This window comes from Salvelinus sp. IW2-2015, linkage group LG32 (genome assembly GCF_002910315.2).
Source record: "Salvelinus sp. IW2-2015 linkage group LG32, ASM291031v2, whole genome shotgun sequence".
Lineage (NCBI taxonomy): Eukaryota > Metazoa > Chordata > Actinopteri > Salmoniformes > Salmonidae > Salvelinus > Salvelinus sp. IW2-2015.
The window spans coordinates 7,387,673-7,440,342 of NC_036871.1; the positions used below are offsets into that span (position 1 = coordinate 7,387,673).

At 45.3% G+C, this 52,670-nt stretch overlaps 1 protein-coding gene across 3 annotated transcripts; it reads left to right on the plus strand.

The window, feature by feature from the left end:
* Positions 1-997: 997 nt before the first annotated feature.
* LOC111956768 (3',5'-cyclic-AMP phosphodiesterase 4B) lies at positions 998-21,630 on the plus strand. 3 transcript variants are annotated; one of them, XM_023977351.2, is made up of 10 exons: positions 998-1,393; positions 13,326-13,419; positions 15,120-15,337; positions 16,020-16,118; positions 16,823-16,987; positions 17,509-17,608; positions 17,825-17,979; positions 18,194-18,316; positions 18,498-18,680; positions 18,909-21,630. In XM_023977351.2, exons 1-10 carry the CDS (start codon positions 1,121-1,123, stop codon positions 19,245-19,247), a joined length of 1,749 nt encoding a protein of 582 aa, XP_023833119.1. In that variant the 5' UTR covers positions 998-1,120; the 3' UTR covers positions 19,248-21,630. The 3 variants fall into 3 exon arrangements, with proteins under 3 accessions (XP_023833119.1, XP_023833120.1, XP_023833121.1); XM_023977352.2 differs by lacking the exon at positions 998-1,393 and adding an exon at positions 5,496-5,926; XM_023977353.2 differs by lacking the exon at positions 998-1,393 and adding an exon at positions 8,460-9,264.
* Positions 21,631-52,670: the final 31,040 nt, after the last annotated feature.

The window sequence follows — 52,670 nt, forward strand, 5'->3', positions numbered from 1 at the left end:
AAGCCAACCCCATTAGCCATTGAGGCTATACAGTACATTATAAAACAACAGTGTAGCCCTGGTGTGTGTCTGCCCTGCTACTCTGAAGTGAAACGTCTCGTGCGTGGAGGGTGAGTGAGTGCGCTGGCAGGGCTCCGCCTCCCCCTTCCCCCTCAAACCCTCCTCAGGCCGGGGGGCTCACTGACACATCAACACCACAAGGCGAGCAGAGTAGCAGACGTAACCACCTCGCACGACTTGGTTAAGGAGAGAGAGGGAGGGAGAGAAAGAGAAAGAGGGAGGAGAGCAAGAGAGGGGAGAGCAAGAGAGGGAGCAGCAAGAAGAGGGAGAGCAAGAGAGAGGGAGAGCAAGAGAGGAGGGAGGGAGACAAGAGAGGGAGGGAGGGAGAGCAAGAGAGAGAGGGAGGGAGGCAAAGAGAGAGATGAGAGGAGAGGAGGGAGATAGCAGAGAGGAGAGGGAGGGAGAATCAAGAGAGAGAGGGAGGGGAGATCAAGAGAGAGGGGAGGGAGAGCAAGAGAGAGAGGGAGGGAGAACAGAGAAGAGAGGGAGGGAGATCAAGAGAGAGAGGGAGGGAGATCAGAGAGAGAGGGAGGAGACAAGAGAGGAGGAGGGAGAGCAAGGGGAGGAGAGCAAGAGAGCGAGGGAGGGAGAGCAAAAGAGCGAGGGAGGGAGAGCAAAGAGAGGAGGGAGGGAGGCAGAGAGAGAGGGAGGGAGAGCAAGAGAGAGAGGGGAGGGAGAGCAAGAGAGAGAGGGAGGAGAGCAAGGAGAAGAGAGGGAGGAGAGAGCAAGAGAGAGAGGGAGGGAGAGCAAGAGAGAGAGGGAGGGAGAGCAAAGAGAGAGAGGGGGGAGAGCAAGAGAGAGAGGGAGGGAGAGCAAAGAGAGCAGAGAGAGTGAGAAGAGGGCGAGCGGGAGAGAGAGAGAGCGAGAGAGAGAGCGAAGCAAGAGAGGGAGAGAGCGAGTGAGGGAGAGCAAGAGAGCAAGGGAGAGAGAGAGAGAGAGAGAGAGAGAGGAAATGCGGGGCATAGACACATTGACACAGAGAGAGAGAGGGTGACACTACTGAAACTCTTAGCCTCTTTCCTTGACTGAGAGTGCATTTGAGTTCACCGGACCAACACGTATGATGAAAGGATCACTGCTCGCCTCTTCACGCTCCCCAACCGGACATCCCGGGACCCCGATACGGCATGGCCACACTGCCCTGGGACCCCCACCGCGCTCTGTGTCGGACATGGAGCCGCTGCGTCCTGAGTTTGTATCTGCTGTGTGTCTGTTGACAGACGAGTCGTACCAGAAGCTGGCCATGGAGACGATGGAGGAGCTGGACTGGTGTCTGGACCAGCTGGAGACCATCCAGACCTACCGTTCCGTCAGCGACATGGCTTCCAACAAGGTAAAACTGAGCTGGACTGTTGTTTATATGACCATAACGCAACCACAACACAACTCTAACATAACCACAACATGACCGTAATGCAACAACAACACAAATGCAACACAACCAACACAACAGTATTGCAATTGCAACACCTCACCACTGTAATGTAACCACAACACAACTGCAACTCATCATGACCATAATGCAACAACAACCACACAAACTTGCTATAACACAACCTGAAACGAACCACTTAAGTGCATTGAGACTATTCCTGTGATGATATTTTGTTGTATGATCTGGTTAGTAGCTCGTCGGCATGATAGTACACAGAAACTAGATGTGGCTTGAACTCGATTGAGATAATATTGGACTTATGTTAAGGCTGCTTGGTGTTAGCATAAAAGCTCTTTGAGTCTTTACTGTGCAATATGAAGAATGCTTTGATTAACTTTGGGGTTGTTCCACGAAATGAGTCCCTTTTGCATCCCTTTGATATTTTAAGTAGAAACTGTGCACCAATATTGAATTTTAAAAGCCTGTTGTATTAAACGAAGTGCCCTTTATTAATATAGACCACATGTAAAATTCTATAAATCAGARTTTTATATGACCTCTGTGCACCCTCTGTGACTTCTAGGACTTCTTAACCTAAAAATTCCTCAAGTTTTCACCGTCATTGTGAAGCCCTAGTTATTTTCTTGCTTTGACAAAGTCATTTCTGAAGATTGRTTATTTCATGTGATTAGTGATTGATTTGAAGGAATAAAAAAAAAAACTGACCCTCATTTTAAGGTAAACCCTGTTATGTGAACTGAACTCATTTTAATATAGTGAAAGTATTCCTTTGAAAATATTTTTTTCTGAAGAAACATGGAACATCTAATAGTTAAATCATAGTACTGTAAAGCAGGTGAGATGGTTCTACTAGTTTTGGCCATTTTCTGGTGTTTTGTGGTGGACAACTCAGCAGTTCAGGTATAACACGTCAACTCTGTTACTCATAGATAGACAGGCTAGAATTTTTTTTAAACATTTTTATTTTGTTTGTGAAGATTGCATTCAAATGCCCCTCCCTGTTGAACACAGGCTTCCATTCCTCCTGTCACAATGGGAATCTATGGCTGATTTAAGATGAAATCCATGGCTGATTTAAGATGAAATCGTCTTTATTTGGCACGTTTAATACACTTACTATAGTCATTTTTTTATTTTACCTCTTGTGATGGGAAAATGTGTGTTTTATTAAGTTGAACATGTGCTCTTTATGACAGAATGTTAAAAGGAGGAGAAATAAAACATGTTTATTTCTCGCCAAGTTACACTATCCGAAAGGGACTCACTTCGTGGAATGACCCATTGACGTACTTGCCAAGTGGTTAGCATCCTGCGGTTGTGTGTATGTGAACGGCTACTGCTGTTTCATGGCTCTGCTGTAAAATGCACAAACAGTGGAGAGTTTGCATAGAGGACCATAGACTACTGCTCTCGCTGAACAAGACGCCTATCTGAATACCAATCTATCCATTTGTTGTCTTTTCTGTGTAAGACTGTGATATTAATGAATTATATACACAATACAAATAATAGTCGCCATCGTGCCTGATAGGTCTTTTTGTCTGATGACGTCATCGCGTCTGGGATAGCTCATATTAGCCAGACATTATTCAATGGCTCAAACAGTTTTTGGAAACCATGACCAAAACCTGACGTTTCTTGCTATAACTCTGGTATTATAACGGTTTTAGATTAACTATTATGAAGTCAGTCTAATTTGACACTCGCGTACTAGGTTAGGCTAGCTGATAATGTTGGTGGCAACGTTGGTTAGCCTTATGGCACTTTAATAATGATAATGATAATGAATTTGATTTATGTAGTGACTTTTTTTTAATGTTCTCAACACTCTTACGAGGGGAAACTCACCTCCACTCTTTTCTACAATTAGCCTACTGTAAAATAATGTATAACTGCACAGCAAACTCAGATAGAGAGTAGACCGTATGGTGACCAAAATACGCTAAGGATTCAGCTTGGGAGGTCACCCTTCTWCCCCTGTCCTACACAGTGACATTACAGTGGAGTTGCGGTCAAAAGGAAGCGCCAACCCTAACTGTGTTGACCGGTGACCATGACATGCGTTTCCTGTCTCTTTTCCTGACCACCACACAGCCTCCTCTTCACCCTTTCCCGGGCCACCAGACTACAATGGCCCCTAAGGTCAAGGCCTCCCTTTATTGTTATCAACGTCACGGGACTCGACACAATGAGTCCGGAGACCCTGAAGACACGCAAGTACAACATTCAGTACTCAGCGTTCAGACTGAACTGGAGCCATTGTTGACCATGAGTCATAGGCCTCTAAGATGGATGGTTGATGGTTAACCCAAGTCCAGTGTGTTGGGAATAGGACTGGGGAGTGGAGGCTAGAAGGTTGCAGGTTCAAATCCCCAGTCAGATGACGACTCTTGTGGCGTGTGAGGCACATGGCATTTATTGATCTATTATATTGAGAGTGGTGCAAAATCCCTAAATGCTGCTCACGGCATGCGTTTGCACTTTGCGAAGTGGGAAATCTCATAGCATTAACCAGAGCTGGAGGGCAAACAGTACTTGTTCTCTTTCAAATAGGGGACTATTCCATTGGTTGGTCCTAACCCTGGTCCACTGAGTGTGGAGGCTTTTGTTTCAGACCAGCATAAGTAGCAATGTGGAATGGCCCCATCGAATTCAATGTTTTCGGGGTGGAACTAATTAACCCTATAATGGGTATTTCCCCGGGGGGAGGTTTACACAGGTGTATCCCGGGCTTGGACTACACACACACACACTGTCCTGTTAAGCCACTCCAAAGTTCCAATGACCTCAGAGGAGCGAGCTCCTATAGCTGCTGTTCTAGCGCCACTGTCATTAAGTTCCTCACACGTCCATACTGACGTTAGCTCTGGGCCTTAGACAAACACAGCCATCCTGAATGCAGTTAGCGAGAGCGGCTTTACGGGCTAGCGGGCTAGCCTAGCATTGAGTGCTAGTAGGAAACTTTAACTCGCGTGTGGTCATTACACTTTAAAAGTGCTGCAGTCTTTAGACCAGAGTGACGGAATTATTGAAACAGATGTGGAAGTAGGGAGGGTAATGCTTTTTAAATGACTGTTTGATAATAATAGTGTTTGACTAGTTGTTGTACTAATGAGATGTAACTTATTTTTCTATAGTTGCAGGTCCTTTCACTTTTTTATGCCTGCACAGAAATTGGCTTTGTATCTACAAACTGCTTTGCAGACCACAAAGATTTATCCAAAATAACCTACAAATGTTTCTATTAAACGGTGGCCTTGATTTTTATAAGATTTTCTTACTAGACACAATTCCCCACAAGCCCTGCGGGAAACAGGTCTGTCTCAGGCCGTAGTCGTTTGTATGTGTGTGGAAGTGGACGTGTTTCACTATACTTGTGGGGACCAGAATATTTGACCAACTTGGGACATTTTGTTAGTCCCCACAAGGTAAAATGCTAATTCTAGGGGTTTTAGGGTTAAGGTTAGAATTAGTGTTAGTTTTAGGGTTAGGAGCTAGGGTTATYTTTAAGGTTAGGTTTTTGGGTTAATGTTAGGGGTAGGGTTAGGGAAAATTGAATTTTGAATGAAACTGAATTCTGTGTCCCCATAAGGTTAGTTATACAATACTGTGTGTGTGTGTGTGTGTGTGTCCGTGGCCACTACAGCTGTTTACCCTGCAAACAGCCCAAATTAGGACACAGGGACTGGCACAGGTTCGAGTCATATTAGGCTTTGTCTGCTTGGGTCAGAATTGCACTATGCTAACGTTGCAATCTGCTGTATCTCTTTGCTTTAAATCAACCAAGGCCAAACCGCCAATCTAGTTTCATTGTGCCAACATTGCAAATCTGCTCAGATAGTAGGACAAGGAAATCGACCTCCACTGCTTTATCTTTTATTTAACCAGGGACGTCACATTGTGATTTAAATACATGTTTCAAGTGTGCCCTGGGTGGTGCCTTGCGAAATAGACACAAATGTAATCTTTTATCTTTCACTTTCCTCCCCAATAGTTGACGGTACACTGCGTCAGTGTGATTGCCTGGTATTTTGTAATGAGGGACTTTGCCTACATTACAGGTCAGTGCCGGGGGCATTGTCAGGAGGCTCTTACCAGTAAATTACCACAGTACATTTTGTCAGAAGGAGGAAGCTGGTGGGGAAGGAAGGGAGGGTGGCGACAGGCACGGAGCTACATTATGATAGAGGAGGAGTTGTTTAGCTTAGTCTCTGTGTGGGCCAGTCAACCAGCCAGTCATGTTTTATTGTTTTACGTTTCCTGACTGTCGCCAGAAGAGAGTAGACTTGAATACAGAGAGGAAGCAGACCCAGAGAGCGAGAGAAACAGCGACACGCTAACACATTTGAGAGAAGTTTTAACACAAGTTTTGGAAAATTTATATTGTACAATATTATATTTGCAATAATGGGACTATGCTGCTCTGAGACGAACAAGAACACGTTTGGGATGCATACAAGTTGGAAACAGGTGAGTTTGTACACTACTTGTTTTGCTGGAGTGAGTATCTACTCTCTTGTCTAAGGGAAATGGTTTTACTTAAAAACATTTGTTTTTATCTGAATGTAGGGTCTTAGTCAGATTGTATGGGTTTGGATCATACACTTGCACTGGCATTGTAATTTATTTACAAAAAACTTTCACTTCACTTTAACCTTTTACTGCATTGGACTAAATCAGGGTCACAGAGTGATTCTTGGTAGTCTAAAACAAATCTACTTTGAAACAAAAGTATGCACCTCACACACATGGTTATGGGCTTAAAAAGAAGACGACACTTGTACCATGTCAGATATAGAGTTGAAATGTATTACATTTTGAGTATGCATCCCAATATTACACTTTTATATACATCACAGAAGACTGAAATAAAAAAAAAACTGTTGGACATAGAAACACTGGATTTTCATCTGGTTTTTAAAAAATAATCTTCATTAATGATGAAATGATGAAAAATATGAAGAACATTCCACCCATGAGGCCAAAGAGGGCACTTCGTCATTGACTGCAGGAAAGGGCTACGTGTTGGTCTTTTGAATTCCATTCAAAGTACAGTAGTATTCATGGATAATATTGTAATAGATCGCATAATAACTAAACATAACTCTATTCATGACCTAATAACCTCACAGTGGTTCAGTATTATGCTGTATGTCCAGGAATTGACTTTCTGCATTTCCGATGTTGTGTCTATTTTAGAGATGAGGGTCATTCAGACAATGTTTGAGTTGTTCAGACTAGGGCCAGTAGGAACAGAATCTGATATGTTGTTTCAGACTTGAAAAAACTAGTTCACCAGTTAATGATAATAATACAGTGTAATAACGTATTGGATTTTTTCTATAGCTCTTTTGCGTGCGCTCAAAACGCTTTAGCCTACAATATAAGGGGGAACCTCACCTCCTCCACTATCCATGTGTATTCATGCACACAATATAATGCATGGTTAGTGGGTCGGATAGTGGTTATCTGAATACAGAATGCAGTGACATTATGCAACAAGGAGCCTGTTGAAAGCTCCGTTGACATTTTTCATAGCCTGCGGTGGCGCTCATCTTATCACTACCTACTTTGAATGTGTGCACTTCAACATTGTTAACACTTCAATACTCTGGAGCTCATTCACCACACAAATGTACACTCGCTTTCGGGAGCGCCAAATAACAACCTGTTGTCACAAGTGTGTTCCCCAAGTCTGACGTAACTGTGTGAGTAACGGCGCGCGTTGAGTAATGTGTCCTACCCGAACACACTCATGTTTCCGTCATCCTGCATTAACACATGGTTTACGGATGCTGTATGACTACCATATGGTGCTGGCGTATGCTAGCCTACTGAACGTCGGTATGACTACCATATGGTGCTGGCATAGCTCGGTATGACTAGCGGGGAAACACAGAAGACATAGTCTATGACTCATATGAGTCAATTTACAGAGGTCACGAAGTACTATGCAGTACGCGTAGTACCTTTATGCCTTCAGTAAGAATATATTACAAATATGCTTGAACAGAATATCCGTAGTGGATTTGGACATTTCCAGTTCGGGAAGTTTTATGTTTTTTTGGAGGGGGATTTATAAGACTGTCTCTAGCAGTTGGGTTTGTAGAGTTGAGTGCAGCCAAAGCTTTGAAAGACGGAACTTTCAAAGTTATGTTCAGGTTGCAGTCAATGGGAAATAACAGACCGGTCTGCCATATGAGAGCCATTCACTGCTAGAGAGGGTGCGATTTAATGGTTCACTGAAAAAGCACCTGTTTGAAACAAGTTTGGCTAGAAACGACAAAACAAATCCAAGTGATTCTGTAAATTAGTTGCAGGATTTTTGATTGGTTATTTCTCAGATTACCATATTACAACCCATACATTTTTATATTTGGATCAAGATAAAAATTGACAAGTAAAGTCGCAAATATAGATGAATAGGATACCTTTGATTTCATGCATCAGTTTTCAAGAGTGGGCAGTGGATGTCTGAGTTATATTAATGATTTTTGCTAAATTAAATGAAAATCTTGTAAAATATAAAACAAGTAAAATATTAATTTAGTGAAAAAGGAAAAGCAAGCCCATTTGAAATTAAGTTGTGCCATTGAAATAACCTTCAAATACTGCCCCATTGCGATAAGACACACAGAGGCAGCATCATTGAGATAAGACACACAGGGGCAGCATCATTGCAATAAGACACATATGTATACAGACACAGACATACACATTGAGATGAAGCAGTGGCCAGAGTCAGGACGATGCACAGCTGCCTCCCTTCACTCAGCTGAGTAATGCGCAGCAGTGTGTGTGTGTGTGTGTGTGTGTGTGTGTGTGTGTGCGCGCGCGTTTGGAGGAGAGACCTCCGTGAAAGCGTCTATGCAGTACACGTGACTCTGTTGCCATGGCGTGATCTACGTGTTGATGTCTGCAGTGGTTTGTGTTGATGTGCGTGTTGCTGGCAGGGACAGAAGGGGAGAGAGACGCGGCTGAGGGAGAGAGAAAGAGGAGAGCGAAAGGGGGGCGACATCTGGCATTGGCGGGAGACTAAACAGAGAGAGAGAGAGGCATCCTCCACTGGCCTATCAGCCAGCCAGTTCTAGCCAGTCACCGGGGATCCCTAGCCACCGTTGGAACCCCCTTCCCCCTCTTCCTTCCCTCGTTCAAGCCACTTAGCCTCTCTGCCTCTCCTTTTAGTCTCTCATCGGATGGATGGATATAGCACTGGAATCCCCTCCGCAACCCGCCTCCATTGGCTACCTCTGGGATGGATAGAGATATGATAGCAATGCAATAGGACTGGGATCTCCTCTTTGAGAACCATTTGTCTTCCATTGGCTGTATAGAGATAGATAGAGATACTGTGGTTAAAGGGAGGCACCTACAGTACCTAAGAGATAGTTTCTACCTACGTAGCTACAAGCTTCCTACCTACTTATATATATATATACTGCTGTTCAGGGGAATACCGTCTACTGCTGAAGGAAATACAGTCGCTATCAAACTAGCTGCTGTGACTGGGGAAGATATCACTGGGAGATTCCAGAAATTAGGAAGAGCCCACGGCGGGGGTCTAGGTGCTCGTCTTGGTGGGGGTTATCGTTGATCTGTCATCTGTGACTCTGTGAAGAACCACCAAAGAGGCTAAAAGACCAAGATAGAAGAGATGGAGACATGTCCGTTGGTTGCTGAGGAAAGAAAGCCTTGGTTTTGCCTATTCAGACAGGGCTTCTGCTGAGGACAGCCAGGGGTAACAGCTACAGTATAGCACCATGCCTGAAGCCAACACCATGCTCTGTGTCTCCTGGGGGTACATCAAGGTCTGTGGGGGACTGTTGGCAAATGTGTGTTCGTGGGGATTGAAAGGTTGTTTTGTCAGGGGGTGGGGGGGGGGGTGGGGGGGGGGGGGGGGGGTTCATATGTGTATACTTGTAGCACGTTCTAGTTTTTTATTTGAATATTGCATCAGATTGATTGGGCACTACAGCCATGATCGCAACTGAATCCATCTCACAACAAATATGTTATGCATGAGCTTCTAAACAGAATAAGATGTGTGTGGGTTAAATATTTGGTTGAAAAGCTACTGCAGAAATTTGGTTGATTCTGACCCTATGCTGTACATATTATCCAGAAATACAGACATCTTTGATTAGTTTACTAAATACTCAAAACAGGACACTCAAATAGCCTATACTGTATAAAGACACGCAAACTCTTATATGGTATCAAACAAACAAGCATATTCCCTTGGGCTCCAATATCCACATTAGTGGTGTGCGGGTCAGCTGTTTGTCGCCTGCACCAAGGCGGAAATCCCAGGGGGACGGGGGGGACACGACCCCCCATCCTGGGGAAAATATGATTTGTCCCCCCAATATATCACTGTAAACATAACTATGTAATTTCAATAATATTAATAATACGCAATGAAAGCACTTGTGCTGATTATAGCACTTAATAGCGCGTTTTTAATTTTCACAAGATTGCGACCCCCCCCGCCCTTTGCCTCACAATGGTTTGATCCACTGCCAGTCTCTTTAGCTGGCAAGGTAATAGAGGGCTCGTATCTACTGTCCGAAAGGCACTCAATGTACGTAACTGACGTGAGGAATCCAGTCAATCGCGCCTTTAGCAATGTATATATTTTTTTAATGTTGCAAGGTTCACACACTAGCTGAATTTGCAGAGCTAGCGGCGCAAACTAAAGCAAACATTAACTATCAAGCTAGCTAGTACCTAGTTTCCATTTATGTGGCGTCGTCAAAGATGGAATATTTGCTATCGTCAGTTTATTCCAAGATTAGCATGCAGCTGTAGTGCTTCAAAGTCCCTGGTGATAAGGTTAGCGATAACACTGAAGTCCAAACTGACAGAACTACACTCTCTTATACCATTGTCTTAATAATATTTAATGGTCTCGTTGCAAAGCTAATTGTCGCTAGTGAATTTTTTATTTTTTTCACCTTTAACCAGGTAGCAAAAGATTATAGCAAACACCACAGAACGGAATTGGTGTCGCTAGCTTTGCAAAATTCAGCTATTGTTGAATTCCTGCTCAATATGAAACAAACGTATGTTAAAATTTCAAAACGTTGTTGCAGCAGTGTGTGTTGATACAATGTGTGTGTGCAGCTAGACCGGTCAGCCGCCAGCAGGAGTAGAAAAACGTCAGAAAAAAAGTAAAAAGACGGACATCAGAGTTATTTTCAGTACACCAAAACGCAAAGTAAGACTCTAGATAGCCTATATCCAAAGACCAGTTGATAAAATGTTCATAAGAAAGAAGTGAAATGCTAATGAGAAATATTTCACAATGATGTATTAGGCAGAGCAAGGAACAGATGCGCACCCAGAGAAAACAGCAGAGCTGGGGACAGTATGCAGGGACAGACTGGCAGAGACAGGGAGTCTCAGGTAAATTTGTTGAGTCTTTGTTTGGCAACATTATGAAAGGTTCTCATTTTTTTGACTGTATAAATAGGGAAATAATTGGAAAATGCATGAATACCCCCACTACTCAAATTTAAACTGGTGAGTGAACAAGATTGTTTAAGGCAATGGTATTGCTGTTGTGATTATTGTGTAGATTTTGGGTACGGTAGTTAGGAGTAACGCAAACACTTTTTTTCTTTTCTAGGAGACAGACTTTGAGTCAGTGAGGGTGGTGAAAGGGAAAGAGCCAAGGAGAGAGACTTCAGAGGACAGTGTCACAGCCACGGCAGAACAGGTGTCACCCTTGTTGCCAGAGCCAGTATAGGGGACAGTGGCAAGCATCGTCCAGTTACCTCAGTGATGCCACAAAAACCATATCAGCACACCCACAATTTATAGAACCGCAAACTCTTGCAAACGTTTCAAGAGAGAGGAACACTGCACTTGGAGTAAGAGAAAGGCAAGTTGCTCATAAACTATCTATTCATTCTGCAATTATGTTATATTGTGCGGCATTTATCGATTTAAACAAGTTGGGACAACCCTTCAGTTAACTACTGTACCTAACAATTATCCAGTAGTAGTGATTATGGTCCCTCAATATACATTTAACATATTACAACATAGTCTATGTGTTACAGCACTACTTTTGGTGTCCCCCTCAGGAATTGCTCTTGAGAAAATTTAATGTAATTGTCCCCTCCAAGGTTGATATCAGATTTTCGCCCCTGGCCTGCACCCGCCCACAATCGCTAAAAACCCATCCGCAATCACCCGACTATGTGATAAAGGGGAAATCTGAGGACTGCATCCGACCCTAATCCGCAAATATACAGTAGCAAATGCCCCGTAGGCTACAGAGACGGAGGAATGATTTTTTGACAGAGGTTACAGGAATTTATTTTGTTGCCTAATTTAGATATGTTTCTGCTTATAATTTCCGACATTTTGGTAAGCTATTTGTTAGTCAACTTGCCTATAATTAGATACATGCAGCTTCTCTTCTGTCATTATATGTTGCCCAAGAAGACTAAATTAACCCATGCTCACCAGAATGTCATAAATGAATGCTTCAATCTAGTTGACATAGGTAAAAGTTCTCTCTGTCATCTCTGCTTCGGGGGAAAGAAGTTTAGGGACTGGGGAGGAAGTGCAATAGGCATGTAAGGGAAGAGAAAGCTGTGAAAACAACCCAACATGTTTATAAATACGATTTCAGTTCAGCTTGTAGTCATATTTGATGTGGTTGAAATACTATCAGCTTTTATGATGTTGATAAAGGTAGCACTGCTACAAGAAGTCGCTAGGTGCGCATTCACTTTCTCTCAAGATGCTGAAAGAAGGAATAATTATTTTGTTCCCGAGTCAAAATATACATTTGGTGTAACATTTTACTGCAAGAAATGCTTAATTCTGCAGGAGTTAATATTAAGACTGTGAGAAGTTATAGACCTACAGTCAGTTTCCAGATTTCAGTTTCCATTTAACCCATCTGAACAGTAAGCTTCAGTTTTTCTCTTGACGTGCCATAGGCCTATTTGAAATCCCTGTCGTGTGAATGTCGAATTTGTACAGCGCCTCACAATCAACACACGTGACATAGTCACTGCTATCTTCCTCTTGMACCACTTCACCAAATCTTTCCCAAAAATTACTTTTCTGGCCCTCCTTTTTCTTTATTGTCAACTCTCCATTTCACAGCTTTTTTCTCAGTGAATAGACACATTTTTTCTGCATGTTTCCAAAAGGGTTTGGCGATTGGCGTGTAGGCTATTTAGCGCGTGTAATGTTAGGCCCTAAAGCTGAGGTGTACGCCCTAATGCCAGATAGCCTACAAATTAAGAGAAAAAAACCTATGTAGCCTATAGATATAAATTGCACAAGAATTATACATTTATCGATTTAAAAAAATATATATATATTGTTTCAACCCGCCCGCCCGCCACCCGCCCTTTATCCACACAATATTTCATGACCCTAAACCCACCGGCACCGCGGGGGAATGTGGTTTATGAGTCAACCCGCTCATCACTAAACGTCAACGGAAAGTCCCTGGAAACAAGTTATACCACTACCCCAGGGAAGCCATTTCCTGTTGGTCTCCGTGCAGTAAATCTAGTAAGGTGTTGTGTAATTTTGTATTTCCCCAGTTCAATGTCTTGTTGGTCTCCATGCAGTACATCTAACACAGTATTGTGTCATTTTCTGTTACTGCAATTCAACACAAAACCGTTTATATGCTTCCCACTACTAATTGGCAACAGGAAATGGCTGACCTGAGGTTAACAATTTTATCCAAAGCAACTTAGTATGTTCTACATATGGGTGGTCCCCGGGAATCAAACCCGTTATCCTGGCATCGCAAGCACCATGCTCTACCAAGTGAGCTAAAGTGTCTATCTAATGGCGACCTAACATGCTGTTGTGTCATTTTGTGTCTCCCCAGTTCAAGAGGATGTTGAACCGGGAGCTGACCCACCTGTCAGAGATGAGTCGCTCCGGCAACCAGGTGTCAGAGTTCATCTCCAACACCTTCCTTGGTAAGTGAAGTCATACACGCCTCCACGCAAAACACACACACACAAACAAACAAAATAACTAATTGCCTCTCGCTGTGCTAATGGACTATACCTTTGCCTGAATGGTGATGTTTTAGCTATTATTGTTTTTTTACACAAAGATAAACAAATCCTAATAATATAGTAATCGTAAATGATTAAGCAGGAGGAGAAAATTGGTTGAGGGTCAGAGAGAATGAGACGCTGCGGAGTGGGGTACCAACGTGGAGTTGCGATAGTTTCAAGAGTGCTCCCTCTGTCTCGCTACAGAGAGGGAGAAAAAGGAAGGGCGATTCTACTCTTCCCTTGGACTCCGTCGTTCTGCAGAGCGAGGGAGAGAGAACGACGGAGTCCAAGGGAAGAGTAGAATTGTTACCTGTATATGGTGTTGCCTCATCTCTTAAATAAATAAATAAAATAAAAAATAGTGACACGTTCCATGGCTCCCTGCCAATTAGCTAGCTCACACCACCACCTTCTCCGCCAGCACGGAGAAAACTGCCACTCTGAGAAACTGCCACTCTGAGAAAACTGCGCAGTGCACCGACTCGTAAACAAGCCTCCATCTTTCTCTTCACGGATGAAAAAGCAGATGGAGAGAGGGAGATGGTAGAAGGGAGGAAAATTGATCAGATATAAAGAGACGGTGATGTTAAGGTTGATAGAATAAAGTGAAGCGGGGTGGAGAAATGAGGGAGGAAGTGAGAGAGAACGGATAGTGATTTAAGGTTTGTGTTGTGCATTGCGGCTAGTACCTGTCAGGTCYAGGCAAATCATCTTCCTACGCCTCATAGAGAACAGAGCTGAGGCAGTGTGTGAAAAACACACGGTTAGCCGCAGATACGCACAGTCAGCGGCACACACCCCGCGACGCTAACATGTAGCGCCTCYAGAGAGGTCGCTTCAGCTCCACAGCCACAAGCCATCCGCCAAACACTTCTCCTTAATACAACAACAAAGCAGCAGCCAACATTGCTATGCGTTGTTGTGGTTTGGCGACAAGCTTTTATTGATCTGCAAACACTATTAATCTCTCCACTGAGAATTGATGCCTCATTGAATGTTATGGAATTTCTCTCTTTCTACGAATAAATCCTAAATGTTCCGCCATTGTTTTTCGTTAGCATGTTTTTGCCATATATTTGTTTTTAACGTGTTATTTCTATGGCTTGATGTGTTCCCTCTACATTGAATATTGAAATAGTTTATTATGCTCAATGTCAGTTGGCTCTTTCCTGGTGAATTTTAACTGGAGGAGACGGAGGAAGACAGAAGAGAACAAGAGAAGGGCTTGATTGTTTGAAAGATTGAGAGAGTAGTTGAATGACTGTCAGTAGATAGGAGGACTGAGTGGTCAGGTCAGAGAACCAGTTCAGACCAGTTACTCATATACACGTCTGACTGAATGATTGTCCACTCCAGTCAATATAGCCTCTTCTCCCAATGCGGTGTAATTACCATGTAAATGAATGTTATGTACTGTAAAATAAAACTGAGTAGTGTCAAAATGTACATTCTGTATGTATTGCTTCGTGATTGAAATGACCACAAATGTTGTTTGTGAGTCTGTCTTTCCGACTCAGTGTTTTCATTCTATGGTGCAGTAGTTTTAACCCTTTCTCTTTTCTCTCTCCATCCCTCTCTCCCTCCCTCCATCTCTCTCCCTCCCTCTCCCCCTCCAGACAAGCAGAATGAGTTGGAGTTGCCGTGCCCTATGGCCAAGACCAGGGAGAGGAAGAAGAGAACCCACCACCAGACCCAGCAGGGGGGTCAGACTCCGGGTCAAGGGACGATGACCCAGATCAGTGGGGTCAGGAAGGTCAGCCAAACCCCCGTGCTCCAAGGCTGCAGCGTCAGCCGCTTTGGGGTCAAAACAGACCAGGAGGACCTGCTGTCTAAGGTACTGGGGAAGTCTCTACTTTATAAGGGTATACTACAACGCCAGCAAACTTTGATAAACAACCAGAAATAAAAAAATGTAAAAGTAATTTTTCGGAACATTTAGGCAAGTTAGCTGGCTAACTCATTGATCCTGATTTCTCAGGGGTTGGGGTAAATTCAGGTTTAAGACAGGGCYACAGGTAGCTTAGCGGTTAAGAGCGTTGGGCCAGTAACCGAAAGGTTGCTGGTTTGAATCCCAGAGCTGACTAGGTGCGAAATCTGCCGATGTGCCCTCGAGCAAGGCACGCACCCTTAATTGCTCCTGTAAGTAGCTCTGGATAAGCGAGTCTGCTAAATGACTCAAATATAAATATAAGGACGACAAACCCATAACGTAGGCTAATGACGAGGTATCACCTTGTGACAAACACATTTTTATGATGAGCTTATTTGTTTTTATCAATGTGACAAACTGGTAACGGACAACATTATAACGTAGATGTCCCCAAACCTAAGGCGCACATATTCTGCACAAGGACACCGATGGAAGCGTCGAACAAACGGCCCTTTCTGATTGTTGAATTTAAATTCCAATCCAAATATCTGGATATTTAATTTGTCTGATCTGATTACAACGCATTGTGACCTTCCGGCCATCTGTCTGCAAGAGCGTACCCTGACAATGTCTCTCTCTTTCTCAGGACCTCGAGGACATCAACAAGTGGGGTCTGAACATCTTCAGGGTGGCCGAGCACTCCCACAACCGCCCGCTCACWTGCACCATGTACACCATCTTCCAGGTCAGTGCTCTTCCTCATTCTCCTCTTCCTCCTCTTTCGTTCCTGTCAGATTGCTGTGTTTTCTCTGACTGAGGTGCCTTGCAGACAGACACACACACACACACACACACACACACACACACACACACACACACACACCACACACACACACACACACACACACACACACACACACACACACACAGGGTGAGTCACCAGCGCACAGCCTAAAGTACTGTACATCAGCACTCGGGTGTTCTCATTAATGTGTCCTCATCTTCTGGGTCAGTAGCTGAATGATTACTTATGCTACTGTAGTAGGAACTAGTCTAGGAACTAATCTAGTCATATGGATAAGTGGACATTAACACACAGTGCCAGCCAAGTCAAGCAATTCATTTTTCTTAGCAGTTTTTGCAGTGTGATTGCATTTTTTTGGGACGCAGTCATTGCAATTTAAACAGACAAATTCAATGGTAAAAACCAATGTCATTTTTAATTTGAAGTAAATTTAAAAGGATCATCAGAGAGTGTTTATGGGTTGTTGTGTTACATACAGTATGACATGTAAATGGGTTACATTTCTCCTTTAGTTAATGAGTGGCGGTGTGGTGCCTTGTGTTTGTGTGTGTCCCGTGCAGGAGCCGAGACCCAATGAAGACGTTATGGGTTACGTTATTTCCATCAAGCTAACGGCATTGTGTTTCTTTGTGCGTCCCGTGCAGGAGCGAGACTTGATGAAGACGTTCAAGATCCCTGCGGACACATTCGTGACCTTCATGTTGACCCTGGAAGCGCACTACCACTCAGACGTAGAATACCACAACAGCCTCCACGCTGCAGACGTGGCCCAGTCCACACACATCCTGCTCGCCACACCCGCTCTGGACGTAAGTGATCTGACCCAGCTCAAATTAATTTCCCCCTGCTTTGTCTTCTTGATTCGTGTTGAATATTCTGAGGAGTGACTAACAACACTGTCACATAGCAAACCCCTAAGTCAGGGCTCTCCAACCATGTTCCTGGAGAGCTACCCTCCTGTAGGTTTTCGCTTCAACCCTAATTGTAACTTAATTCGGCTTATCAACCAGCTAAGTATTCAAATCAGGTGTGCTAGTTTAGGTTTGGAGCGACAACCTACAGGACGGTAGCTCTCCAGGAACAGGGTTGGAGGGCCCTGCCCCAAGTAATTATAATTCATGTATACCAGCAAGTGTTATCAGTAAACACGCATGTACAATGTCACACCACTTCACCTAAATATGTCACTGTCACTCCACCTAGTTATGTCAGAATGAGTTATTATCAGATGAATGTGTGTTACTGTGTCTTGTCAAGCAGGATTTTTACTGCAGTGAAACTGTCACTCCCACTGTTGAAAACTCWTCAAATCTCTCCTGTCCAATCACAGGCCGTCTTCACAGATCTGGAGATCTTGGCGGCCATCTTTGCGGCAGCCATCCATGACGTGGACCATCCTGGTGTCTCCAACCAGTTCCTCATTAACACCAGTGAGTACTTTCTCCATCAAAATCTTAACAACAGCGCCGAATTCATAATCTCTGCTGCTTTGGTACACTATCTTATCATCTTATCGTTTATAATTTCTTGGCATATTTGAAAATATTGAAGTTTGAAATGCATCGTCACAAAAACCACACAAGAAAATGCTTTTTGACATTTTGCTTCTAATCAGTCCGTCTCTCTGTCACTCTCTGTCTGTCCAGACTCCGAGCTAGCCCTGATGTATAACGACGAGTCGGTCCTGGAGAACCACCACCTGGCCGTGGGCTTCAAGCTGCTGCAGGAGGACAACTGTGACATCTTCCAGAACCTGACCAAAAAACAACGCCAGTCCCTCAGGAGAATGGTCATAGACATGGTGAGAGAACGTCCCGGTTCTGACCAAAGATGTTTGTTTCTGATGTCCCATTCGTATGAGTCTCCGACCGTGCGTCGGTCCATCTTTCTATCCCTGTCTCAATTCTCAATTCCGTATACTGTATATTTTACTATACTATATCCTATATTGCTGAAGCATAAACATGTCTAAATCACTAACAACGATCTCGCTCCCTCTCTCTCTCTCCCTCCAGGTACTGGCTACTGACATGTCCAAACACATGAGCCTGCTGGCGGACCTGAAGACCATGGTGGAGACCAAGAAGGTGACCAGCTCTGGAGTGCTGCTGCTGGACAACTACACAGACAAAATACAGGTAGGAGATCACACTCCTGCATAGGAGATCACACTCCTGCATGCAGTAAAGACACACACACACACACACACACACACACACACACACAGGGACACAGGCATGCATACAGGTGCACATACAGGCATGTAGGTACATGCACACACAAACTCACACAATCCTCTCTCCGTCCCGTCTCTTCCAGGTGATGCGTAACATGGTTCACTGCGCAGACCTGAGCAATCCGACCAAGCCCCTGGACCTGTACCGCCAGTGGACCGACCGCATCATGAACGAGTTCTCCCACCAGGGAGACCGGGAGAGGGAGAGAGGCATCGAGATCAGCCCCATGTGTGARAAGCATACGGCTTCAGTGGAGAAGAGCCAGGTAGGTTACTAATGCATGTACACATATACAGGTATGTCCGCACACACCCACACGTACAGTACCCACACTGCTCGCATACACACGTGTATACACATCTAACACGTGCACATACTGTTTGCATACGCACACACGCTCCCTCAACCCTCTCTACTGCTGTTAATACAGTATTCATACGCACTATTCTATCCTGAAATCTTACACCCTCCTCTCTCTTCTCCCTCTCTCCAGGTGGGCTTCATAGACTACATCGTCCACCCTCTGTGGGAGACGTGGGCTGACCTGGTGCACCCTGACGCCCAGGATATCCTGGATACCCTGGAAGACAACAGGAACTGGTACCAGAGCATGATCCCCCAGAGCCCCTCTCCCCCCTTCTGCACCGGAGAGGGGGAGGGAGAGGGCGGAGAAGGAGGTCACAAGTTCCAGTTTGAGCTGACGCTAGATGACGGACAGGATGAGGATGGACAGATAGGAAGGGAGGACGGCGAGAGGGGGACAGAAGGGGGACGGTCGCCAATGGACCAGGGTGGAGTAGAGATGGAGATGCGTGGGGCTTCCCCCACATAACAAGCCTTGACCGTGATCTTTATAAAAGCACCAGTTTTAGGCTGTGTTTGGCATCTTGTTTTATTGCAGTGGAGGAATCCTGCAATCTGGCTCTTTGGAGCTGCTCTGCCTGTGCGCGAGGGCCTGWCTGACTTAGGGCCCCTGCAGAAGAGGGTGGGGGACCCCAATACTTGTTTTGGGAACTCTCAGAAAGAAGATTATGATGAGTTGAAGAGAGTGATGCCTTGAAGGAGTGCTGTTGAACTGCTGTGTGGCAGAAGTACCATATCTTGGTCCTTAGCCAGATACTACAATCTTTGCTCTGACAAATAAAATGAAGCTAATTTACGCTAAGAGACAATGGTGTTCAATTGGGACAAGATGAGAGACACTTGCACTTCAGAACGATTGTTGTTCTTCGTGACTATTTTCGGGTATATGTTCTGTTTTGTAACGGGATTGGATGGGATGTTGCCGGGTAGCGTTCAAAGTTCAAGCTAGTGGTCCACAGGTATTTGTAACACAGAAGGTTTACCCATTTGTAACAGGTGTCTAAAGACTTTTGTGTGCCTTTTTTTATGACAGTGTCTTTTGAATGTAATTTTATAATTTATTTAACAGTTTTAAGTCGTTATTATAAAATGTTTGTTTTCTACCCACAACTAATCTATTTGTCTCTCGATAGAGAGAAATTCTTCCGGTCTTCCTTATGTCTTCTCAGCAATAGTGTATTCCGAATTGTGCTTTGTGGACTTTCCAAAATCGTGGGACTTCCCAGCACAAGTTGCACTTTTTTTTTGCAAGGGTTGAGAGTTAGAACAGTGTTTCAACTAAAGAGTCAGGTTATTCTTTCAACGCCCAACTCATAGCACTATGCGCTCAACGTTAAACGTTACGTGTTATCTCCCAAATCTCAAGTCAATATTAACAAACGCCACATAAGTTCGATATTCACAGCAAAGCTGTGGCAAACCTGCTCCTTATTATTTTACGTATTTGCCTACCATAAAGCAGTTATCTCCATCGTTCAAATTTTCCCAGTGGGAAAAATCAATGAAAGTCAATGTAAACTATCCTAACCAATAAGCTCCAAAGATGACCTGATAAAAGCACTTTAACAGCCAGATGGAACTCAGTCCAGGTGTTGTGCCACATCTGATTAGCACTTAAATAAATATCTTAATATTCTTTCGCCAAAACATCTAATTTTGAGTATCTCCCTTCCGAGAATGGAAGTCCAGTAGATGGAATCTAATTCATGCACAGTATTAAAGACAATTAAGGCCCATCAAATTAACCATTGAGTGGTTTCTTTCCAAAGAGAAAGAGAAACATCCCACGTCACATGATATTTTGAAGCCCTAGACTAGCCTTGTGACGGTCAACCAATGTCAAAAAACAAACCTCCATACAACAATATTTGACATCAGATGATGATATACTTTTGGTTGCCAGGTCCCTCTTGAGGTGTCCACCGCTAACAAACACATCTCTCGAGGTTTGGCAGAAATCACAGAGCAACAAACACAATGAAACTAAACCAAAAACAAATAGCATCTTTTTAAAAGGTGATTCATTGTTAATTTAATGTCACCTAAAAGGTCCCCTGTAGGAAGTGGAGATACTGAAGTGAAATGTTTAAAAAATAATAAAAWAATCCACGATTTCTGTCCAGCACTTTGACGAGCTGGATAGCTCAGCACCTAGTTGCTCTTCTGTCAACAATACATCTAAATGGTACTGCCATGGAAACTGCACCACTCAGCTTCTACAGTGTGGGGAGATCAGCTTATCATCACTAGATGACAATACTTCCCTTGTTGACTGTGTGTGTGTGTGTGTGTGTGTGTGTGTGTGTGTGTGTGTGTGTGTGTGTATGAGGATAACTTAGCTGCACAATCTCCTCTTCCATGCACCTAGTCCTATGTCAATCCATGAACTGTTTGAAACAGTGTATTTATGACTTTGATCTGTAAATAGAATCATATTCACAAAAAGTATGTTTGGTATAATTTATATGCACTACCATTACCTGTCGAAACAAGTGAAATATTTGTAATAATGTATAATACTCAAGTTTTTGCAGATTTCCACAGAACATTCTTAAACATCTGTGTTACTTGGCAGAAAACTGAGGTGGTTGGCAGAAACGTAATTCCTCGGTTTCCATTGTTTTCCTGTTATRTGGAGCCATATGAAGGCTACATTGAACCTATATGATGTATGGTGACGGGTCATTGTACAGCTAGCTGTATGTTTATTGAAATATTACATTGTTTAAGATGTACCGATATTTCCCATGTGTTTCTCAGAAGTCTCACACAATGCATGGCAAGGTATTGTATATTGTGTTCAACAAATCTTTTTTATGAAATTATTAAAATGAGCATGAATTTACACTATGCATTGTTTCATGTCTTACCTTTCTGTAATTCTAGTGTCATATTGGATGTCAGTCCACTTTAGTTTTAAAGGAACAACATACAGTAAATTCAAATTAAGTATACTGTGGTAATAGCCTCTAGTCCAGCCTTTTTCAAACCTCTCCTCAGGGACCCCCAAACGTTTCACAATTTTGTTGTAGCCCTGAACTAGCGCACCTGATTCAAGTAGTCAAGGGCTTGATGATTAGTTGATAAGTTGAACCAGGTGTGATAGTTCTGGAATAGTTCAAATACACAGAACGTCTAGGGGTCCCCGAGGAGAGGTTTGAAAAAGGCTGCTCTAGTCTACTCAAAAGCCTCTGGTTGCATTCCAAAACTATCACAATGTATCCTTCCTACCTTCCTCCCATCCTTGACGTAATCACTGATCTGACATGATTTAATGGGTGAAAGGAACATAAGCCAATAGAAACCTTCCTTTCACCTACTATGAAATCATTTGGTGGCAGCAGTGGGCTCCAGACCTGCAATCATTTGGTGGCAGTGGTAGGATCCATGCAGGTGTAAGGATATTTCAAAGAGAAATACACAACGCAGAGGACGAGAGGTCAATGGAGTAATAACGATCAATGGAAAGTGTTTTTTCTGTAATGGGATTAATGATCAATGGGTCAGAGACATAGGAGGAATTTCAGACCGGGACTCATAGCTACATGGCAAGTTCTCATTGGTCCAAATTGTTTATACGTTGAGCCTGAAATATGATACTTGTTATTTGGACATTGGCCCAGTTTTATTGCAAGGAATTCTAATTGGTCAAACCACAGGCAAGGGTTGGGTTATAAAACTACGTCCTGTCCCTTTTTTCTTTGGAGAGAATCACTGAGGGAAAAAGTCACTGATGACGGGAGAATGAACCATCTACTTCCCAGCATAACATCCATGATTTGTCCTCTTTTGAATAAACCTATTTGTCTCCCCTTGATTTGCTTTGGGGTCTGTGTTATTGAAGAGTAACATCAACCGCTGACATAGGGGGACCCTGTGTCGTCCTGTCTGGACAGGACGGGGCATCGCAATGGCTGCAGGAGGGGATTTGATGAGATTCGCCAGCTATAATCACGACCTTGGTCAGTCTGGATGTCCAGGAGGAATGACTGGACTGAGAGGTCCAGTGGCAGGAGCAGAGTAGCAATACCAAGGATGGGGGTCATTCAGGGTATCCTTTTCTGTTTATTGAGAAAGTCATTGAACATAAATGCCCTTTTCAATTAGTGAATTGGAAATTCAGATTATCCTCTTGAGTTGACTGGCTTTTATTTGAATTGACCCTATCCCTTGAGCACCACACCTCTCCAGTGGTGTGATTGTCCCGTCTAAGTTAGCAAGGAAGGAGGAAGGATACATTTTTTGACACGGCTTCTCTCTCTCCACTGTGATGTTGTTGACTTTGCTGTAACCGACTGCTGCTGCAGACAAGGGTAAAAAATGTGAACAGGAAATGCAGAGATAGCGATGCTATCCGCTCGGCCCAGTGGGTGCTAACCGCTCTCCCATGACCGACAGGCCCAGTGTCACAGCCCAGTGAGGTAGAGATAGGGATTAGGCGTACGTGGTAAAGAAGTCGAGGACGTACACTGAACAGTTGACCATTTTCATGTTGGCACGATCACTTCTATTATCAACACCGTCGTGTGACAACTTCCTCTACTGTTCCTGTACATTTCTTGACTTTTTATTCAGTCGTAATTGTATGTATACCCTGCTTGTCACTATCACTTCTACAATAACTATTCCTATGTACTGTAGCCATGGTACCAACTCCTCGATTCTACTACAATTGTGACATCAATAAACAATATTACAGGTACTGTAGTAGTAATATCTAAATAGAAAAAGTATATTCAGTCTAGTCTGTTTTCCCTATCTCAGCAGGATGTATGAGCTGCATCTTAAGACGATAGCAGGAAACCCGAACCCTTTTCCTCTTTCCTGCAGTTTCAGAGAAACCTGACTGTTTACCGTACACATGGCCACAAACGGCCAGCTTTTTCCATGGTGGTCTGTTGCCGGGGTCCGTGTTGCCTTGACGACAGGAGGCGAAGTTTGTTTTAAAACTCCCGACAGAGGTATTGTGGTGTGTGGGTGACTGACGTCAATGGGGCTAGGGATGGGCCYGCCAACCCCAGTAGCCTGCACCAGTGGTAGGAGCATGTGGTGGTGGAGGCCCTTACATGCACGTGGAGCTAGGCCCCGGTCCTRGCCACCCAGGCTACTCCTTGCCGGGTCCAGTCAGTGTGCCCTCTCTCAAAATAACGCTGACAGATCTATTTATAAATAATTATGATAAAACACGGGCTTAAAATGGAAGTTTACTAATTCATTGAACATCTTTTTTTTTTTTTTTTAACAAGACAAATCTGAGGGCGCACGTGCCCTTGTGCCCCCTATGGGCATGATGCCTCTGTGTGTGTGTGTCTGTGCACTTGCACATGTGTGTTCTGCAGGTGTGTGTACTTTACTCCTCTTTAATCTCAGCGATCACAGCTGTGAGTCTTTCTGGGTAAATCTCTAAGAGCTTTACACACCTGGATTGTACAATATTTGCACATTATTATTTAAAAAATGATTCAAGCTCTGTCATGTTGGTTGTTGATCATTGCTAGATGGTTTTCAAGCCGATTTAAGTCAAACTGTACCTAGGCCACTCAGGAACACTCAATGTCGTCTTGGTAAGCAACTCCAGTGTATATTTGGCCTTGTGTTTGAGGTTATTGTCCTGCTGAAAAATGAATTTCTCTCCAAGTGTCTGCTGGAAATAAGACTGAACCAGGTTTTCATCTAGGATTTTGCCTGTGCTTAGCTCTATTCCGTTTCTTTTTATCCTAAAAAACTCCCTAGTCCTTGCCGATGACAAACATACCCATAAGATGATGCAAGACAAGCAATACTCCTAACGTGATGCAACCACTACCATGCTTGAAAATATAAAGAGTGGTACTCAGTGATGTGTTGTGTGGGATATGCACCAAACATAACGCTTTGTATTCGGGACACATTTTTTGCAGTTTTACTTTAGTCCTTTTTGCAAACAGGATGCTTTTTTGTAATATTTGTATTCTGTACAGGGTTCCTTCTTTTTACTTTTAGGTTAGCATTGTGGAGTAACTACAATGTTGTTGATCCATCCTCAGTTTTCTCGTATCACATCCATTAAACTCTAACTGTTTAAAAGTCACCAATCGGCTCATCGTGAAATCCCTGAGCGGTTTCTTTCCTCTCCGGCAACCGAGTTAGGACGGACGCCTGTATCTTTGTAGTGACTGGGTATGTTGATGCACCATTCAAAGGGTAATTAATAACTTCACTATGCTCAAAGGGATATTCAATGTCTGCTCTTTATTTTTTATTTTACCCATCTACCAATTTGTGAGGCATTAGAAAACCTCCCTGGTCTTTGTGGTTGAATCTGAGGGACCTTTCAGATAATTCATTGTATGTGCGGGGTACAGAGATAAGGTAGTCATCTTGTTAAATACTATTATTGCACACAGAGTGAGTCCATGCAACTTATTATATGACTTGTTAAGCAAAATTGTAATCCTGAATGTATTTAGGCTTACCATAAGGGGTTGAATACTTATTGACTCCAGACATTTCAGCTTTTCAAATTTTTAATAATTTGTACAAATTTCTAAAAACATAATTCCACTTTGACATTATGGGGTATTGTATGTAGGCCAGTGACACAAAATTCAAATTGAATCAATTTAAAATTCAGGCTGTAATGCAACAAATGTGGAAAACGTCAAGGGTGTAACGATCGTCTAAGGGAGGAGACCAAAACGCAGCGTGGGAAGTGTTCATGCCTTTTAATGAGAAGTGAACACTATGACAAAAATAACAAAGTGGTAAACGAAAATCGAACAACACGAAACAGTTCTGTCTGGTACAGACACAAAGACAGAAAACAACTACCCACAAACACAAGTGGGAACAGGATACCTAAGTATGGTTCTCAATCAGAGACAACGATAGACAGCTGCCTCTGATTGAGAACCACACCCGGCCAAACACACAGAAATAAAAAACATAGAWCACAAAACATAGAATGCCCACCCCAACTCACGCCCTGACCAAACCATAATAGATACATAAAAAGGATCTCTAAGGTCGGGCGTGACAAAGGGGTGTGAATACTTTCTGAAGGCATCTGTTTGATGCCCATACTAAAAAACATATAGCTGCAATATAAACATTCTATCCATCAATCAATGGCTCAAAGCCAGGCTAGATTGATCTAATAACAGCCTTTTGTACAATGGCAGTGTGCAGTGTGCACTACTAGATAGTTGGTTGTGTCATTTCAGTACACTCATTCTCTAAGGTTATGGCACCAATTTGACATTTGTGGTTTCCTAAGGGCTTCCTGTCCCCAATCGACAGAGAGTCAGGACATAGAAGAGAACATCCCTATGGGGATGGAACAATACACATGCTTCTGTGCACACACACACACCACACTGTCATTCTGGGATAGTGAGAGACAGGGAACATCACCTCTGGCTAGAAGCTGATGTACACACACACACACCACACACACACACACACACCACACACACACACACACACACACACACACACACACACACACACACACACACACACACACACACACACACACACACACACACACACACACACACACACACACACACACACACACACACACACACACACACACACACACACCACACACACACACACACACACACACACACACACACACACACACACACACACACACACACACACACACACACACCACACACACACACACACACACACACACACACACACACACACACACACACACACACAACACAACACCCACACACACACACACACACACACACACACAACACACACACACACACACACACACACACACACCAACACAACACAACACACAACACACACACACACACACACACACACAACACACACACACACACACACACCACACACACCACACACACACACAACACACACACACACCACACACACACACACACACACACACACACACACCACACAACACACACACCACCACACACCACACACACACACACCACACACACACAACCACAACACACACACACAACACACACAACACAACACAACACACACACAACACAACACACACACACACACACACACACACACCACAACACACAACACACACACACACACAACACACACAACACACCACACACACACACACACACACACACACACACCACACACACCACCACACAGACAGGACAACCGATCCATGGCTGAAATATCTGAATGGAGATGATTTGTGCCATTTTAGGCCGGAGGTAGCCTGTGTTCCCAGATTAACTCGGGGAACACAGATAGACAAACACAGATTTTACAGAGTAAATATTGACCATTCTGAAGTGACAGTAATTGACACGTATTATTTTATTTGTATAGCACCTACTGTACGTACATAGCACCTATCATGCATGCGTGATTTTCACCTGGAGCTTTCTGCCTATTCAATATGGGGGCCGATTCCGACCTGAGTTAAGCGTGCGTAAATGGAACGTAGTTCTCTTTTGATGCACCTTTCTCCCTATTCGTATTCTGACCTTGAACTTAAGCATGAGAAGAGCAGGATGAATAAGGTCGAGCAGCCTGTCAATTCCAAGTGGAACATCTACTTTCTTTTTTCTGGAATAACACCATTCTCCATGCACTGTAATTTACTAATTGATAAGAGCTATTGATAAGAGCTAGATAAATGAGTAATCCGCTTGGAGAAGGGGATTGTATTGTATCACTGTATTTTTTTATCATTRGTATCATGTCAGAAATTAGCCACTATTGGTAGCCACCATTAGTTATACCCACATACATTACATGACCAAAGGTATGTGGACTCATGATCGTTGAACATCTCATTCCAAAATCATTGGCATTAATATGGAGTTGGTCCCCTCTTTGCTGCTATAACAGCCTTCACTCTTCTGGGAAGGCTTTCCACTTGCTGTTGGAACATTGCTGTGGGGACTTGCTTCCATTCAACCACAAGAGCATTAGCGAGGTCAGGCACTGATGTTGGCCGATTAGGCCTGGCTCGCAGTCGGCGTTCCAATTAATCCCAAAGGTGTTCGATGGGGTTGAGGTCAGGGCTCTGTGCAGGCCAGTCAATTTCTTCCACACTGATCTCGACAAACCATTTTCTGTATGTAGCATTAAAATTTCCCTTCACTGAAACTAAGGGGCCTAGCCCGAACCATGGAAAACAGCCCCAGACCGTTATTCCTCCTTCACCAAACTTTACTATGCATTGAGGCAGGCYGCGTTCTCCRGGCATCCACCAAACCCAGATTCGTCCGTCGGACTGCCAGAGAACACGTTTCCACTGCTCCAGAATCCAATGGCGGTGATCTTTACACCACTCCAGCCTACGCTTGGCATTGCACATGGTGATCTTAGGCTTGTGTGCCGCTGCTTGGCCATGGAAACCCATTTCATGAAGCTCCCAATGAACAGTTCCTGACGAACAGTTCTTGTGCAACACTCTTAGTGAGTGTTGCAACTGAGGACAGACGATTTTTACYAGCTACGTGCTTCAGCACTCAGAGGTCCTGTTCTGTGAGCTTGTGTGGACTACCACTTTGCGGCTGTGCCGTTGTTGCTCCTAGATATTTCCACTTCGCAATAACAGCACTTACAGTTGACCGTGGCAGCTCTAGCAGGGCAGAAATTTGACTAACTGACTTGTTGGAATGTTGGCATCCTATGACGCTGCCACATTGAAAGTCACCGAGCTCTTCAGTAAGGCCATTCTACTGGCAATGTTTGTCTATGGAGATTGCATGGCTGTGTGCTCGATTTTATACACCTGTCAGTAACGGGTGTGGTTGAAATAGCCGAATCCTGTCACGTTCTGACCATAGTTCTTTTGTGTTTTCTTTGTTTTAGTGTTGGTCAGGACGTGAGCTGAGTGGGCATTCTATGTTGTGTGTCTAGTTTTCCTGTTTCTATGTTTGGCCTGATATGGTTCTGAATCAGAGGCAGGTGTTAGTCATTGTCTRTGATTGGGAACCATATTTAGGTAGCCTGTTTTGTGTTGGGTTTTGTGGGTGGTTGTCTTCATGTCTTCGTGTGTCTGCAACAGACAGAACTGTTTCGTTTTTTTCACATTTTGTTGTTTTTGTATTTTGTAGTGTTCACGTTTATTGTCTTAATTAAAACATGATGAACACTAACCACGCTGCGCTTTGGTCCGATCCTTCGTCCACAGAAGAAAGCCGTTACAAATCCACTTACTTTTGCATATAAAGTGTACCTCTACATTTATAATGGGGGCGGGTGGAGGTGAGGAGGGGGATTATTTAAAATACTCTTTGAAGAGGTAGGAAAAGGTGCTGAAAAGGTGCTTTAGAAAGATGGGCAGGGACTCTGCTGTCCTAGTTTCAGGGGGAAGCTGGTTCCACCATTGGTGCGCCAGGACAGAGAAGAGCTTGGACTGGGTTGAGTAGGAGATGCCCTCTCGTAGGGGTAGGAGGGCCAAGAGACCAGAGGAGGCAGAACGGAGTGGTTGGGTTTAGGTGTAGGGTTTGAGCATAGCCTGAAGGTAGGGAGGTGCAGTTTCTCTTGCAGCTGCGTAGGCAAGCACCATGGTCTTGGAGTGGATGCGAGCTTAGCCAGRGGAGTGTGCGGCGGAGTGGAGTGACATTGGAGAACACCAGGCGGGCTGCAGCGTTCTGGATAAGTTTCAGGGGTTTGATGGCACAAGCGGGGAGCCCAACCAACAGAGAGTTACAGTTGTCCAGATGGGAGATGACAAATGCCTGGATTAGGACTTGTGCCTCTTCCTGTGTGAGGGAGGGTCATACGCTTCGGATGTTGTAGAGCATGAACCTGCAGGAGCGAGTCACTGCTTTGATGTTTGCAGAGAATGTCAGGGTGTTGTCCAGGGTCACGCCAGGTTCTTTGCATTCTGGGAGGGCAACAAATCAAAGAGTGTGCAGAGCCTGAGACGCCCAGCCCTGAGAGGGTGGAGAGGAGCATCTGATGGTTTCACGGTGTTGAAGGCAGCGAATAGATCTAGGAGGATGAGAACAGAGGAGAGAGAGTCAGCTTTGGCAGTGTGGAGAGCCTCCGTGACACAGAGCAGTCTTGGTTGAGTGACCCGTCTTGAAACCTGACTGGTTAGGGTCAAGAAAATCGTTCTGAGAGAGATAATGAGAGAGTTGATCAGAGACAGCACGCTCAAGTGTTTTGGAAAGAAAAGAAAGAAGCTCGGGCTCTCCCCTTGGATGCATTCACTGCATGGGAACTACTACATCACGTGACAGGGGTTTTCTTCTGAGAATGATGCATTCATGGAGACTGACATTTCTACATTTCTGCACAAAAAGGGCATCTGTTGAAGCCAACATACAGGCATACTCACTCACGCATACTCACTCACGCATACTCACACACACACCTTCATCCTCCCACATCCACATTCTCTTTATTTATTTATTTATTTATTTTTTACCCCCTTTTCTCCCRAATTTTCGTGGTATCCAATCGCTAGTAATTACTATCTTGTCTCATCGCTACAACTCCCGTACGGGCTCGGGAGAGACGAAGGTCGAAAGTCATGCGTCCTCCGAAGCACAACCCAACCAAGCCGCACTGCTTCTTAACACAGCGCGCCTCCAACCCGGAAGCCAGCCGCACCAATGTGTCGGAGGAAACACCGTGCACCCGCCCGCCCTTGGTTAGCGAGCACTGCGCCCGGCCCGCCACAGGAGTCGCTGGAGCGCGATGAGACAAGGATATCCCTACCGGCCAAACCCTCCCTAACCCGGACGACGCTAGGCCAATTGTGCGTCGCCCCACGGACCCCCCGGTCGCGGCCGGCTGCGACAGAGCCTGGGCGCGAACCCAGAGACTCTGGTGGCACAGCTAGCGCTGCGATGCAGTGCCCTAGACCACTGCGCCACCCGGGAGGCCCTCATCCACATTCTCTTMGGCTGCATCCCAAATGGAACCCTATTCCCTTTTTAGTTCACTACTTTTGAACACAGCCCTGGTTAAAAGTAGTGCACTATGTTGGGAATAGGGAAGTATCACATGGTGTTCGTCTGTGTTGCACTGTTTGTCTGACCTCTGACCTCTGACCCATCCTCTGCTATTGTTTAGCAGACAGATGCCACACCGCCTTRCTCTCCCATAATCCCCATGATCCCAATCTCGCCCATCCCAGCTAAAGACCACTCCTGTCATCCCTCCCCTCATAATAGTTTGTAAGATAAAACCGTTCGATACACGCTACAGGCGATTTTGTGAGAAGAGCGATTTTCAGGATGTCTCATGGTCTGACAAACACCGCTCTAGCTCTGTCACCTTTCACTGCAGATGTGGAAGTGCGACACGGGTGGATGCGGTGGATTGAGACAGATATCTCTAGTTTAAACTAACAGATTTGTATGTTTTAAAAAAAAAATGTATTTTGCAAATTCAATTTCCACGGGGGCAAATAGCATTTTTGCATCAATCTTCGGCATCAATCTTCGGGGGTCAATCATAAATCATTTCCTAACCCTAAATGATATACAAGCTCAGAGTATTTTTTAAATCTACCAATTGGTGCTGAAAAAMAGATAAATACTGCAAACCCTATTGACAGAAAACTCCACGAGGTCAGAATACAGCATATCTGTGGACACACCTCCGCCACACCTTGATTCCTTTGATCTCCACCCAAAACGAATAGCGGGTGAATCGCCTGCTATTCTCATGCTTAASTTCAAGGTCAGAATACACATAGAGAGAAAGGTGCATCAAAAGGGAATGCTGTTCCATTTACGCACGCTTAACTCCGGTTGGAATCGGCCCCTACATGTCATGGTTCCACCTGTCACCAGAGGGCGGCAGAGACCGTCCTAGAGACATTAACGACACTCAGGCGTGTCCTGTTTACTCATTATGATTTCGCTGTTAAAAGAGGTGTGTTTTCGGGTTGTCCTTTGCAGAAGCTTGATTTGTGTGCTGTGCGTGGTTGTCGCCTGAGTGAGGTTTTGAGACTTAGTGCCTGTTGGTTCCCCAGTGTTACTGTGATCCTTCTGTTACCYTTCTCAGTTACGTATTCTGTTTATCCTTAACCGCTGATTCCTGGTCTCTTCTCTTTTTTTTTTCAACAAAAATTAATGCTCATTGTTACCTAAAAATATTACTGTCCTCAGATTTAAAATTCAAACATGTTACAATTGGTTTTGTTCCAAAACGCTATATATCCATTGTTTAGCTGGAATGGAATGTTCCTATCTTGTATATTTAACATAAAAGTTCAAGACATCATGAATCTAGCCTTAAGGTATGGTGTTTGGTTCAGTTAGCTCTGTCTCATGTCAGAATTAGATGTTTATCCATGTTTCTCAAATGTCACATTTTGAAGTGCTTTAAGGTTAAATTTAGACATGAACTCTGAATGCTTAAGGTAAGCGTTACGGTTTGGAGTAGGCTTAAAACAACAACTTTCTATCGCTGGATTCAAACTTGCAACCTTTGGAATCAGAGGATTACACACAGTTCTGTATCATTTGTACACTTCTTCACCAAATGTTTTATTGTTTGTCACATTTGATAAACCTTGCAGTGCTACTTTTTTCACTGGGAGTGTGATTGTTTGTGTRTCTGACATCCAGTGATAGGTTTCAAACAAATACGTCTGTCATTGAACAACCCCATGCCATGGTTAGATGTTGAGGGGGACACACACACACCCATCTCTTTCGTAAGTTCCTTTAAGAAAAATAGCTAATTTACCAATAGTTCTGAAAATGTACTGTAAAGTGTTTTGGAATTAAACTTAATATATGGTGAAATACTGCCCAAAACCTTGTTTGCTTTAACAGCTATCCAGACTGGTCAATTTTAATGACACTATGGAGTTTTGGGTCTTAACTAGCAGATGAATGGTTGTCCTTGTTTCGTATGCGTCACTGAGCCATAGGCCAACAGAGAGAGAGCTGCACTGTGAATTGACAGTGGAGTGTGTGGAAGGACATGTCACATCCTGTGTGTGTGTGTGTGTGTGTGTGGTGTGTGTGTGTGTGTGTGTGGTGTGTGTGTGTGTTGTGTGTGTGTGTGTGTGTGTGTGTGTGTGTGTGTGTGTGTGTGTGTGTGTGTGTGTGTGTGTGTGTGTGTGTGTGTGTGTGTGTGTGTGTGTGTGTGTGTGTGTTGTGGTGTGTGTGTGTATGCCCGTGTGTATACATTACATTTACATTTACATTTAAGTCATTTAGCAGACGCTCTTATCCAGAGCGACTTACAAATTGGTGCATTCACCTTATGATACAAGGGCTTGAAAACATGTACATTTTAGCATGGCTAGCCTGTGTTTGTGTAGAGGCGCCTTCACTAGGTTAACAGTAAACTTTCCCACGGTCCAACCAGAGTTGCAACCTTATACTAAACTTCTGATGCCATCTACATGATTTGGATCTACAAAATACCTCTGGTAAGCAAATGAACTAAACCTGCAACTTACCTGTCTTCATGAGATGCAAAAAAAACCTGTATGATGAGATATTGTCTTACACATGTCCACTGGTTTGTTTTCACACTAAATTATGGAGTTACTACATTGTTTTTCGATCATACATATTCYCATAAGAACATGGTTATAATATAAATTGCTGTAAGCACTGTAGCTAACACTTACTTCAAACATACATGTATAATGCTTTGTAACTTGTTATAAGCATGTATGCGCCTTTATGTCTTATAATAAGACATATCATGTTATGCCTCTCTATGTATCAGAATGTCAACTGACTCTAGTCAGGATCATTATGAGATGTATCAGATTAGTTGGAGTTTGATCATTATTGTGTCGTGGATTCCAGTCAGTAAAGATGTCAAGATATGTGGCCACACTTCAATACTGTGTTAGGTTCTAAATTAARCTTATWAAATCTAAGCAATTTATTCCCCCATTGGGTCATACATCTGCATAAGACAAAAGACATTCACACAAGCACTTATATTTGACCCCTTCTCATATGCTGAGTCTCCTCCTACACATCTGAACAGCCAATGCATCTCTGTTGCTAGTCAGAACCTTAGCGATATCTGTTCTTCTGCACTTCATCTGACCTGACCTCTGCCCCAAAGTGCTCACTCCTCCCCAACTCACGGCTGTCATGTTGACTCGTACCAGACTGCCTTTTTTCCCTCCCAGAGGATACTTGATGGCTAACAATAACATATCCGGACAGAATGTATATGTTATATAGTCCCCTCTCTCCCTCAGTGACATGAATAAGTATATTTCATATTTCCAGAACCCAACAACTGTAATCTGGTTTCCTCTGAGTCCACTGAGCTGTCCTGTCTTACTGGAATGATAAGGCCCCATACTTCTGGTGTGTGTGTGTGTGTGTGTGTGTGTGTAGTGTGTGTGTGTGTGGTGTGTGTGTGTGTGTGTGTGTGTGTGTGTGTGTGTGTGTGTGTGTGTGTGTGTGTGTGTGTGTGTGTGTGTGTGTGTGTGTGTGTGTGTGTGTGTGTGTTGTGTGTAGTACGTCAGGAATGATAAGGCCCTGCCGCCCTGGTACTTCCTCCTCCACCAGGTCCGCCCAGACCTGAGCGCTACTGTGGCCCCTAATAGGGGCCCCTATGTAGGCAGCACAGGCTCTAATTGGGCCCTGGCTGCACGTTTCTCCCTGGACCCGATGAGGGATGCAGATTAGATGGCTTGTTGTGACTAGTCCACTCTTAACACAAACAGATAACTGTGTGTGTAATAGTGTGTGCGTGTGCYTTTGTGTATTACATATATTGTATCTATAAATAATTTTTTGTGTGTCTGTGTGTGCGCATACGTGTGTGTGTGTGTGTGTTCATGCACATATTCATGTGTCTCAGTTGCTGGGTGTGAGCGGGCAGACTAGCATGCCTGGCAGGCCTACGTGCCGCTCTGAACGCCACTGGGGATGCCATGCCCTGTCTGTCCACTCTGCCACACCAGTCTCATTAGGTGGCTGGCAGCTGGCTCTTCCGTTCTCTCTCACTATCTCTCTCTCGCGTCTGCTATTTCTTTCAGTCAGTATTTTTGGAGGGTTTTCCACTGCCCTTTTGTCGTCTATGATGCAGGGTGACTGAGTCCATGTCTGTCAGCTTCTTTGGAAGTCTGGACCACTTGCCCCTGTTCCCTACTGTGAAAGATTAGGGCTAATTCATAGAAATGTATTGAAATAGATTAGCTAAAAATATGTTCATTACAATTTTTGGGAAGTTCTGAATGTTATTTAAATATGGCCTTGTTTAAAAAAAAATGCTATTGCAAACTCTTTGCAATAAGGAATTGAGATCAAAAGCTCAAGAGAAGTTTCAAGTGTTTAATACCAAGGATACAGTCAGCTGAGTGCATACATTTAGAAAGTTCACAACACATCTTATACTCTTCCCTCCTTTTGGTCACCACCCTCTTGTAGGTGTCACCTGCCCAGCTATACATTTTATGACCCCAATGAGTTTCCCTCCTTTCCCCTGTGGAATGTCCGTGGTCCTCTCTTCGTTTAGCTAGAATCACACCCGTCCATCTTCTGAATTAGCATACACACAGTTTCAGGGCCTAAACTCCATTCATATTCACAGTAATTATTCACTAAACAGGATACAAACAAACTAGTTTAACTTGAAACGTTACATTTTAATAGAATCCATCAGTCTCAAGTCACCCAACACATATTTGCACTGAATGAGAATCTAATAAAGTAGACATGCATGGGGAAATATTGAGTTTATTTTGACCAAAGTGGAACATATTTTATCATGCGTAATGTATAGTGTTACTGCCCACTAAGTTGTTTGATAATTCAACTTTGATACAACGTCTATGATGCACATTACCTTGATATTGAGGAAATACTCAGATATTTGGCGACATCTTGTGGTCAATGGAGAAAAACGTACTTAWTGGCGCCCATAAACTTAAGACATTCCACATTACGAAGCAAGGCGAATGCGTTTTCAATCAGGTGAGGTCAAATAAGCTGTGTTGAAAAGTCAAAGAACAGACGAGAAAGGAATCCTCTTAAAAGTGATAGGACAAAATTAACTGGCCATGTTTGCCAAAGTGGACACGTGGCTGCTTCTCTACACAGCGTTGTGTAGTCACGTGGATCGCGCGTCAGCCAGGCAACACATGGCCGGCTACCTGAAACAACCTAGGAAGAACCCAGTTAACAAATGATGTTGCCTGCCAAGATCTCCCATTGAACTCATAAGTGATTCTCTCCAGCACAACATGTCAAGGCTGCTATTGCCAATGCCCACCACACACAGACACAAAATACATTAATAGAGGAGATAACAACAAAAACTCCTCAATGTCTTTCATTTTGATGCTAATATGATGATAAAACCATCCTGGTCTCACAGACTAGACATAACATAGCAAGCGTCCCCTTTAGCATTCGCATCAGATGCATATCAACCCACAAGGTACAAAAGCAGTAGCACCAAGGTTTGATAAATAGTGCCTAAACAATTGTAAAGCATGAATTGCATATAGAAATATTTCATGGGAATATATRCATGTAAAAAAATAACAACAATTGTTATTTGTTTAGATAGAGTCAAGGATATGTTTTGCATAATTCTACGAAATCCTAGTGAAAAACGTAGGCCTAAAGACAATTTTTGATACTTTCAGCCAACGATGCATCAGCATTATATTTTTCTTTCTTTTATTTTTATCCTTTTTCTCCCCAATTGGTAGTTACAGTCTTGTCTCYTCACTGCAACTCCCGTACGGACTCAGGAGAGGCGAAGGTTGAGAGCTGTGCGTCCTCCGAAACACAACCCAACCAAGCCACACTGCTTCTTGACACAATGCCGTGCTTYACCCAGAAGCCAGCCACACCTATGTGTCGGAGGAAATACCGTACACATGGCGACAGTGTCAGCGTGCATGTGCCTGGCCCGCCACAGGAGTTGCTAGAGTGCAATGGGACAAGGACAACCCGGAAGGCCAAACCCTCCCCTAACGACACTGGGCCAATTGTGCGCCTCCCCACGGGCCTCCCGGTCGTGGCCGGCTGCGACAGACCCTGGACTCAAACCAGGATCTCTAGTAGCACAGCTAGCACTGCGATGCAGTGCCTTAGACCTTAATAAATACATTTCATATATACTATCGGAAGAATAGTCATCTGGTTGTGTTTATAAAGGTCTTAGGTAACATTAGAAAAGTAAAAAACTATAATTTGAAAGAACATAATAGCATTTCCATTAGTTTATGTTACTCTTGGCTACAAGTAAAAAATAAAAAAATAAAAAAACACTAGTTCAAGTGCATCACGAAGAAGTCTAAAGAAATGTTGTGGAAATAAGAAAATGTATTTTAAAAGAAAACAGAATAGCATATTTTACGTTTATTATGTTACTAGTCTTACTCTTAGTCGTAGTAGCCAGAAAAATGCTGCTGCGTGAGTGGTCATGTGCTGAAACCATGGACACTGCCATTTTATCTATCCTCTCTTCTAGCTTGAAATTAAAACACATATACAAGCTCAGATCTCAATATTYTTTTATGCTAACAATGGCCGAAATGATGAACCGATCTTGGAAACATGTGCTTTCATTACTCAGCCCACTGGTCTTGGAATTCCKTCCAAGTCTACCAGAAACTCCAGGAGCTGGTGTCCCTGGAGGAGTTCAAAGGACAAATAGATGAACAGCTTCTGGCAGCTTCGTTAAATAGTACCCGCAAAACACCGGTCTCAATGTCAACAGTGAKGAGGCGACTCCGGGATGCTGGCCTTCTAGGCAGAGTTCCTCTGTCCAGTGTCTGTGTTCTTTTGCCCATCTTAATCTTTTCTTTTTATTGGCCAGTCTATGGCTTTTTCTTTGCAACTCTGCCTAGAAGGCCAGCATCCCGGAGTCGCCTCMTCACTGTTGACATTGAGACCGGTGTTTTGCGGGGTACTATTTAACGAAGCTGCCAGAAGCTGTTCATCTATTTGTCCTTTGAACTCCTCTCACTAATGTGAGATCCTGTTTTTTGTTAACAATGCCTGCAGTACCGCGGTTGGCCTTGAACATCCGTGGCTTCAATGAATGGGGGCAGTCGTTCTCCCCTGATCTGTCCCCTCAACACAGCATAATTAACTGTTAACAATAAGGGTCACTCTGGACCTGTCATATAGTAGTTGTCTGCTGGAGGACCCAGTCAATTGAAGATAAGTAAGGCGGGTGGGATGGGAGACCCACTAGGATGGGAGACCCACTAGGAATCAGGAGCCGTAGGTATCAAGCATATTCGTCTCTATGATCAGTTTATCATTTTACTCACATTGAAATCACAATGGGATAAGATTACATGGATAGGGGGACCTGATCCTAGATTCTGTCTGATTCTGTTAGGCTGATGAATGAGGACCCAAAAGCGACGTAATAGTAACAGAGTCTTTATTCCAGTATTAAACAAATAATGATTCTCCTGGATATAAACAATGGTAATCCAAAACAGGAAACTGAAATCCTCTCGTCAATAGAGAGGAACGACTGGAGACGCGACCACAGACTGCAGGTCGCTTCGGGAGGCACTGGCCGTAGCTGACATAGACACCTGCTCACACGCAGCATCTGAAGAAGGCAAAGAACACGACAGGGCGGAACAAGGACACAGGAACAGCAAACATCAAACAAGAATCCGACAAGGACAGAAGCGGAAAACAGAGAGAAATAGGGACTCTAATCAGAGGGCAAAATAGGGGACAGGTGTGAAAGGTAAATGAGGTCGTTAGGGAATGAGAAACAGCTGGGAGCAGGACGGAACGATAGAGAGAGAGAGAGAAAGAGGAAAGAACCTAATAAGACCAGCAGAGGGAAGCACAGGGACAAGACATGATCAAAGACAAAACATGACAGTACCCAGCCCCCACTCACGGCGCCTCCTGGCGCACTCGAGGAGGAACCCTGGCGGCAACGAAGGAAATATCATCAACGAACGGTCCAGCACGTCCGAGATGGAACCCAACTCCTCTCCTCAGGACCGTAACCCTCCCAATCCACTAAGTACTGGTGACACGTCCCGAAACGCATGTCCATGATCTTACGTACCTTGTAAATAGGAGCGCCTCGACAAGGACGGGGGGGGGAGGGAAGCGAACGGGGGCGCGAAGAAAAGGCTTGACACAGGAGACATGGAAGACAGGGTGGACGCGACGAAGATGTTGCGGAAGAAGCAGTCGCACAGCGACAGGATTGACGACCTGAGAGACACGGAACGGACCAATGAACCGCGGAGTCAACTTGCGAGAAGCTGTGTAGGGGAAGGTTACGAGTGGAAAGCCACACTCTCTGACGCGCGACAATACCTAGGACTCTTAATCCTACGTTTATTGGGGCTCTCACAGTCTGCGCCCTGTAACGGCAAAGTGCAGACCTGACCCTCCTCCAGGTGCGCTCACAACGTTGGACAAAAGCTGAGCGGAGGGAACGCTGGACTCGGCGAGCTGGGACGAAAACAGAGGAGGCTGGTAGCCAAGACTACTCTGAACGGGGACAGCCCGGTAGCAGACGAAGGAAGCGAGTTGTGAGCGTACTCAGCCCAGGGGAGCTGTTCTGCCCAAGACGCAGGGTTTCGAAACGAAAGGCTGCGTAATATGCGACAATCGACTGATTGGCCCTTTCTGCTTGACCGTTAGACTGGGGATGAAACCCGGAAGAGAGACTGACGGAAGCACCAATCAGACGACAGAACTCCCTCCAAAACTGTGACGTGAATTGCGACCTCTGTCTGAAACGGCGTCTAACGGGAGGCCATGAATTCTGAACACATTCTCAATGATGATTTGTGCCGTCTCCTTAGGGAGGAAGCTTAGCGAGGGGAATGAAATGTGCCGCCTTAGAGAACCTATCGATAACCGTAAGAATCACAGTCTTCCCCGCAGACGAAGGCGACCGGTAATAAAGTCTAAGGCGATGTGAGACCATGGTCGAGAAGGAATGGGAAGCGGTCTGAGACGACCGGCAGGAGGAGAGTTACCTGACTTAGTCTGCGCGCAGTCCGACAAGCAGCCACGAAACGGCGCGTGTCCCGCTCCTGAGTAGGCCACCCAAAACCGCTGGCGAATAGAAGAAGCGTACCCCGAACGCCGGGGTGGCCAGCTAACTTGGCAGAGTGAGCCCACTGAAGAAAGCCAGACGAGTAGAGACAGGAACGAACAGAAGGTTACTAGGACAAGCGCGCGGCGACGCAGTGTGAGTGAGTGCTTGCTTTACCTGTCTCTCAATTCCCCGACAGTCAACCCGACAACACGCCCTTCAGGAGAATCCCCTCGGGGTCGGTAGAAGCCACAGAAGAACTAAAGAGACGGGATAAGGCATCAGGCTTGGTGTTCTTATTTCCCGGACGATAGGAAATCACGAACTCGAAACGAGCGAAAAACAACGCCCAACGAGCTTGACGTGCATTAAGTCGTTTGGCCGAACGGATGTACTCAAGGTTCTTATGGTCAGTCCAAACGACAAAAGGGACGGTCGCCCCCTCCAACCACTGTCGCCATTCGCCTATGGCTAAGCGGATGGCGAGCAGTTCGCGGTTACCCACATCATAGTTGCGTTCCGATGCGACAGGCGATGAGAAAAGTAAGCGCAAGGATGGACCTTATCGTCAGACTGGAAGCGCTGAGACAGAATGGCTCCCACGCCCACCTCTGAAGCGTCAACCTCGACAATGAATTGTTTAGTGACGTCAGGAGTAACAAGGATAGGGGCGGATGTAAAACGCTTCTTGAGGAGATCAAAAGCTCCCTGGGCGGAACCGGACCACTTAAAGCAAGTCTTGACAGAGTCAGAGCTGTGAGAGGGGCAGCCACTTGACCGAAACTACGAATGAAACGCCGATAGAAATTAGCGAAACCGAGAAAGCGCTGCAACTCGACACGTGACTTAGGGACGGGCCAATCGCTGACAGCCTGGACCTTAGCGGGATCCATCTGAATGCCTTCAGCGGAAATAACAGAACGAGAAATGTGACAGAGGAGACATGAAAGGCGCACTTCTCAGCCTTCACGTAGAGACAATTCTCTAAAAGGCGCTGGAGTACACGTCGAACGTGCTGAACACTGAATCTCGAGTGACGGTGAAAAAATCAGGATATCGTCAAGGTAAACGAAAACAAAAATGTTCAGCATGTCTCTCAGTACATCATTAACTAATGCCTGAAAGACAGCTGGAGCATTAGCGAGACGCGAACGGCAGAACCCGGTATTCAAAATGCCCTAACGGAGTGTTAAACGCCGTCTTCCACTCGTCCCCCTCTCTGATGCGTACGAGATGGTAAGCGTTACGAAGGTCCAACTTAGTAAAGCACCTGGCTCCCTGCAAAATTCTCGAAGGCTGACGACATAAGGGGAAGCGGATAACGATTCTTAACCGTTATGTCATTCAGCCCTCGATAATCCACGCAGGGGCGCAGAGTACCGTGAGAGGAAGAAGGCACCACGGTACCGGCGTCGAGAGAAACAGACAGATAATCCTCGAGAGCCTTACGTTCGGGAGCCGACAGAGAGTATAGTCTACCCCGAGGGGGAGTGGTCCGGGAGGAGATCAATACAACAATCATACGACCGGTGAGGAGGAAGGGAGCTGGCTCTGGACCGACTGAAGACCGTGCGCAGATCATGATATTCCTCCGGCACTCCTGTCAAAATCACCAGGTTCCTCCTGAGTAGAGGGGACAGAAGACACAGGAGGGATAGCAGACATTAAACACTTCACATGACAAGAAACGTTCCAGGATAGAATAGAATTACTAGACCAATTAATAGAAGGATTATGACATACTAGCCAGGGATGACCCAAAACAACAGGTGTAAAAGGTGAACGAAAAATCAAAAGGAAATGGTCTCACTGTGGTTACCAGATACAGTGAGGGTAAAGGTAGTGTCTCACATCTGATACTGGGGAGAAGCCTACCATCTAAGGCGAACATGGGCGTGGGCTTCCCTAACTGTCTGAGAGGAATGTCATGTTTCCGAGCCCATGCTTCGTCCATAAAAAACCCTCAGCCCCTGAGTCTATCAAGGCACTGCAGGAAGCAGCGAACCGGTCCAGCGTAGATGGACCGACAAGGTAGTACAGGATCTTGATGGAGAGACCTGAGTAGTAGCGCTCACCAGTAGCCCTCCGCTTACTGATGAGCTCTGGCTTTTACTGGACATGACATGACAAAATGTCCAGCAGAACCGCAATGAGGCAAAGGCGGTTGGTGATTCTCCGTTCCCTCTCCTTAGTCGAGATGCGAATACCTCCCAGCTGCATGGGCTCAGTCTCTGAGCGCGGTGGGAGGAGATGGTTGAGATGCGGAGAGGGGAAACACCGTTAACGCGAGCTCTCCTCCACGAGCTCGGTGACGAAGATCTACCCGTCGTTCTATGCGGATGGCGAGAGCAATCAAAGAGTCCACGCTGGAAGGAACCTCCCGGAGAGAATCTCATCCTTAACCTCTGCGTGGAGTCCCTCCAGAAAACGAGCGAGCACGCCGGTTCGTTCCAGTCACTGGATGCAGCAAGAGTGCGAAACTCTATAGAGTAATCCGTTATGGATCGATCACCTTGACATAGGGAAAGCCAGGGCCAGGAAGCCTCCTTCCCAAAAACTGAACGATCAAAAACCCGGATCATCTCCTCTTTAAAGTTCTGATAATCGTTAGAACACTCAGCCCTTGCCTCCCAGATAGCTGTGCCCCACTCCCGAGCCGCACAGTAAGGAGTGATATGACGTAAGCGATCCGAGCTCCTCTCACTAGAGTACGTGTTGGGCTGGAGAGAGAACACAATATCACACTGGGTGAGAAAAGAGCGACACTCAGTGGGCTGCCCAGAGTAACATGGTGGGTTATTAACCCTAGGTTCCGGAGACTCGGAAGACCAGGAAGTAGCTGGTGGCACGAGACGAAGACTCTGAAACTGTCCAGAGAGATCGGAGACCTGAGCGGCCAGGGTCTCAACGGCATGACGAGCAGCAAACAACTCCTGCTCGTGTCTGCCGAGCATTGCTCCCTGGAACTCGACGGCAGTGTTGAGAGAATCCATAGTCGCTGGGTCCATCTTGGTCGGATTCTTCTGTTAGGCTGATGAATGAGGACCAAAAGCGACGTAATAGTAACAGAGTCTTTATTCCAGTATTAAACAAATAATGATTCTCCTGGTATAAACAATGGTAATCCAAAACAGGAAACTGAAATCCTCTCGTCAATAGAGAGGAACGACTGGAGACGCGACCACAGACTGCAGTCGCTTCGGGAGGCACTGGCCGTAGCTGACATAGACACCTGCTCACACGCAGCATCTGAAGAGGCAAAGAACACGACAGGGCGGAACAAGGACACAGGAACAGCAAACATCAAACAAGAATCCGACAAGGACAGAAGCGGAAAACAGAGGAGAAATAGGGACTCTAATCAGAGGGCAAAATAGGGGACAGGTGTGAAAGAGTAATGAGGTCGTTAGGAGAATGAGAAACAGCTGGGAGCAGGAACGGAAGATAGAGAGAGAGAGAGAAAGAGGGAAAGAACCTAATAAGACACGCAGAGGGAAGCACAGGGACAAGACATGATCAAAGACAAAACATGACAGATTCTGTCTATGACATTTCGACGAGAGACGGAACAGGTAATTTATATGCTGGTGAGTTAACGGGAGACATATTCAGTGTATCCACTGAAAATCAATTTTAGTGTACATTCTGTATGTAGCATCTTAATTTGCAGGAGAAATTAAAAACTTGTAGTGTATTTGAGGTTTAAAAAGGCTTATGAAGTTTGTCATTTCAATTATGACTAGATTTCCCTTACACTTTTTTTTAGCAACCCATCAAAAATATCCAAAATTTATAATCCACATTTCATGTTGTACAGGATTATGTAAGGGATCATCAATGAAGGGCTATGCGTTCTATGGAAAATATGAACGACGTGGAAGGTCAGTCTTCCACGGATTGCTTAATTTGCATAATTTTCCAGAGAGCACGTAGAGCCACGAGTTGATTATCCCTTTCATAACATGGCTACAAATGACACATTTGTCGCTAGAAATATGTTCATTTGCGGTAGAAATGTGTTCAACATCCACTGAAGTAGCTAACAAGTTTACTAGATAGCTACAGTAGTTGCCGTGGTAACCAAACAAACAGACTTGCTAGGTTATCTAACCAAACCATCAGTTCTAGCTTGCTATTATGAAAATCGAATTCAACAATAGCAATACTTATTTCAATTCCACTTTTGCTTTAAAGCAGCTCAACAAAACATGTAAAAATGAACTATAGTAATTTAATTCTACTGTGCGTTATAGGGAAATAATGCACCCTTGAATCCAATCGGAAGGAGTATTCAACAATGCCATGGTATAATTAAGCAATAAGACCCAAGGGGGTGTGGTACAGTATATGGCCAATATACCACGGCTAAGGTCTGTTCTTCATGCACAACCCCTTAGCTGTGGTATATTAGCCATATACCAGAAACCCCCGAGGTGCCTTTTTGCTATTATAAACGGGTTACCAACGTAATTAGAGCAGCAAAATAAATGTTTTGTCATATCTATGGTATACCACAGCTTTCAGCCAATCAACATTCAGGGCTTGAACCACCCAGTTTATAATTCTATTTATTCCACAGCATTGTTTCTGATTGGCTAGAAAGATATTCTAGAATGGACATTAAAAGCAGATAACGTGACAGTTGGAAAAAATATCGGGACACTCATGACGCAACATGCGCCTACACATGCGACCGTACTTTCTACAAAGTCACAGAAAGCTAAACAACAACTACACAAACTGAAATTGGATACATTGTAAATGCAGGTCCATCGAGGAAAAAACGTAGCTATTCTCAATATATTCAATTTAATGCTGCTTCGTAACCGTGAGGGAGGTGGGAATTTACCATTAGTGAGTCGTAAATATCAGTTGGATACATTCATGTGCTTTGAACTCGATGAGAAACGTTCATTGGCTAATGGCCAACAAGCTGCGTAAACCATAAACTATAAGTCCTGCTATCATGCTTATAAACAATTAGTGTAAAAAAAACATATTAATAGATTGCTTTTTATTATGATGTTTTTTGTTGTTGCATTTAACTGCAGAAAATGCTGTTATAAAAGGTATTTTCCTTAGTAGGTGGCACCGGAGGTCAGCATGTGGGAAAGTGGGAGCTCAGGATGATAGACAAGTTTTCCACTAGTAATTACCAGTTGGAGGGCCGTTCAAGTGGATTTTTCCCAGTCGTGTGTGGTAAATTCCCCTTCCCACTTAGTTACAAATGCAGCATTATGTGACGTGCACGTGCTAGTCAGAACTAGGAAACTCAGAAATATCCGACTTGCTAACTGGTTGTAGTTAATCAGGTTCCATGTTCAACGAATTAGCAAGTCGGAAATTTCTGGAGAGTTGGAGAGCTATACTGCTCTTAAAATGTAGGTGGGACCTATGTGTTGTCTGGGGCTCATTAGCATATTCGGGACATGGTCAAATATACTGAAAAAAATATAAAACGTAACTACAACAATTTCAACGATTTTACTGAGTTACAGTTATATAAGGAAATCAGTCAAATGAAATGAATTAATCACGCCCTAATCTATGTATCTTACATGACTTGGCTGGGGCGCAGGCATGGGTTGGACCTGGGAAGGGCCATAGGCCCACCCACTGGGGAGCCAGGCCCAGCCAATCAGAATGAGTTTTTCCCCACAAAAGGGCTTTATTACAGACAGAAATACTCCTCAGCTTCATCAGAAGCCGGAGGTGGAGGTCCTGGGTTGGCGTGGTTACACCTGGTCTGTGGTTTTGAGGCCAGTTGGATGTACTGCCAAATTCTTTAAAATTACATTGAAGGCGGCTTATGGTAGAGAAATTATCATTAAATTCTCTGGCAACAGCTTTGGTGGACATTCCTGCAGTCAGCATGCCACCCTGCATACCACTGCTGGCTTGCTTCTGAAGCTAAGCAGGGTTGGTCCTGGTCAGTCCCTGGATGGGAGACCAGATGCTGCTGGAAGTGGTGTTGGAGGGCCAGTAGGAGGCACTCTTTCCTCTGGTCTAAAAAATAGCCCAATGCTCCAGGGCAGCTGCCCTGTGTAGGGTGCCGTCTTTCGGGTGGGACGTTAAAATGGGTGTCCTGACTCTGAGGTCATTAAAGATCCCATGGCACTTATCGTAAGAGTAGGGGTGTTAACCCCGGTGTCCTGGCTAAATTCCCAATCGGCCCTCAAACCATCACGGTCACCTAATAATCCCCAGTTTACAATTGGCTCATTCATCCRCTTCCTCTCCCCTGTAACTATTCCCCAGGTTGTTGCTGTAAATGAGAATGTGTTCTCAGTCAACTTAACTGGTAAAATAACAGATAAATAAAAKAATAAAAAAAGTAAAAAATTGCACGCTCCCTCGAAACTTGAGACTTCTGTGTCATTGTGTTGTGTGACAAAACTGCACATTTTAGAGTGGCCTTTTATTGTCCCCAGCACAAGGTTCACCTGTGTAATGGTCATGCTGTTTAATCAACATCTTGATATTCCACACCTGTCAGGTGAAGGGATTATCTTGGCAAAGGAGAAATGCTCACTAACAGGGACGTAAACAAATTGTGCTTTTTGTGCTTATGGAAAATTTCTGGGATCTTTTATTTCAGCTCATGAAACATGGGACCAACACCTTACATGTTGCATTTATATTTTTGTTACGTATAATAACTTCCAAGTAAGAAACGTTAAATTCACAGCAACAAGTTGCCATTGACTTTCTGGAAAATGCACAATAATCTCTTTACAGTGCAACTCATTACTGACAKATTTTTTACAACGTTTGCAGAACAGACAGTGTCAAAGGCGGTGCTTGACTCGCTTCGGCATAACCATTAAACACTTTCACAGACATTTGGCACAAATGCAAATATATTTGACCCAAATATGCTAATGATCCCCACCAGTACATTACCCCAACCTACATTTCAAAGCGCAATGATGATCTTACCTTATATTCAAATGATCAGATATGAAGGTAAGACCCAGATGAAGACCACGTCGGATAACCAATAGTTTAATAATCCCACAGGGGCAGGCAAAAAGACAGGTCAAGGCAGGCATGGGTCAATAGTCCAGAGAAGTGGGGGAAGGTACAGGATGGCAGGCAGGCTCAGGGTCAGGGGCAGGCAGGCGGGCTCAGAGACAGGACAGGCAAGGGTCAGGAGTGTGAGGAAAAAGAGAGACTGGGGAAAAGCAGGAGCTGAGAAACCGCTGGTAGGCTTGAAGAAACAAGACAAACTGGCACAGACAGACAGAAAACACAGGTATAAATACACAGGGGATAATGGGAAGATGGGTGACACCTGGAGGGGGTGAAGACAATCACAACAACAGGTGAAACAGATCAGGGTGTGACAGTGCCGACGACCCAATGAGCTTGCAGAACGCCTTCCAGAACCGGGACGAGAACTGTGGTACCCCGGTCGGAGACCATGTTCACCGGGAGTCCGTGGATCATGGAGACGTGCTGCACCATAAGCTGGGCCGTCTCCTTGGCCGAGGGTAGTTTGGGAAGAGGAATGAAGTGGGCGGCTTTGGAAAATCGGTCGACCACAGGATGGCAGTGTTGCCCTCAGACGGGGGAAGACCCGTGACGAAATCTAGGGATATATGGGACCAGGGNGGCGGCTTTGGAAAATCGGTCGACCACAGGATGGCAGTGTTGCCCTCAGACGGGGGAAGACCCGTGACGAAATCTAGGGATATATGGGACCAGGGACGGTGACGGACAGGCAATGGTTGGAGAAGACCAGCCGGAACTTTCCGAGGAGTCTTGTTCTGGGCGCATGCCATGCAGACGGCGACAAACGCGGCGACATCCGGAACCATGGTAGGCCACCAGAAGKGTTGTCGCACGATGGCCATTGTCTYACGAGAGCCTGGGTGACAGGCTAGCCTGGAGGAATGGGCCCACTCCAGGACCGCGGAGCGGACAGCGTCAGGCATGAACAGACGGTTATCTGGGGCCTCCCCAGGGTTCGGCTGGGACCGCTGCGCCTCCCGGACCTGTTTCCCTATAACCCAGCTGAGTGCCATCGCCAGTCACGAGGTGGGAAGGATGGTCTCGGGCTCCAGGGTGGTAGCCGCGGGGTTATAGTGGCGAGACAGAGTATCCAGCTTGACGTTCTTGGACCCTGGGCGGTAGGAGAGGGAAAAGTTGAACCGGGTAAACAGCAGGGCCCATCTCGCTTGCCTGGAGTTGAGGCACTTGGCAGTGCGGAGATACTCCAGGTTTTTGTGGTTGGTCCACACAATGAACGGATGTTCCGCCCCCTCAAGCCAGTGCCTCCATTCCTCCAGTGCTATCTTCACCGCGAGAAGCTCCCGATTCCCCACATCGTAATTCCTCTCCGTAGTGTTGAGGCGGTGGGAGAAGAAGGCGCAGGGATGCAGCTTAAGGTCCCGGGCAGAACATTGGGACAGAACCGGCCCCAATCCGACATCCGAAGCATCGGTCTCCTCCACGAACTGACGGGAAGGGTCCGGATGAACCAGGATCGGAGCCGTGGTGAAGCGGTGTTTAAGGTCCCAGAACGCCTGGTCAGCGGCCGTGGACCACGTGAACGGAACCTTGGTAGAGATGAGGGCAGGCAGGGGGAGGCCAGGGTGCTGTTACCCCAGATAAAGCMGCGATAAAAGTAGACGAACCCCAGTAAGGGAAGCAGAAACGTTCTCCATAAGACCCACCAGAGTAGTCGCTCCCTGGCAAGCATGGTCCTTTACCGAGCACAAGGATACAAAATGACTAAAAGTCCCTCAAATACAGACAGCTCCTTGTGKTGATCCTGTGTTGCCGTTCCGCTGGCGACAGCCCAGCTCTGCCTAGTTGCATGGTCTCGGGAAACAGTGCCTCGGCCCTCTTCGGTGACTCTCGGGGAAGTTCAGGAAACCTCGGATGCTCTCGGCCACGGGACCGTCGGGGGCTTCCGACAGGCAAGGGTCAGGAGTGCGAGAAAAAGAGAGACTGGGGAAAAACTGGAGCTGAGACAAAACGCTGGTAGGCTTGAAGAAACAAGACAAACTGGCACAGACAGACAGAAAACACAGGTATAAATACAGAGGATAATGGGGAAGATGGGTGACACTTGGAGGGGGGATGGAGACAATCACAATGACAGGTGAAACAGATCAGGGTGTGACACAAATATTTGGTAGAAAAATGGCCCATTATACCTACAAGGTACAACATTGTACCATGTGAGTTCATACTGTATGTTTACCTGTGAAGTGTACCTTTTGACCTTTTTGTACCCCAGGGAACAACACTGTTGTGTACCCTAACCATACAATTATTTTTGAGAGTGTTAATATATGTTCTAAGCAATAAGTATGAACCTGGTGGCACTGCAGAAACATTGATGCACTCCCAACCAAGAAGTTGCACGTTCAAATCCTCAAAGAATGTATGCTCATAGAAGTCAAGTGTCCTTGAGCATTGCTTGTTTTATGTTAATGTTGCATTGATGGGGGTAATTGTACAATCGTTTACTTGATTCTGGGCAGCTTTTAGCAAAGTGTAGAAACGCATTCCTGACAATAAGTCTGTAGCCTATATTCCTTTCACACTCACGAATCTGGTGGTGTATCTGCACTGTAGCAATACACTTCGGGTTGCTAGTGACCGAGAGGTCATGAGTTCAAATACCATTTAAGGTGAAGTGGTAACAGTAGAAGATTTTACAGTCATTTTAATCGGAATACAGAAGCATACTCTTATTTCATAGAAATAACACATTTGGTATAGTTTTGGTATATATTTACTCTATTTTTACTGCAACTTTAGGAAAGTGCAGAAGTGTATTCTTGGKAATAAAACAGTAGCTTGTCACGCCCTGATCTGTTTCACCTGTCCTCGTTATTGTCTCCACCCCCTCCAGGTGTCACTTGTTTTCCCCAGTTTATTTATCCCTGTGTTTCTTGTCTGGACCAGAGACCAAAGCTATGGAGGAATASATAGAGGAGTCTCTGGCCAATGGGGCCGTCCGTCCGTCTGCATCTCCTGTCGGCACAGGGTTTTTCTTTGTGGAGAAGGACAAGACCCTGCGCTCGTGCACTGCGCCCGTAACCCCCTACCTCTCCTCGGCATTTGAACCTCTCCAGGGGGCCACCATATTTTCCAAGGTCAATGATGTGCTTCGGGACATGCTAAACCGGTTTGTGTTAACGTACCTTGACAACATCCTGTCAAACAGGTCCTTCAGCACCTCCTGGAGAACCAACTGTTCGTGAAAGCCAAGAAGTGTGAGTTCCACCGCTCTACTATCACCTTTCTGGGATATGTCATTGCTGAGGGCAATGTTCAGATGGATCCTGGAAAGGTGAAAGCAGTGGTGGATTGGCCTCAATCAACGTCCAGGGTGCAGTTGCAATGGTTTCTTGGTTTTGCAAACTTCTACCGCTGTTTCATTTGGGACTACAGCACCCTGGCAGCCCCCCTCTTGGCACTCACCTCTCCCAAGGTACCGTTCAAATGGTCTCCAGCTGTCGACAAAGCCTTTGTGGACCTGAAGCATCGGTTCACAACAGCACCCATCCTCATCCATCTGGACCCCTCGCGTCAATTTGTGGTGGAAGTGGATGCTTTGGATGTTAGACTGGGGGCCATCCTGTCCCAGCGATCTGCCCAGGACCAGAAGCCTTGCTGCCACTGTGGATTGGGGTATTGAAAACCTGGTCRGCGAGGCACAATGCTCCCAACCTGGACCTGAAGGGGGCCCGGCAAACCGTCTGTTTGTCCCTAATCCAATCCGTTCCTGGAATGGGCTCATTCCTCAAGGGTGACCTGTCATCCAGGGTCCCGTCGTACACTAGCCTGCCTTCYACAACGTTTCTGGTGGCCGACAATGGTCCCTAAAGTCTATGACTGCATCACCGCATGCACTGTGTGTGCTCAAAACAAGACTCCACGGCAAGCTCCTTCTGGCCTCCTGCAGCCACTACTGGTTCCTCATCGTCCCTGGTCTCATCTCTGGACTTGTCACTGGGCTCCCTCCGTCTGATGGTAACACTGTCATTCTGACGGTAGTCAACAGGATCTCCAKGGCCGCCCATTTCATCCCTCTCCCCAAACTACCTTCTGCCAAGGAGACGGCCCAGCTTATGGTGCAGCATGTCTTCCAGATCCATGGACTCCCGGTAGACATGGTCTCCGATCGGGGTTCTCGTCTCAGTTCTGGAAGGCATTCTGCACCCTTATTAGGTCYTCGGCCAGCCTGTCATCTGGATTCCATCCCCAAACGGTCAGTCGGAGCAAGCCAACCAAGACCTGGAGACCACCTTAAGGTGCCTGGTCTCAACCAACCCCACTACCTGGAGCCATCAACTGGTCTGGGTGGAGTATGCCCGGAACACTCTTCCCAGTTCTGCCATGGGACTCTCCCCTTTTGAGTGCTCCACTCTTCCCTGAACAAGAGCAGGAGGTCAGCGTACCCTCGGCCCAGATCTTTGTCCGCCGCTGTCGACGTACCCGGAGAAGTGCCAGAAGGCTATTCTCAAGACCAACTCCAGGTATTGTCGACAAGCGGACCGTCGCCGGACCCCAGCTCCCCGCTACCGTATTGTGCAGAGGGTATGGCTGGCCACACGGGACCTGCCCCTTCGGGTAAAGTCCCGCAAGCTGTCCCCACGTTTTATTGGTGCTTTTCCCATCTCCTGAGTTCCACTGCTGTCCGTCTCTTGTTACCCCGTACGCTCGTATTCACCCTACGTCCCATGTGTCTAGAACTAAACCCGTGTCTCAGTTCTTTGTCTTCTGTCCCCAGGCCCATCCCCCCTCCCCGTGTCATTGATGGCCATATGGCATACATAGTGAGATGTCTCCTGGGTGTTCGCCCAGTACCTGGTTGACTGGGAGGGTTACGGCCTGGAGGAGAGGTGCTGGGTTCACGCTAGAGACATCCTGGATCCAGCCCTCATTGCCGACACCCCTGTCAACCAGGTATGCGCCCAGATAGGACAACAGGTGGCACCTCGGGGTGGGGGGGGGGGGGGTACTGTCACGCCCTGATCTGTTTCACCTGTCCTCGTTATTGTCTCCACCCCCTCTAGGTGTTGCTTGTCTTTCCCAGTGTATATATCCATGTGTTTCCTGTGTCTCTGTGCCAGTTCATCTTGTATGTCCAAGTCTACCAGCGTGTTTTCCTGCTTTGCCTTTTCTCCTTTTTCTAGTCCTCCCGGTTTTGACCCTTGCCTTTTCTGGACTCTGTACCCGCCTGCCTGACTATTCTGCCTGCCCTGACCTCGAGCTTTCCTGCCACTCTGTACCTCCTGGACTCTGATCTGGTTATGACCTTTTTCCTGTCCACGACTATTCTCTTGCCTATTTCCTTAAGATTTATTAAACATCTGAAACTCCAACCGTCTGCATTTGGGTCTCGCCTAGTGTCATGATATAGCTAGCTGATCTCCATTATGTCAATAGACCTGGTGGTGCAGCAAGAACTTCAGGTAGCTAGCAACCAAGAGGTTTTGAGTTCAAATCCCAAGTGCCTCCCCATGTTGTCACATTTATTTCACAAGAGATCGCGTTGTCACGTAGTTTCATGTTATCATGTTGTCACATTAATGTGACGTGTTCATATGTGAAATGTACAGTTGAAGTCGWAAGTTAACATACACCTTAGCCAAATATACACCTTCACCCACAATAAYTTGGGTGAATTTTGMCCCATTKCTCCTGACAGAGCTGGTGTAACTGAGTCAGGTTTGTAAGGCCTCCTTGCTCGCACATGCTTTCTCAYTTCTGCCCACAAAGTTTCTGTYGGATTGAGGTCAGGGCTTTGTGATGGCCACTCCAATACCTTGACTTTGTTGTCCTTAAGACATTTTGCCACAACTTTGGAAGTATGCTTGGGGTCATTGTCCATTTGGAAGACCCATTTGTGACCAAACTTTAACTTCCTGACTGACGTCTTGAGATATTGCTTCAATACATCCAC